This window comes from Acomys russatus, chromosome 15 (genome assembly GCF_903995435.1).
Source record: "Acomys russatus chromosome 15, mAcoRus1.1, whole genome shotgun sequence".
Lineage (NCBI taxonomy): Eukaryota > Metazoa > Chordata > Mammalia > Rodentia > Muridae > Acomys > Acomys russatus.
The window spans coordinates 11,859,844-11,931,932 of record NC_067151.1 but is presented as its reverse complement, the minus strand read 5'-3'; the positions used below and the strand labels follow the sequence as shown (position 1 = coordinate 11,931,932).

Sequence of the window (72,089 nt, the reverse complement as noted above, 5' to 3'; positions counted from 1 at the left end):
AGTGTAGGGAGGGGAAGGGAAGGAGGGAAGAGAGAAAAAGAGGAGAGAAGAGAAAGAATGAGAGAGAGAGAGAGAGAGAGAGAGAGAGGGAGGGAGAGAGGGAGAGAGGGAGAGAGGGAGGGAGGGAGGGAGGGAGGGAGGTGGAGAGAGCCAGTTAACTATGTCAAAGGACAACTTTGGGGAGTCCGCTCCCTCCCTCAACCATGTGTGGGTGCTATTGGACTTAAGTTTCAGGCTTGGTGGCTGGTGCCTTTTCCCTCAGTCGTGTGTGTGTGTGTGTGTGTGTGTGTGTGTGTGTGTGTGTGTGTGTGTGTGTGTGTGTTACTCTGCAGCTGGAGTCACAGGAGGTTTTGAGCTGACTGATCAGTTCTGGGATTCAGACATGGGTCTTCTGCAAGAGCAGTATGTGATCTTAAATGCCGAGCCACCTACCCAGCCAGTTTTTAACGTGCAATGTACCCAGGAGATGGAGGTAGATGCTGTAAGCAAGCTGATGTCAATCTGTGGCTCGTATTTGTTTTACTCTGTAAGTATTTCTGGAAATTCCCTACTGGGAGCTATGAGGTCGTTGCCTGAGCATCCAGTGTTTATTTCTGCCTCAGCCTATCACCCCACCATCTCAGGGAGCAGTCCCTAAAGGGCAGCAGTGAAGATCTTTAGGGTGATTCATGCCTTTCTATCCCTCAGCTTTCAGTCGAAGGGAAAGGGACTTGAAGGAATTCAAGCCAGCAGAATCCCAGCACAAACAGGGAGTCAGATGAGAAGATCCATGCATGCTGAGGAACTATTGGCAACTGATGCCTAAAGCAGGAGGGAGTCCGGCCATCATGGATTCCACCCCTTAGAGCTACTCATGCTCCAGCAGATGGCCCCATACAAACACACACAAGAAGCTGGGAGGGAAAGCGAGGGGGCAATAGGAAAGGAGAAGTGTGTTGGATTTGATCAAACACATGTGCACATGTGGAACTCTCAAACAACAAGAAGCGGGGCACGTGGCAAAGGGACACAGCAACTGAAGCGACCCCATCATTTTCAAGCTCTAACTACTTTATTCTCCCTCAGGGGCTCGGGCTTGGCCTGTGTCCATGGGGCTGTGTCACCCACTACGGAAGCTCTCTGAGGTCCCTGAGAGACAGAGCAGTCAGCACTTGGGAATCAGACCATGATGTGTGCACCCACATACTCACTAATAAACACACTTTTAAATTAAAAACATGAGTCCTGGGGGTTGAGTTTAGGTGATCAGGCTTCGTGTGGCGTTTACAGTCTCACTGGCCCGAGTACTTTTTCACCTGTCATTTTCCCTTTGCCTAACATCTTTCTTAGGCTATGCATAGTGCTGTGTTTCTCTCCAGGTTTGCAGCCATGCTGGCACTTTTCCTGAGCATCTGTATAGTTTTGTGTTATGTCTGGAATGGAGCCCTGTGCACTTGGTGACATAATAGCAGTTCACACCCTGAGTTCAGAAATCTGACCCAGTGCACACATCAAGGCTTCAGCTGGACCAAATCCTCTTCTAGGGACCATAGAGAATGCTTCTAGAGGATGTGAGAGGCTGCCCATACTCCTTGGCTTGTGTGTTCCGAGGTCCTCCACCTTCTAGCTCACCTGCCTCTTGTTACCCATCCTGGCTCTTTGATGTAGCCTCTGCTGCCACATTTACCCATCGCCCTGGGCCTTGAGGTCATGTTTTTCCCTTAAATTTGTCCTAAAGGAAAACGATCATTTATGGTTAGTACTCAGAGTGTGGTAAGAAAGCACTGACTCTATACAGGGTTGTGGTTTTTTTGTTTGGTTTTGTCCTGGACTTGCTTTGCAGACCAGGCTGGCCTCAAACTCAAAGCGATCCACCTGCTTCTGTCTCCCGAGTGCTGGGATTAAGGGCGTGCACCACCACGCCCAGCTATACGCAAGGCTTTTTAAAAAACTGCTCTCAATGTAAATGGGGCAGTAAAGGAACCAAACACCCGATGAGAAGCAGCTCATGGAAGGAGGTGTCTATTTTGGCCCCCGCCTTTTGTTTTGTTTTTTCGAGACAGGGGTTCTCTGTGTAGTTGGCTCCTGCTTTGAGCACACACTCCAATGTGGTGAGAAGGCATAGATAACAGAGTGTGAGGTGTCTCGTCTTTCTCTTTTTGTTTAGTCCAGGATCCTATCCCATGGGATGATGGTTCCACTCAGTGTGGATCTTCCCTCTCAATCCAACCTAGAGACTTCCTTACAGACATGCCTGGAGTCTTTGTCTCTTAGCGGTCCATAATGTATGTTCTAGTTTTGTTTCTGTTGCTGTGATAAACATCATGACCAAAAGTAACTCAGGGAGGAAAGGGTTTATTTGGATTATACTTCCAGGTCAGAGTTTATTATAGAGAAAAGTCAGGAGAGGAAGTCAGGACAGGAAACTGGGGCAAGAAGCATGAAGGAGTGCTGCCTACTAGCTTGCTCTCTGGTCACTTACTTGTTCATGCTCAGCTGGCTTTCCTACAGAGGCCAGGCCTAGGGATGGCCTACAGGTCCCCAGGCCATCTGCCTAGGGACGGTGCTAGCCACAGTAGGCTGGATTCAGTCAAGACAACTTCTCACAGACATGGCTACAGACCAATCTGATCTGTGAAATCTCGCTTCCTTAGGTAAGTCTAGGCTGTGTCAAGGTGACAGCTTAACCTACCCAGGACAGCACATATAGGTCTGCTCTCACCGCCACCACGGGATCTTCATGGCAGGAACCTTGTCTTATTATCCATAGTACCTGTGACAGTTTAAACAGGGACATGTTCCTGGAGGGGCTTTTTTTTTCTTCCCGGAGACAGGGTTTCTCTGTGTAGCCTTGGCCATCTTGAACTCACTTTGTAGACCAGGCTGGCCTTGAACTCACAGTGATCCGCCTGCCTCTGCCTCCCGAGTGTTGGGATTAAAGGCGTGTGCTACCATGCCCCGCCCCATGGAGGGGCTTTGAGAATTTAAGAATCAAAACTTCCCAGTTTGATCTCTGCTCTGTGCTCACAGTTGGGGATGAGCTTCCTGGTCCTGCCACACATAGCACCTTACTGCTGCCATGCCTCCCTTCTATGGCAGCCTTAATCCATAAATTGCCTTTGGTCATGGCGTTTGTAGCTTGGCACCACAAGGAATTCACTGACACAAACTCACACTTTATCTCCAAGTGGATATTGCAATACATTTGCCTCTGACTCTGGAAGCAGGGTGGGGATGTTGAATGGTCTACTTGATAGATCTAAAAAACACTGTGAGGGACAGTAGGTTAGCCAAATGTGACTCTTGGTGGCTCAGCATTTAGGTTAATTTCTCTTAATACTTGCTACCCCCACCCCCTGGCCCCAGACAGGGTTTTTCTGTGGAGCCTTGGCTGTCCTGGAGAAGCTTTGTAGATCAGGCTGGCCTTGAACACAGAGAAATCTGCCTGCCTCTGCTCTCTTGAGTGCTGGGATTACAGGCATTGGCCACCGCACCTGGCTAATACTTGCATCTTATCTAGTATTAGTTTAGAGATTCTCAGGCCTCAGCTCAGCCCTCCTGAGCTACAGTCTCTGGGAGGAAACATACGGAGTCCACAGTAGCCAGTCTTGATGATAAACTCTGTCAGTAGACTCTAACAGTATTGCATCAGGGCTGATTGAGGAATACAGTCCCTAGGATTAGGACTGAGACACTTGCCAGCTGGCTTTCTCCCCCTAACCAGGATGTGATGTTTGTGCCAATGTCTGTAACATACCTCAGTGTCTCGGAATGCAGTTGGTTTTCCAGTAGCTGCCTTCAGAACCTCACATCCCTACCTTTTAATTTCAAAGCTCTCACAGAGAAGAATCAAACTGTACCGCTATTGACACTCACATTGCAGATGATTGGCTGGACTTTGCCTTTACCTGTGAGGGCAGCTGCCAGGACCAGGGTGGGTACCCATGTCTGCAGGTGTTCGTCAACCTCAGCCACTCGGGACAGAAAGCACTTCTCCACTACGATGATGAGGCGGTCAGGACCAACCCCAAGGTAACATGAATGTGACAATTTCTCTGCTGCCCTTCCATACTGCTATCCTGAGCAGGGAACAGACATGCAGGAAGCCAGTTTGCTTTTAGTGAACATTTTCTTTTTTTGGAGGACTTGTGTCTGTGTATCATGTAGCCCAGTATGTTCCCAAACTTACTATGTAGTCAAGGCTGGCCTTGAACTTTGGAATTATTGGTCTCTACCTCCCAAGAGCTGGGATTGCCATGCCGTGCTATGAGGGGCTGAGGACCGAGCCAGGGATGTGTGTGTGCTAGGCTCTACAGACTGAGCAGTCCCAGCCCCTCCTGACTATGTTCCCATCAGGGTAGATGAAGCTGAGAGCACTCTTGGAGAAGACACTGGGCACGCAGAAAGGAGAGGCATATTGCAAGTTCCTGGCTTGGTGTGGAGGTCAGAGGATGACTCAGGCATTAGTCCTCTCACCTTCTACCATGTGTTCCTGGGGACTGAAGTGCCGTGGTCAGGCTTGGCAGGAAGCACCTTTGCCTGCTGAGCCATCTCCCTGGCTCCATGCCTCATCACATTTCTGTAGTCTCAACATGGGAGCCCCAAAACTAATAGACACGGTCACTTCATTCTGTGCCCCCCTGCCAACCCTTCCCTTCCTTCCACTCTACGCAAAGGGACCATGTTCTATAGCAGGATTCCCACCCACCGTAGTGTTAGCCTGGAGACCTTAGTACTGGCCATTGCTGACAGTGCTTTTCCCTCCTCTAAACTCCTAGTGCTTTTACACACCCAAGTGTCACCGAGACAGGAGTGACCTGCTCAACCGTGCCCTGGACATCAAGGAATTCTTCGATCACAAAAATGAAACTTTCCCCTGCTTCTACAGTCCCAGTGGCCAGCTGGGAGTTGTCCTGAGGAGGTCTGGCCACAAGGTTGTCTTTCACTGCTTATTTTGGCCTTTACTGACTTTGCTGGGTGGGGCCCTGATCGTTGGTTTGGTGAAGCTGACACAGCATCTGTCCTTTCAGTGTGAACAGTACAGGACAGTGGTGAGAGCTCAGTCGGGGGGCAGAGCGCATTCTGAGTGCTGGCGCAGGTCTACGCTGTCCAGTGTGGCAAAGAGTCAGGCAAGGAACAGAGCGCTGAAGAGGGCTGCCCCAGCTGGAGACCTGATCACTGCCAGGCACAGGGGAGCAGACTTCTGATCCCAGGACTTGGGAGGCTGAGGCAGGAGGATCAGGGTTCAAAAGCCAGCTTGGGCTATATACAGCTCTTGTCTAAGAAAAACATAGCTGGGGTTGTAGCTTCCAGGTAAGAGTACTTGCTTTGCATGCACAAGGCCTTGGGTCTGATCGCCAGCACTAGAGACAACCATTATCTGCTTACAAACATGCAGTGTGGGTACCACAGCTTTTCACACGACTCGTCTCTATTAAGTCTACAAATATTACAATTTCAACAGTTTCTTGTTTTCCAGTCCCCTTCACACAAGCCAAGGAGGCACTTTCCCCTCATAGGCAAAAGGTATTCAAGGCAGCCCTTCATGTAACTTGAGCTCCCCATGGGATTTGCTGGCATGTAGCAAGCCATTACCGAGCCTATGTGTTGAGCACTGGGCTGTGTGAGCCTGTGTGGCTCATGAAAAACATTTCTCATGGAAAAAGATCTTGGGGGCTGGGGAGATGCTCAGTTGGTAAAACATTTGCCTTGCAAGCATGAGAACCAGTTTGATTTCTCAGACACATCCAAAAAGAAAAGAGAAAGGAGGATTTAAAAACAAAACAAACCAAACGGCAAGCAAACAAAACAAGGGCAAAACCAGGCCTCATAGCCTATACCTGTAATCCCAGCATTGAGGAAGTGGAGATAGGAGACAGCCAGAATAGCCAAATTTGTGAGCTCTAGGTCAGTGAGAGACTCTTGGCAGAAACCAAGGCGGGCAGTGACTGAGGACCACCTCTGAAGATGCTCTGGGCTCTACACACATGCACAAATTCATAGCTAGCAGTTCATTTACAAGTAGATTAGAAAACCATCAAAAATACAGGAAAACCCATGTCTGCCACACTTACTCTCCATTCCAAGAAGAAAGCTGCTGCCTAGAAAACCCGCTGTCTACAGGCCTTCCCACATTGTTTCTATTTGATCTTGTCGTGCACCAGCTTTTTATTCTGTGGCATTTTCTAGTTAATTATCCTTCCCCAGGCTTTCAGTCTCTGCACTCTGCGGGAAGAGGAGGAATGACTACGAATATGAAGTTGGACAGGAGGCCAACATTCACCTCAGAAAACCCACACTGCAGAATGGTCGACCGCTGGCTGGTACGTCCTGTAACAGTCAGTTCGGGGGCTGGAAATGCTCAGTGGTTAAGAATGTTTGCTTCTCTTGCCAAGGATTTGGGTTTGGTTCCCAGCAGCTCACAGCCACCTGTAGCTTCAGTTTTAGGACGTCCCACACCCTCTCTGGCCTTTGCAGCCACTACATGTATGTGGCTCTCATACATACATGCAGTCAGAACGCTCATACACATAAAAGCTTTTTTTTTTTTTTTTAAAGAACTCAGCAAACGCTGACTACATTAAGTGTCACAAGGATTCCAGACTAAGATGAGTGTATGAGCAGAAGAGCTGTTTCCCCAAAGCACTTCAAAATGTATCTTTCTGTTTTTGTTTTTCAAGACAGGGTTTCTCTGTGTAGTCTTGGCTGTCCTGGACTCGCTTTGTAGACCAGGCTGGCCTTGAACTCAGTGATCCACCTGCCTCTGCCTCTCAAGTGCTGGGATTAAAGGCGTGTGCCACCACACTCACTATTATCTTTATAGTTCCGCCACATGAAAGTGAAACCCTTCACTGTTGACAACGAAATGAGACTACTGAAACAGGTTTTGACATGTTGATGTCATCAAGTCACACTGGATGCTAAGCCAGCTTAAAGCCTGTTAGTAATTAATTTCAAGTCACAAATCAGTAAAATGGCTAACTCCACTATAGGCAATGGAGCCTCGGCATCTCGCCTTCTGTTGTGGGCAGGGATACGGCAGTCCTTGGGAACTTCTGATGACCTTCAGGCATCAAGATGGGGGGTGTGGAACAGGAAGTTGGTTTTTCAATAACTTGCAAAAGTGATGGATATCCAGTAACTGTGTGCCCCTTCGCTGAGCCGAAGCAGCCCACCTGGTTGCCTTTGGTGACAGTGGGGAGCACGTAGGCTCTGACAGGTTTCCCTCTGCTAACCCATCCTCTAGACTCTGTGCTATCAGATCTGCTGTGTAAAAGGTTGTGAGCACTGCTTTGTGTAACAGACCTCCCTGTAATAAAATACATTATGCATGTCCAAAAAACAAAACAAAACCCCCTGCAAATGGGGAGTCTGTCATTTTCTCAAATTGAAGATAAATCTCAAACCCATCTCCTAGTAAATTTGAGTTCCAACTTAACAACATGCAGTTTCTGTGCTTTCCCTGACCACCCTCAACCCAGGGGCCTCAGCTATGCGTTCATCAGCCACAGGCTTCCCAAGCAGGTGACTTCATCCCAGGGAAGACAGACATTAAGCTGGAGAATAAAATCAACTTGAAGTTCAAACCACTTGGCAGTCTAATAAAATGTAAGCGGCGACTGGCTTAGTGTGAACACAGGAAGCAGCAATGCTCATGTCTTGTCATCAGTCACACACAGTCCAGACTCACCTCTGCACCATTTATAATGGAGGGCAGAGCAGTCTGCCTGAGGTCATGTGCTCTATAGTTTTCAACAGATGTCAGAAAATAGGCCATGTTCCACCAATTTCTACACACACACTTGCATCTACATGTATGTACAAATGTCTGCTTAAAATACAAGTGTCGGACGAGAGCGGTGGCCGACACCTTTAATCACAGCACTCACGAGGCCAGCCTGGTATACAAAGGGAGTCCAGGACAGCCAAGATTTCACAGAGAAACCCTGTCTCGGAAATAAATAAATAAAAATAAATAAATAAAATACAAGTATCTGCACCATTTTTAGTACTCAGGCCTCTAATTTTCCTTTTGTTTTACTGCTGGGAATTAGACCTAAGGCCTTATGTACTGTGGTAGGCACCCTCTACCACCGAGTGACGCTGTGAATGCTAGCATACTAGCCAAGGTGGAGATTAACAATTCCTTATGCTTTAGAGACATTAGCACTCCTTTTTCAGGGTAGAAAAAATAGTTGGTTCAGTTTTTCCTTTTTTTTTTTTTTCCCTCTTTTTTGAGATAAGGTTTCTCTGTGTAGTTCTGGCTGTCCTTGAGTCCAGAGACCTGCCTGCCTCTGTCTCACGAGTGCTAGGATTACAGGCCACATCTGTATCTCCACCACCACACCTGGCTTGATTCAGTTTCTCAATCAAGTATTTTTAGTAATTATAAAACAAACCAGACTCTGTTCATAGCAACACTTGTTTGCCTTTCAAGACAAACAACAAAAGGGACCCTCACAGCTCTTGGCTTACTCCACACACTAAGGACCATTTGGACACAGGGCACGTTTTTTTTTTGTTTTTTTTTTCCTTTTTTAATGAACAGCATGATGGTACAGACTGTACATTTAGGGACAAGCAGGCACTGACAGTGGTGAATAGCACAGACAGTGAGTGCAGTCACAGGATGAACTCCTTGCTGGGAACAGTATGACAGAAGAGGTCTTCGACTTAGTGAGTTCTAGTTGTCTATATTCTAAGTCAGCGGTTCTCAACCTTCCTAATGCTTCAGCCCTTTAATATAGCTCCTCATGTTGAGGTGACCCCCAACCATAAATCTATTTCATTGCTACTTCAGAACTGTAACTTTCCTACTGTTATGAATCATCACATAAATACCTGTGTTTTCCAATGGTCTTAGACAACCCCTGTGAAAGGGTTGTCTGCCCCCAAGTTGAGAACAGCTGTTTTAAGTGAGCAGCACATGGGGCCCTGCTGTGCTAAGTGTTTCTGGGGCCAGGGTTAAAAGAACACTGTTTCTAATGAGTGCCTCATACACAGAACCTCAGCTCACTGAATGAACAGAGAGAAGCAATCTGACTAAAAAGGGAGGGGCAGGCTCCTTGCACAAATGTGTAGTCATCTTTTCATAGTGCTAGATTAAAGATATTAAAGTGTTGTTATCAAAAGCAATATATATATATATATATGTATATTGTATATAATTTTATTTAACCAAGCTAAGTCCAAAGACTGAATGACAATAAAACCATCAACTGCATTTGAAACATGGGTACTTGGGCCCGGTGTGGGGTCCGGGATCTGTAGTCTCAGCACTATGGAGCTAAGACTAGAGAGTTTTGAGTTTGAGGCCAGCCTGGGCTATAGTGAGACTCTGTGCCAAAGATAACATGACAAAACTCTAAGAAATCCACCCTCGTCACTACCACAACACATTCCTTTGGGTTCCATAATCAAAAACATTTTTAGGAAAAAAGAAAAGCCACATTTCCCAGCCACTCTTAGGAACATGCATTAAAAATCTAATCAAGTGTTTTTTCTTAGGAATCAACAGAAATAACTACATTTGGAAATTCAGACCAGAACTAAAAGGTTTAGTAGGGACTCCCTGGAGATAGAGTATCCTAGGCTGGCTCTGAACTTAGTAACGTAAGCTGAGGATGACCCTGAACTTGTAATCTTCAGGTGGTGACAGTCTTGTGTCACCACCCCCTGCTTATGATGTGCTGGGGCTCAAACCCAAGACTCCAAGCATACTTGTCAGGCCATATTCCCATACTTTCCTAGGAGACACTGAAGGTTTTCTGCCTCCCTGCTAACCTAGAAGATCAACAGAAACAATACCTAAAAGTACATACAGTTCTACCATAAAATTATCGTTGTGACACATGAGATGAGGTTCCAGAAAGTCTGCTGTTCCCTTTTGTAGTCACTACCTTGAAGAATGGAGTGTACTGTGGCTAGTTAAGTGAAAACCCTCCCTAAGTGTACACTATCCCGCCCACCAGCATTCTTTCTGACACCTGAGAAGTGAGATAATCCCCTTCCAGTTCTCATAACCTTTATTCTAACTAGCACACGGCAGAGACCCTACCATACCCAAAAGCCAAGCAAAGGAAAAGGCACTGCATACCGAACAGAGGTGCACAACTGCCACCAAAGAGATTCCTCACATACTCATTCAACATTCCAGTGCAATCTGGGTGACTCTGAATAAACTCAAATACCTTCTGAACCTTAGAACCTCAGTGTCTGTTTACACTTTTCATTAAGGACCCTTCTCCAATGCTAACAATAAAGGAAAGCAAAGGAGCTAGGGATGCCAGACTCAAGAACTGGCACCATGGGGCTGGAGAGATGGCTGAGGGTTAAGAGCACTGCCTGCTCCTCCAGAGGCCAAGAATTCAATTCCCAGCAAACACGTGGTGGCTCACACCCATCTATAATGCCCTCTTCTGACCTGTAGGTATACATATAAATGTAAACTCGGGCATTAAATAAGTACATAAATACATAAATCTTAAAAAAGAGGAGAAGGAAGAGGAAGAGACCTGACAACACAAGTTGCTCTGGCTATATAGCTTTTCCAAGTGGCTGCAGCCATACAATTTTAGCCCCATTCCCTGACCCCCCACCATCTCCTCTACCACAAATAGCAGAACATGCCAAATTTGACCTGTAAACCCAAAACGCAGGTGCTGCTGTACTGTGAGGGCTGAGGAGGGAGTGGCAATTTGGCTATTTCCCTTACAAACCTTTGGAGATGAGTATAATTCCTTTGAGCTTAAGCCCAACATCTTTCCAGAAAGGCAAACCAACCCCCGGGCCCCCTCGGCGACAGGGTTTCTCTGTGTAGCCGTGGCTGTCTTGGACTAACTTTGTAGACCAGGCTGGCCTTGAAACGACAGTGATCAGCCTGCCTCTGCCTCTGGATTATAGGCACTGTGCCTGCCTAAAACCAACATTTTTATAAAGGGGGGGGGGGGTAAGGCTTTCCAGGCCATGACATGGATCTGTTTACAGTTTTAATAACTGAAATGCTTGTTTGTCTGTTTTAAACAGCTCAGCTGTACTGCTCTGTCACCGAGAGGTACTAATTAAAGAGTCTGTCAAGACTGAGTTTCAGCCTTCAAAATTGCAAACTGGAGGTAATTCGCTTCTAGTGTATGCAAGCGTTCCTGTAACTTCCAGCCCTCGCGTGGACACGTCCCTCTGCCCTCCTCCCTCTTATGCTCCTCCTCCACACCCCTCCTTCCCCCAGTCTTCTGAAGCACAAGTACCGCTATCTAAGACGCCACAAAATGCCTCTGAAGTGACATTTCAGCAATGTTGTGGACATCAAATGAATTCCTTAAGGTGGACTCTGGAAGGTGTGGGTCCAGCCTAGGTCTGCATTTTGCAGAGACATAGAAAAGATTAATGTATGAGGCTCAAGGTATTGCTGGAATATAAAATTCCTCAAAGAGCTGGAAAGTATGGACTACAGACCAAACTACAAATCAAACAAGTTTACAAAAATTATGTTAAGAAACAAACCAAGGTTTCTGGGCTGTGAGGTTTCCACTGAAACCTTAAACCAAGCTCCTCATCTTTTGTGATGCCAGCTCAACTCCTGATGGGCAGAGAATAGAGGGATTGTGTTCTATGTGATTACCAATCTGTTCCAGATAAAGTTCAAGAGGGCATGTACATCTAATCAAGTAACCATTCTTGATTAATAAGAACTACACTTTACACAAAATACTTTATCAGCAGCTGTTTTCATCAAAAAGAAAACAAAAAACCAATAGTCAGTTTCACAGTTGAAAAAGTTACACATTAAAATATCTTACAGTTCATCGTATCTTCCCCAGGTGCCCATCCCGCGATGGGCAGTAATGTAAAGCAGAACAGCAGGAGAGCCTTACAGCTGATGACTCTGACAGCACGCTTTACAGAGGACACGAAGAACCACAACAACTCCCAGGTTCTACCATAAAGTAACAACCAGATTCCATTCTTCTTTTTAAAAAGTCTAATTAGAAACATCTTTAAAAACAAACAGAAAGCAAACAAACGAACAAATCAAACTCCACAGTAAGATGAGCAGATTTCAAATTAACAGCAGTCTAAAAAAATCTTTAACTAAAGGTTTTTGTATAGCTGAGAGAGAATATGGTAAAAAGTTAAAGCATGATTTAAGAGTTACTTCTTGCTACAGTGCATATAGTTTCTTTCTCTAGATTTGCTTTCTTTCCTTCCAGAAATAATTACTGATGAAACATCCTCAAGTGACTTAGTGAGATTAATGCAGCCGAAGCCATGTACACAATATTCACTGTCCAGGATGGCCATCCTCAGAGGTGACCGGCCCACAGGGCTTTCTAATCCTGAAGCACCTGGGAGCGACACATGACTGATCTCTGGGAACAGATTTGATTAAATCAGCCTCAATTCAAGTTTGGTCTCTGTCTTTTTTAATACAACCATTCTCCTTTCTTTCTTTACTTATACCCTTTATAGAATATACATTTTCTCTCAAATGAAATTAATGTGGTTGTAAATGACAAAATAAGCTGTGTGGCTGTGTTTTAACTGTGCAGAGACCCTGGGAGGAGATGCGGGGCAATTAATTGAACTAATGCTAAAAACAACAACAACAACAAAAAACACCAAACAAACAAAAAAGAAAAAAAAAAAAACTATCAATTTTGTGCAAGGAGGCTCGCGGCTTTGTTTTTTTTTTTTTTTTTTTTTGGGCACTCGGGACAACACAGTTCTCTGTAAGTCTTCAATTTCCACCATCAAAGCTGTAGATTTGTACCATGTCACTGAGTTTGACTGTAATAATCCCTGATATAGAAAAGAATGGGATGTTAGTACCTAGCAACTGCATATCTAAGTAACACAATGTGTTAAATGCCAAGTTTAAATAAGTTAGGAAGTTTTCTAAATCTGCAAAATAATATATCTGGTTTTCTGCTTAAAACAGAGTTTAAATTCTGCTTAACTATTCCAAGACAGTTTACAGAACTAAGTTCCCCTAATCTTCAGGTTTATTTTTCTTGTTGGCAATAATATATACATGCTTTAGTGAAGTACCTAAATCTTCAATAATTATGCCATTTAAGGGTTCTAAAATAGTCAGATATTAAGAGTATTTTTATTAGAGTCCCCTGTTCACTATTCAGAACTTCTATATGGGTGTCTGACCTCGTGGATGAGCGTTTTAAAGGGATTTTGTTTTCAGAGCGCAGTGTGAGCTCTTCATAAAGACGCTCTCCAGTAACACGTCTAAGCTAGGAACTGCCAGTGAATTATTGCACATTTTTTTCTTTTTTTTTTCTTTTCATTAATTTTTTTTCCCTTTTTGGTGTGGTATCTGAATATCTGCTAAAGCTATTTTCTAGGACATTTATCATTCAACACTGAGTAGAAATCTAGAGTGACCACTAACATTAGCCCTACATCATGGATGGATTGCTTTTCAGAATGCTCAATAATGCATTCTGTGCTTGAGTGGGATTTAATGAAGTTGGAGTGAGACCGGACTTGGAAATGGGACATGATAGTAAAATGGGTTAATGTCCTACTTTTATCATTGAGATATGGATAAATAGCTTATGAAGGTAAAAAACTCCTGGTTTCTAGTCTCTCATACTATAAAAAGTCATTCATGAGCAGACCTCAGTAGAGGGATGTAAGATTCAGGATGAGAGTCTACTTTGGGTTCACTGTAGTAGCTGGTTTCATATGACTGTGCCATTCTCAGCTATAGACGGATGGATGGTGAGAGCATCGTGTAAAGTCAGACAGCAGTGAAAGGAAAGCGTGTGCAGTCAATCTGTTCCTTAAGGAGTCATACAGGGGTATTTGGATAAATGAAATAGTGCCTGAGCCTCATCTATAGACCAAGAGAAAAGCTAACCATGCTGTTACCAACGATAAAAAAATTTGGGGTGCAAAACAATGCATGACTATGGGACAGATCATGTAAATAAAGAATATATATTAATGATAGTTTCTATAATATAAATATCCTTTAATAAAAAAAAATAATCTTTTTAATAACATTAATACTCACTTCTATTTTCTGGAAAACATGCATGAAAAAAAGTATTCAGTTCAATTGCAAAAGGAGAAACGATCAGCTTAAAGTGAATACTGTACAAGTCAGGAACAGGAGCTCCCTGCTGTCCCTCCTCTGTCATCACTGCTGTACTTGATGTGAGCCCAGAATTGTCCTAGGAAGTAAGCCAGATCCTTGTAAATACTGTCCAGAAAAACCAACAAAAACCAAACCCCAACAAAAACGTAGCTGTCTGCAGGTATCATTTGCCACCGCTTTCAAAACCGCAGGTGAGACCCCAAGTCCATCAAAGGTCTGTTTGTTCAAAGCAAAAAGCAAGTCCCTTCACCCCAAGTGTTGTTCCTCATTAAGCTGTGAATCAAAATACCCACTTCAAATGTAAGTCTGAACAGCAATGGGAAAATGAGAATTTTCATTCTTCTCCACTTTCATGTAACTTAATAAAAGCTTCAGCTTATCTGACCTAAAGCGGTGCAGCCTGGGCTGTGTCCACATTCCAAACAGAACACTGCAAGACAAACAGATCCGCATCCTCTTTTTGTCTCCATCATTTGTATGTATTTGGGGGATTTTTGTTTTGTTTTTTTAAAAAAAGATACAAACAATCTTCAAAGTTTACCTTTTTTTTTTGGATTTAAGGCATAACATGAAATTGCTCATTATTCTAAAGCTGGATTTTGAAATGAACTAGTTTAGTGCTATCAAACCCTGTTTGCATGTACAGTGTTTCAATTATAGAGCATGTTGTTCCTGTTCTTGCTCAAGTCCTACTGCTGTTCCTGACTGTGCCATCCCTGTGCTACTGCCTGCCGTGGAGGAGAAGCCAGGTGCTCCCGTCTCAGTTCAATGCATGCTGCTTGATGGTGTGGAAGATCCAGTCCATTTTTGTCGTCCAGCCACCATGATGTGCATCATTCATTTGTTTTGTGAAATATTCCAAAGCCTCTTGCTCAGTTTTGTCCAAGGCTAGCGTCTTCCGAATATAGGCAATGTCATCAAAGGACTGCAGCTCTGGCATCCCAGAGCCAAGCATCATTGAGAAAAGGTTGATGAAGAGATTGGCGTGCTGCCGGATTGCCAGGTAAGCCTTGTAGCACATCTCCTGAAACCTGCAGGAGGAAGAACATCTGGTCAGAATGTGTGGACTGTCTTAGGCAAAGGCCTCTCCTTCGGCTCACACCATTCTACACTGTGTTCCTCTGCAAATGAGTGTCTCACTGCCTACCAAGCACCTGAACTATTGCTTAGAACACTGGGGTTCAGTATTTATTACATGTCTGAACTGGTTTATACTAAAGTAAGGCCTCAAGCTTTTAGGTACCTAGGATCACGAAGCAGAATTTTATAAAAGACCTCTGAAATCTAAGACTAATGATGTACCAAAGTGGCTGGAAAAAGGACAAGTATGTGTAACACTTTGCTGGCTTTACTAGGTTAGGACCAAAAAACACATCCCAAACACTACACATTACTCAACAAAATAAGATGGGGTCTGATTATTTTAACAACAGCCAATAATTTTAGTGTGTTATAAGGTTTAAGGGTTACTTCCTTTGTAGGTCTCACTTAGCCCAATGAATGAAATCAGGCTCCATCATCACTCTCCCAAGCCCCTCACTCCCCCGTCAGACAAATGAGCAAACTGCATGGTGCCTCTTCTCCAGCTCACCCACAGCTCCACAGCCCAGGAAGTAGCTCATGCTGCGCACAGCAGGCGCCCCACCCACACCAGGCAGTCTTTGGGCTCACCTCTCAAACTCTCTGGTCTTTGTGTACTCTTGGGCTCCTTTACTAATCACTATTAAGAAATCTTGTGTCAAAACAAATGGCACACGTTCCCGTTTATAGCCAAATTTTTTCTTCTTGTGATCCAAAAAGTGCCCAAAATCTATATGAAACAGCTTTCAAAAATAAGACATTACATTTTAGTTTAACACGGAGGCATAACAGATCTTGACTTAATATATTTAAAAAATCCGAAAGCACTTTAAAGGCTACTACCTGTCCATCATCTTTCACCATGATGTTGCTATTGTGCCGGTCTCCAATTCCCAAGATGAAGGTTGCCACGCAGTACCCAGCGCATGACCGAGTAAATAGGTCAATGGCTGCATCGTATCTACAGAGAAGAAATATACACCTCATGGGTGGTGTGGAAATGGAGTGGCTGGACCCAGGGTGGGGAAATGTGGCTGAAGTTTCTCTTGGTGGGGGGCGGGAGAGTGAGTGAGTGAGTGAGTGAGTGTGTGTGTGTGTGTGTGTGTGTGTGTGTGTGTGTGTGTTTTAATATCTGAAGTCCTGAGAAGTTTTGAGATTCTTTCAAGGATATTTTTTAGATGTTCCTTGACCTGAGTATACTTCTTACCAGAATGAAAGAAATATCCATCATAATTTTCTCTCTCTCCGTATATATGGTGTGTGAAGGCTAGAGGTTACTGCAATGGCTTCTATTACTCATTACCTTATTAATTTAATGATTTATGTTTGTTTACATGATTTTTAAAAACATTTTATTTATTTTTATGTTACGTGCATTGGTGTTTTGCCTGCATGTAAGTCAGTGTAAGTGTGTCAGATCTTGGAGTTACAGACAGTTGTGAGCTGCCATGTGGGTGCTGGGGATTGAACCCAGGTCCTCTGGAAGAGCAATCAGTGCTCTTAACTGCAGAGCCATCTCTCCAGCCCGTTTATGTGATTTTTGTGTGAATGTATACACACCTGTGGAAGTCAAAAGAGGGTGCAAGATTACATGGAGCTAGAGACAGGCAGTTGAAACTGCCAGACATAGGTGGCAGGTAGCAAACCTGAGTCCTCTGGAAGAGCAGCAAGTACTCTTAACCACTGAACCATCTCTTCAGTATCTCTCTCACCCTATTTTTTGAGACAAGGGCTCTCCCTGAATCTGGGCCTCGCCAGCTGGCTGGACTTAATTGGCCAACCAGTCCCTAAGGTGGAGCTGTTCCTGCTTCTTGCCTGGAGCACTGACCTACCGACCCATACCACAAGGCTTTGTAAGCATGCCAGAGACTGGACTCAGGGCTTCTTGTGCAACAGTACTGTGTCAGCTCAATCATCTCTACAGGCCCCAATTTTTCTTTATTCTAAGACAAGATCTTACACTGTACCCCAGGTTGGTCTTGAACTTACAGCAATCTTCCTGGGTTAGCCTCTTGAGGGCTAGGATAAGCCACAATCCCCAGGAAGGAAAAAAAAAAGGGGGGGGGGGAGAAGAGTCCCACTATATAGCCCTGGCTAGCCTGGAACTCACGAGGCAGGCCTCAAACTCAGAAAAGACCTTCCCGCCTCTGCCTTTCTGTGGTCTAGAACTCAAAGATCCACCTGTTTGTGCCTCCTAATTACTTGGATTAAAGGCACATGTGCCACCATTGATAGCTTTGAAAATTAAGTTCTAAAATACCTTCAAAAAACAAATTAGAAATAAAAATATCAATGTATAATGTTATTTTTGAAAAAGATTTTACTTTCAATTTTTCTATGTATGGACATGTGCACTGAGTACAGGTGGCACGGAGGCCAGAAAAGGGTATCAGATTCCCTGGAGCTGCAGTGACAGCTGGTTGTAAAGCACCCCAAGTGGGTACTGGGAACTGGGTCCTCCAGAAAAGGAATATGCACTCTTAGGCTATACACATCTCCAGAGCCAAATGTTCACTTTGTCCATAAGGGTTAGAAATGCAGCAGTTTTCCTGTGTAGTGGCTTTCCCCTAACCACGAAGCCCACTAAGCCACTAGCATGTAACAGAAACACAAGAGCAAACTCACATCTCGCCCTTGTTCTTGTCCTTGAGCCACTGATGCAGTGTGTGGCTGTTGAACTGCAGCGCCCCCTTCAGGCCTCCTTTGCACTGGATTTGCATGATGGTGTGAGAGTTTCTCACCACCTCGATGAGCCCAACACAGTCCCCAATGGATAGACAGCCATAAGGCAGCATGCTAGAAAAGGGACAAAGGCAGAATTTTAAAACAGCAAACATATATTTTAAAAGATTTATTTATTACATATACAGTGTTCTGCTTGCATGTACACCTGCTCACCAGAAGAGGGCATCAGATCTCATTATAGATGGTTGTGAGCCACCATGTGGTTGCTGGGAATTGAACTGAGAACTTCTGAAAGAACAGACAGTGCTCTTAACCATTGAGCCATCTCTCCAGCCCTAAACAGCAAATATTTTTAATTAAAGTAAAAAACTCTAATTACATCATTTCCTACTTCCTCCCTTTAATCTTTCTCATGTACAATATTTTGTTCTATCTCAAATTCATGGCTTTTTTTCTTGAAACTTATAAACACATAACACACAAACACCTACCTTCCTGAATCTGTTAAGCACAACCTGCTCAGTCCATATAATGTCACTTGTATGTAAGCTCTCAAGGAAGGCCACTTGGGATTGTCTCTTCTATCTGGGGAAGACTATGTCTCCCACTTTCAGTATTCCTTAGTTGCCTGTAGTCTTTGTCTAGGCTGAGGCCTCAAGAGATTTACCTCTTATCCCATTAGCAGGTGTACTGGTGTCATCTTTGTTCAGGTCTTATAAAACCCAATTTTTCCTGCTCTGAGACAGGTTTCTCTGTGTAATATCCCCAGCTGTCCTCAAACTCTCTTGTAGACCAGGCTGGCTATAAAAACTCAAAGAGATCTGTCTATTTCTGCCTCCAAGTGCTGGGACTAAAGACATGTGCCACTAAGCCTAGCTTTGAAAATATTTTAATAGGCTGAAAATATCTACATTTATTTAGTAAATGTATCACAAATGATCTTTATTTTAACTCTTTATTTCGTTTTTGTTTTTGTATGCGTTCACCTAAAACCAAATCGTTGTGTGTTAATGTGCCATTTTGTATGGAACAAAACAACCTGTATTAAAGCAGTGAAGGGGGCTGGAGAGAGAGATGGCTCAGTGGTTAAGAGGACTGGCGCTCTTCCAGAGAAGCCAGGCTTGGTTCCCAGCACCCACATGGCAGCTCACAGCCATTGGTAATGCCAGGTCCTGGGGATGCTTCTGGCCCCACAGGCAGCGGGCATGCATGTGGTACACACTACGCACAGGCAAACACTCACACACACAAAATAATGTAAAAAAAACAAAAAACAAAAAAAGGGGCGGGGGGAGACTTTCACATTTTTTTAATGTGAAAAATATGTTTTTCTATCTGGGTTTGATGGCCAACTGTATTTTTAAAAAAAGATTTATTTCATTGATTGATTTATGTATGTGTTTATATGCACCTCACATATGTAGGAGCCTGCAAGAATGAGAAAAGGGCTTCAGATGCCCTGCAACTGGAGTTACACCCCATTTGCCACCTGGGTGCTGGACACCAGATGTGGGTCCTACGCAAGAGCAGCAGCTGCCATGTAACACTGACCCATCTCTCCCGCCCCAATGCCTGTTCTCTGTACAGACAGCTCAGTAAGAAACACACATGAGCAGATTCTCTTATGTTGATGTTTGTTTTTTTCCTTTCTTTTTGGAACAAGGTTTTGCCTCATGGTTTAGGCTGGCCTCAAACTCAGATCCTACTGTCTCCGCGTCCTGACTGCATGGTTACAAGTATGCACCATTATTCTTAGTTTATATGTCACACTTTAATTAAGTACAAGAAGCAGCATCTATATACAGGTAGCCAGGAAAAAGAAGGTTAGTATGATGGTTTTCCTCGATACTAGTTTACAGTTTAATAACATATTTGAGTTGCAATATGGACTATAAAACCATATCAATAAACCTCATAGTTACTTCTAGACTAACTTGTGTCTGTGTCTTTTAACATTAAGGACCTGATGTGTTCATGTTTTGGTCATTAACAAGATACCTGGCTTGGGAGTTTTATGAATTTTCTAAATGCTGATGCCTTTAAAAAAAATGGTAACATAACAAAAAATAAGATTATTTTTTGGTTTGGTTTTGATATGCAGTCCTGACTAGCCTGGTGTCCACCTTCAACTCCTGCCCATTTTCCTGACTCAGACTCAAGTACAGGATTTACAGGTGTGTACACCATACCCAGCCACAATTGTTTATGCTACTACTAATCTTATTCACAAAGTCTAGGCTGGGAAATACTGATAAACAGGCTTTTCACAATTCTAACACTCCCTCTAAAATTCAAATTTTATCGCTGGTAACAAAGCTGCCTTTAGTTGTTTTCCTTCAAGAGATGCACGAAGAGTGTTCATCTTCAAAGACCACACCTGCCACACAGCCTGTCTGACTTACGGCTTGTCGGCTAGGTTTTAGTTTTGGTATTTCTGGAACAGTAATTTGCTATATAGGCCAGGATGGCCCTGGATTTGTTAGGTAGTGAAGGGTGGCCTGAACTCTGGAATCTCCTGCCTTTGTATTCTGACTGCAGGGTTTATAGGCATAATGTATCTACTTGGTTTTATCAGTTTGTTTTAAAAATAAAAATGGTAGTCCATGAAGAAGTAGCTAGGGTTTTTGTTATTTTAAACGGATCTTGCTTTTTTTTTTTGGTAAAAACAGCATAGGACACTGGTCATCTGTAAATAGTGTGCAGGTAGGTGTGTCACACCAGTCCATTTGTCTTCACATTGGCAGAAGCCTTTTCTATGTGGCCTTCACAGGGCCCTGGGCACCTCTGGGAGCCTGAACTGGGGCAGAAGCCTGGGCCTTGGTTCAAACCTTGGCCTTTGGTTGACAGAGTCTACCATCCTTGGCCATGTAGCTTCTAATCCACTTCCCACGCTTGGGAGGAGCGATGAAAGTAAGCCAGCTGAGCTTGCGGCTGGGGACCTTTGGCACCTTGGGCTGAACGGCCTTAGGTGTAACGCCCAACAAGGTGCACTTGTTGCCTTTGTATTGTTTGCCAGCGTCTTCTTCAGGACTTTCTGGTTGTGTTTCTTGGCAAAGCGCATGTTCCTCAGGAACTTGTGTGGTCAACTCCTTTAAGAGATTCGTATCTTTGTGACCGGGGTTTCTTGATGCCATTTCTGTGCCTTCTGCAGGTTGTGTGTGGTGTGGTTTTTGGACTTGGCCATGTCTGCATGGTGACGTGGGGCTCCTGCAGCCAAAAGCAGCTAGTTTTACAACTTACATCCATAAACACTCTTCGGTGATCTAATCATATTTGGGGATGTGGACCAAGTGGTTTTAGGTATTCTATCCTGTTCTACTAGTATTAAAGAGACGAGCAGTCCCTGCAGTCAAGGAGGAGGCCGCCCTGGCAGGTACACAGCTCTGGAGAGCTTCTGCAGTCAACACAGCTGGGATCTGTTGGCAAGCTCTGACATCAGACATGGAAGTACAGAGTTTGGAGCTGCGCAGCTGGTTTTCAGCCTTGCTTTGGTCCAGTGCCTCCTCACCGTGTTCCCTTTCTGATGTTTACAATGACCATGCACTCTGTGCCATTATATGTTGGAAGTATGTGTTGGCTTTTTGACTTTACAGGGGACTACAGTTAAGAGATTACCTTGGGTCTCAGGAACTTTTGAATTTTAAATAGTTGAGATGGTGGAATGTAAGCTTTGAACTTTGAAAAATCTACTTTATTTGGGGTTGTTTAATACTTATATCTCTCTTTTAACCCACCTACCCTAGATGGGAGAGAAAAAAGGTTAATGGGAGCAGGAGAAGTAGACCTTTTTAGACTTGGTTCCTGGGAGCGATTCCATTGGGATAGTCGGCAGGATTCCAATAGACCTTTTAAACAGTAAAACTAGCAATTTAGCAAAGGTGACTGCAACTGCAGCCACTGGAACCTGGAGTAGCAGCTGGAGCCTAGAACAGCAGCTGGAACCTAGAAACGTTTGCTGGAATAGTTCTGTCTAGGGGCGTCTCGAAGCAATAAACAGCCAAACAATAGGAAAGGATGCCAAGAACAAAAAGCCCAGCCTCTTGTTTTGGGCATATATATATGTATGTGTATATATATCCTCTCAGAGTCTGTACTAGGCTGCTTATCAGTTTGCAAAGACTATGCTCCTGAAAGAAGCGGTTCCTCTTCTGGTGAACAAACATCACCTGTTCTCTCACAAGTCTGTTTCCGGTGGAAAAACACTGTACACCCTCATACAAGTCTGTTTCACATCCCACACTTGGGATCAAAACAAAAACATATTTATATCCACTACAGTGGAAGACTATGGAGACTTTTTTCTCACAGCGTTCTGCTGCCTCTGCCTCCCCAGTGCTGGGATTAAAGGCGTGCGCCACTATACGGTGACTATGAAGACTTTTAGAGTGGACTGAACGTGTTTTGTATTCTGATATAAGTACAAGCCCATGGGGGCCAGTGAGTGGCACGTGGTGTTCTGAAGGAGAATGACACCCCTCCCCCAGGCTCATATATTTGCATGCTTAGTCGCGGTTGATGAACTATTCGAGAAGGATTAGGAAATGTGGCCTTATTGGAGGATGTGTGTTGCTTGGAGGTTTCAAAAGCGCATGGCAGGCCAGGGTCTCTCTCTGCCTGCTGGGAGGTGGCTTAGAATGAAAAGTTCTCAGCGACTGCTCCAGCACTGTGCCTGTCAGCTCTCTACCGTGATGACCACGTACCAACCCTCTAAAGCTGTAAGCAACCTCCCAGTTAAACGCCTCCTTTCCTAAGAGCTGCCTTGGTTGTGGTGTCTTTTCATGGAGAAAGAACAGTAACCGCAACAATGCCCACCAGACCAAAGTGCTGAAGCAGAGCAGGCAGCTTCTGAGCATGTGATTTCTATGGATTTGCAAGCGTCAAGTCTAAGAACACCTATTAGAGGCAACAATGATGAGCACATAAAATACTTGTGCAAAGTTAAGGGAAGAAAACACAGATGATCACAGAACACTGGGTAGAAAAAGAAACTGATAAAAATTTCAGTTGCTTTCCTACACTTTACTACAAAATTGATTAAAAGGTGGCTTTAGGACTACTGAATTTCTATGATGAAACTTACTTCTGAATTTAAATATTTTAAAATTTGCATGCGTATTTATATGCATGTACATACAGGTGTGGGTGCCTGGGGGGTCAGAAGAAGGTGCTGGATCCCCTACAATTGGGAGCCAGAAGGCAATTGCGAGCCGAGCAGCATGTTCTTCCAACCATGGGGCCATCTATGCAGCTTCCCTGTCAGCGCTAACGCACACAGGAGAAGGTTCTTTTTTATTTGGTTTTTCGAGACAGGGTCTCTCTGTGTAGCCTTGGCTGTCCTGCAGTCACTTTGTAGACGAGGCTAGCCTTGAACTCACAGCAATCCACCTGCCTCTGCCTCCTGAGTGCTGGGATTAAAGGCGTGCAGCACCACTGCCCGGTTGCAAACATTTTTAATATAGGCCTCTAGAGGCTTCTATTATTATTATTAAGACTTTAGTTTATTCTCTTAAAGATAATTTCCAACCAATGCTCTGATTACCCACCGAAGGTCAAGCCCTTGGTTCTGCCAGATGTTCTCCATGATGCGAATGATCTGAAGGGTTAGCATATCTTGCCGTAAATCTGAAATTCAAATACATGTCCCACTTAACACCATGACACCACTATTTTCAGGACAGTGGTTTAATTAACTTCTAAAATATTTGCACAATCTTTTGAGCAATAGTAAGATACTTCAAAGGGTTCCAAGTCTATTTAAAACTCTTTGTCTCAGAGTTCTTTCACTTTTGAGTTACCTGTTGAACATTCTTTTCCTAGTTAGACTGTAAGCTACAAGAGGGCAGCCTCTGTCATAGTCCCAAGGTGCAGCATACACAATACTTAAGGAGTAAGTGCTATGTAACCCACCCTTGCACACAGAAAGTAAGGCAAGGTAGACAATGATTCCAAGGCCCGATTCTGAAGGAGATCAAATTTCACCTCAATTGGGGAAGGCTGATAGTCACCTGGAGGTTGAGATCAGGTCCTGACTGTCACCTATTTAAGGACTTCTCTGAGATAAGTCTCATGTAGCCCAGGTTGGCCCTCAATTGGCTATGCAGGTGTAGAAGACCCTGAACATATCATCTTCCTGCCTTCATCTCCCAATTACAGTTGTGTGCTGCCAAGTCCAGCTCTAACAACTTTGATGGGGAGATTGCTTCTGTCATCGTACCATCAAGACCACCTTTGCTCATCTAAGTTTTGCCCCTTCACCCTCCTGCCATGCCAGCCTTCATCCAGCTCAGTCTCCATACAGATCAAGAGGATAGACGACCACTTGGCCTTTCTTTGGAGTTTCATATTCTGGGTGATTTTTCTCCTGCTAATCTAATCTGGCTTCTGCCAATTTGTAGTCTGACCCAGGATGAATACAGGCAGACATGCCAGTTTTGTTCTCACTAGGGGGATGGGGACTAGTACTAGACTTAGAATTATAGGAGTCAACCTTCAGTTATTTCCCCTGGTTGCTAAGATGCGTAACAAATGAGTGCTTTTTGTCAGGAGGGTCCACCTTCAGGGCAGATGAGGGGAGCTGAGAAGTGTCTGCACATACCTACTCTCTCTGGACTCCAGGTTCTGAGTCACTAAAGCACAATATCCCAGTCCCCAAACTCCTTCACATGCACACTTAAATATAAGACACTTTAATATTGTAGATTTTAAAACAGCAGCCCTTAAATGGCTTTCAAAAGTCCCCATAGCTCATAAATATCCTGTGTATAAAGAGAGCAGCATGCATGCAGCATGAGCTCACTGGCGCTCTCCTCACCGTCACCATTTTTAAAGATGATCTCATTGTTCTGAAACAGCAGCTCTGACATGATGTCTGGGTTCTCCCAATTCAGCCATAGCGGCCTTTTTGCAGAGGACATAATCCGACACTCTTCAAGCCTGTAAAACAGTTGAAGACTTTACCAGGCACCCGAGATTTTTATAGTTTTAGTCCTTGGGTGTACTTAAAATGCATACACAATAAATTTTTTTGAAGTGTTGTAAGAATTAAAACTGTTTCAAAATCTTTAAAATATATAAAATTTTCAACCAATCTAAGAACACGTAATTGGCTTTATACAGATCACTTCCAACTTCTTGTTTATATAAGAACTTTGAACTAGAGAAAGATCCAAACTATTATCATCAAAGTAGCAGAAATTGATTCTAAATAAATGTAGCTCTAGTTTAAGACTATTTTACAAGATTTGGAGGATTGGACTTTTAAAACTTATATCTGGAAAAATACTTAAACCTATCAGTAACAGGCATTACCCTTACCTGAGGTTTCCTAGTTGATGAGCAGGATTTAGAGGGGACAGAAAACCCTGTAAAGCATCCATGAAATCTGGCTGTCTCATCTGCTCAACCAAGAACTTCATCTGTACCTGGTAACGAAGAACAGCCAAGTGAGGAGCGGAGTCTGTGAGGGACAGCAGTGGCTGCTGTTTCCAGTCCCTGGGCCAGGCAAACTCTTGCTGATTAGGAAGTCGTGACTGGAGCAGTAGAATCAGTTGGGAGCATGGTTCTGGATGACTGTGGGTTGTAAGTCAAGGTCATTAAAGCACTGCCCTGCCATTTGTGCACTGGCTGCCTTCACAGCTGAGTGCAGCAGGTAAGGCTGGACCATGTGATCTGAGACATCAGGTGTTTACTGCCTGGCCTGTCAGTGAGAAAGTATGCAGATCCTTATTTGAGAAGGAAAACAAAAAGGCTAGGCTACTATATGAGCTTAATATTCTTACTTTTAGGATTCTTAAGACAATGTCATTCACATGATTAGGTAAAAAAGATTTAGTGAGGATGAAAAAAAAAATCTAGAAAACCTCTTGATATATAGAATCTGACACTATATGCAGATCCATCCATCTACTCAGGACTGTCAAGCAATATCTGATGTGGTTTTTTTCCCCCCTTGAAGACAGGGTTTCTCTGTGTAGCCCTGGCTGTCCTGGACTCCCTTTGTAGATCAGGCTGACTTATAACTCATATAGATCCACCTGCCTCTGCCTGGCTACTGATGAGTTTTAAAGGAAACATTCATTTACTGGAAATAAAAAAATGTGATTGAACAAGAGGCTAGGGGGTAGGAATTGAGTAACGAAGTTTCCCCGATTTCTCTATATTAGTGAAGAGCTAGAAAATCTCATCATCTACAACTAGGCAGCTTTTTTGAGTAAAGGTACAAAAGATAGTGATAATGTCTATTCTATTAGCACAGAGCCCTCTATACTCTTGTATAAACATAAAACCATTCAGTGGAACTACTCGTGTTTCCGGAGTTTAACTTTGGCTCCTTGCCATAGTCCCATTTAAGCCAACCCTGAGTCGAGTGGCGAACTCCAACTTCCTGATGAAGCCACTGTATAAGAGTCACCGTGTGATATGAAGACTCTAGTATGGAATAGAAGTTTAGCAAACTATCGGCTACAAAGCTTTTCAAAACTCTTGCAATATAGCCAGGGCAGTGGCACATGCCTGTAATCCCAGCACTCAGGACACAGAGGCAGGTGAGTTCTGTGAGTTTGAGGTGAGCCTGGTCTGCAAAGTGAGTTCCAGAACAGCCAGGGCTGGAAAGAAAAACCCTGCCTCAAAAAACAAAACCAAACAAAAAACCACCTGCAATATATATGTATGTATGTATGTAGCAGGGCACTGCTACCCAGGATCACATCAGAAACAGTACAATTCTTTTAAATTTTTATTTCTTTTCACATATATTTACTTACTCATTTCCATGCACCACATGCTACACCAAACGTCATTTATGTGGTGCTGGGGACTGAGCTTGTGTGAACTCCCCACATACCATCAACAGCTACATCCTAGCTTGTTCCATATATTTTCTAATAATCTATATTTGAATCTATATACTGCACTTTAAAAGAGTCGATTCAATCACATATTTTAAGGCATCTAAACTAATACAGTAACTTTCTTTTATATTAATTGCAGCAACTTTTAAAAAGTTGTGTTTTTCCCCCTAACATTACTACTATAGATGTTGGGGGTAAACACCGACTCTGTACTGCTCATTTGTTTTTGCCTTCTGGGACTCACTGCTAAGTGGATCCTCCTGCTTCACCACATGGGAGGCCCCGCTTGCCTTTCAGGTGGCAGTAGTGAGTGAAGGGGGCTGGGGAAAGGCCCTGAGAGCCTTGAGGATGACAGGTGGTTACTGAGTCCACTTAAACTCGGTCCTTCTACTTATTTTTGGGGTCATTAACAAGATAAGTGAGGTGAGAAAGGATTCATTTTAATTATTTATGGCTATATAAAAAGCGTACATAGTGGGTACCCTTAAATTCCAAGGAAGGTGACAGGTGCTTTGCTGTCATGGGATTAGAGTCCTTCTCACAAGTACTCTATGTGCAAAGTACTATTTCTAATTTGCGGTTGAGGAAAATGAGTCCTAGAAGCCTACATAATGTATCTATCACACAACTGGCAGCCAGTGGAATTCAAATCCAAATCACAAGTACTATATATGTACACTGGGCTCCACTTTTAAGCCAAGTGTTCAAAGCCAATGGAAGAGCTATTCACACACCTTTTGTGTCTCATCCTTCTTCTCCTGCTTGAGGATGTCAGTCAGGTTGATGAGCTTCTCCATGGCCTCTACTTGTCTGTTCAGATGTTTCAGATACATCCCGCAGGCACGGCAGTAGGACTCCAACAGCAGGCCAAACCTCTGACTGACAGTCTTATTGTGCATCTCAGATCTAAAAGAGTAAGCAAAATTTATCTATGTATATATTTAGTCCTTTTATTTTTTTGCATATTTTATGTATATGGGAGTTTGCCTGAATGTATGTCTATGTACCATGTGCATGCAGCACACGTGGAGGTCAGAGAGGGTGCAGGATCTCCTGGAACTGTAGTAGAGATTGCTGTGAGCTGTCATGTGGGTATTGGGAGTTCAACTCAGGTCCTCTGGAAGGGTGCCAGTGCTCTAAACCCTGAGCCATCTCTCCAGCCCTACATGTACTTTTCTAAGTGTCTGGATAGGGGATATCTGTAATCTTGACCAAGAGGGTGTGCAGAATATCAAATATGTGGAGTCAGGAAGTGCGCTTGGTTTTTATTCTAACTCAGGCATTGACCTATATCTATTCTTAAATGAGCATATACACGGTCTCAGAAGATAGGAAAAACCCTTTCTCTAGTCAATAAATATTGTAATCAATGATTTTAAAACCTACCAATTTAGAAGAAAATAAATAGGTGTTTCAGGTAGTTCCTGGCTGTGTAAACTTAATAAACAGCTAGGCATGTTATAGATTCGGGGTTATCTTAGCTACTTTTCATTCATTAATCTCAATGTAAGATACAAAAGAAGAAGTAAGAAAGTAAAATAATCAAGTGACCTGAGGCAGGTTAAGATGCTCACAGAGTCCTACGTTTCCTGCAAGCACAGTCATATTTTTGTTTGTGCTTACTTCAAACACAGTGTCTCTAGATACCAACAACTTCAATTAAAAAACAAATGAAAGGGCTGGAGACATGGCTCAGCAGTTGGGAGCACTGACTGTTCTTCTGGAGCACCTGGGTTCAATTCCCAGCACCCACATGGCAGCTCACAACTGTCTGTAACTTCAAAATCTGACACCCACAGATATATAATGCACATAAAATAAAAACAAATTATTTTTTAAAATTAAAAACAAAAAACAAAGCCACACTACACACAAACCTGTTACTAAATTTCCTGTGATTTACGTGATTTGTGACAACTCTGAGTACTGTAACACAGTTCGTAAAGTAGTTTCCTCTGTCACACACAGCCCTCCCCCCCCACAGGGCAGCATCACCCTATGAAGTAGAGGCTAGCCTGGTAATTGTGATCCTCCTGCCTCAGCCTCCCAAAGTCCTGGGACCACTCACAAAAGCCACATTTTCCCTCTTAGCTTATTTTCTTACAAGGAATGTGGGAATGCGGGGCTTTGCCATTAATATTCTGAATTCCAAGGTATGATTTCTATTTTGGGACGACATCTATGTATACAGTGAAACCTATCACAACATTAATTTGCATCTGGCAAGTTTTACTTGGCTCAACATGGAGGCAAAAACCTTTATAAAAATTATGTGCACTAACAGGACAGCCTTCAGTTCTGACTTATGTTGTTCATTTAATTCCAAAGAAAAGAACTCTGCAGCAGCAGGCTTCCAGAACGGAGCAGCTTTCCAGACGGACACAGCAGCAAGATCTATGCATTTACTAGGGAGGCGAGTTATACACGTCTAAGTAGGAAATAATCTGACTTACTTTAAGTGCCAAAAGAAAAAATGGCCAATTCTTTGATTTGTCAATGCTTTCTTGAGTAAAAATCTCACAAGCAGGTTATCCAAATATTGTTCATATTTTAAGACCTGAGGAATCAGAAGAAAAATACAAAAATTCAGATGAATCAGGCCCATTTCTGCCTTAAACAAAAGAATTCTATAAACAAAGTTGATATTTATTAGTAGTAATATATGGATTTTTAAAAAAGCATAAACTAATGCTGCTGCTTGACAGATGTATGACGTGAATAAAGCACCCTAGTTTTCCGGGCCTTACCTGTACGAGCTGAATGAGGTACTGAGAAAGTTTGTCATCTGTTAAGTATTTTTCCAAGCACCGAACAGCAAAACTCCGAACCATAGGATCTGGATAATTACAGTCCAGGAGCTCCATGGCCTGCTCTGGTTTGATTGGAGGCCAATCTTTTACTAAGCAATACATCTGTGTACGGAGAATTACAGTAAATCACATATAAAATCTAAAACAGTTTTTTGTTTTGTTTTGTTTTAAAAACACTGTTTTAAGATCTGATTTTAAACAGTTTATATGAATCATCAAAGTCTGCTTTACATTTTGAATGTAATTAGTTTTTATATGGAAATGATTATGACTGGTGTTTTCCTAATTGTGTCATCATGATCCTTTCAGTTGGTGCAGATCTTCTGAGAGGTGATGATTTCAGCAACACACAGGTTCTGCGCAAAGCCCCTAAAGTAATCTCACCTGGGCTACTTCATCTCTGGAATTCCACTTGACAGACAGAAGCAGTTTGGGTAGGATTTCAGGAATAGTCACACAGTAGTGTCTGTTGGCAAAGACAATAAAGAATATGCTGTTATGCCAGGTCCAACATCTGATTTCCCTATCATGCACCTCTAAGAACTTCTACGCTTATTATTACTATTAGCCTATCTGAAAAGCCAAACTTGTGTTGTGCATATATTTACATATCTATGCAGATACAGTTAAAATGGTAAACATGAAGGATTCAAATGAAGGGGAAATGTTAGTTGACAGTTAACGATTACTCTCCTCTTTAGGCACTCAAATTGTTCGCCTCTTTGAACTTCATGAGCTTACTGGACAAGATGTACGCATCACAGAGTCTCCACAGGTATGAAGGGCAACTCCTTCAGTTAGCTACAACAGTGTAGGGAGCTGCCAAGACGGCCAGTGGCAAAGGTACTTCCCAACAAGCATCAACATAGCATGGGTTCCAAGAAAGAACTATCTTTATCTATACTTTTGAAAAAGTCAACATTAATAAGGAAAATAACATTTCAATTATGTTTTATTTACTAGGAGTTTGGGGGTCACACAGCTGTAATGCCAGCACTGAGTCAGGAGGCTGACGCGAAGGTGTTTCCAGGAACAAAGGCAGCATGCTATGCACTGGGCTCAAGCCTATCATGGACTATATTGAGACGCTACCTCCAAAACAGCACCCAGATGGTGTGTGGCTCACACACCGGAATTCCCTGACAGGAATAAAGTCCCTCAGTTTTCTGCCTTGAGAGCCTCACCCCCCATACTTGCCTGTGGCTCCATAGGAAGTCTTTCTCCTGTTCAGTGATTTCAGACAGTGGGTCCCGGGTACAAAGTGCTCGGAGCTGTTCTTTGTCATTTTCTCTTAACTCATTGTCTCTGGCTAGTCTGTTACTCTGTGGAATAAAGTATAATTTTATATTGATTTCTCCACCACACATTTCCCTCAAGATTCATGAATGATACAGTTAGAAAAGCAACCGATTTTTAATAAACTTCACAACTATTATAAAACAATCTAATTTTCACAAAAAACTCATTTAAAGCAGTATCTGTGGAGCAGATGTGGTGATGTGGGCATTATCACCACAAGCAGTACCACACTAATGGCCCAGCCTAGACTGGGGCGAAGGGGAAGGAAGCCAGCCTCTCTCTCTCTCTGATGAGGCCCTTCCTAACGCCTACAAACTACAGCCTGATAATGCTTTTGGCAGATAAGAGTAAAAAGTAGTACACGACAAAATAAAAATGCAAACCCTGTCACGTTCCTTGCTAAATTATCCATCCTCACAACTGTTCAAGCTTTCAACATTAAGGTACTAAGTGGAAAGTAACAAACTTATTATATAACCCCATGACATAAATTTATTCTCAGCTGGGCAGTGGTAGCACATGCCTGTAATTCCAGCACTCCGGAGGCAGAGGCAGGCAGATCTCTGAGGTAGAGGCCAGCCTGGTCTACAAAGTGAGTCTAGGACAGCCAAAGCTCCGCAGAGAAACCTTGTCTCGAAAAACAAATCAACATAGACACACACAAAAAAGCCAAAAACCAAACAAAAAGCCAGGCTTGGTGGCACACACTGTAATGCCAGCACTCGGGGAGGTAGAGGCACGCAGATCTCTGAGTTCAAGGCCAGCCTCATCTACAAACCGAGTCCAAGCCAGGCTATCTGCCTTCAAGTCTTTGAATAACAAACACCTCAAATAATCCCAAAGTAACATCATGTAAAATACAAAACAAGACAACACAAGAGGGTCCGTAAGATGGCGCACTGGTTAGATAAAGATGCTTGCTGGCAAGCCCAACAACCTGGACTTGATCCCAGTCCTCTGTGCTAGCTGGTCTTATATACTGATGTACCTTGAACTTACATAACAGGAAGAGGAAGCACCATGTGGACATAACCATTTAATACACATGTGGTGTGTTGTGCGCTGTTTTATTCTTGCTGTTACGGTTAGAAAGTAGATCCCACTCAGAGAACACACATTCTAGTAGCCAAGTTAAAATAAGTTTGGAGCCAGGCAGTGGTGGTATGTGCCTTTAATTCCAGCACTTGGGAGGCAGTGGGAGGCAAGTCTCTGTGAGTTTGAGGACAACTTGGTCTAGAGAGCGGGTTCCAGGACAGCCAGAGCTGTTACACAGAAATCCTGTCTAGAAGCTCCCTGCACTGGCCCATCCACCCCCCCCCCCCCAAATTGGTCTAATGGAGAAACAGCATGAAAACCAGTGAGAGCAATGCCCAGTGGGTAAGAGGAAGCAGACAGTGGAGGAGGGGGCTTAGCATGTGAAACTGGCAGCTTAGACTGAGAAGTGTTTTTAGAGAGCTACCTAGGGGATGAAAGCCATGGCTTGATCTATGTTTCTTAATGATTTTTGCAGCTGTTCCAGAGAAGAAGGGAAATCAGTTAGGAGGTCATCACATTGGCCTGGACTAGAAACCTGTTGTCGTAAATCATTACTGATCATCATCAGCATCCCATGGACTCATTTGCTTTTGTATTTTTTTGTTATGTAAATCTTTATTGGTCTCACTTAGAAAAGGTACGTTTCAGTTGGATAAATGAGGGGTTTCTTATTTGCTTTTGTATTTTTAAATTATTATTATTAATTTATTCATATTACATCTCAGTTGTTAGCCCATTCCTTGTATCCTCCCATTCCTCCCTCCCGCTTCCCACTCTACTCCCCTCCACTATGTCTGTGACTGAGGGGGACCTCCTCCCCCTGTATACGCTCATAGGATATCGAGTCTCTTCTTGGTGACCTATTATCCTTTCTCTGAGTGCCACCAGGCCTCCCCATCCAAGGGACATGGTCAAATATGGGGCACCAGAGTTTGTGTGAAAGTCAGATCTCCTTCTCCACTTAACGGTGGAGAATGTCCTGTCCATCATCAGCTAGTTGGGTAGGGGTTCGAAGTTTACTGCCTATATTTTCCTTGGCTGGTGCCATAGTCTGAGGAGGACCCCAGGGCCCAGACCTGCCTGTAGTTTTCCAGGACCCTCTGGATCCTTCTATTTCCTCATTCTCCCAGGCTTCTCACACCTAAAGTCTCAATAGGATGTCCTCCCCTCTGACCCACTTTCCTGGTAGGTAAAGTTTTTCATGAGGACATACCCCTTGGACTAGTGTCTCGATATAAGTGAGTATTTAACTCTTTTTGCTTCTGGGTGAACTCACTCATTATGATAATTTCTAGCTCAATCCGTTTGTCCATAAATTTCGGAAATTCCTTGTTTTTAATAGCTGAGTAGTATTCCATAGTATAAATGTACCACAGTTTCTTTATCCATTCTTCTACTGAGGGACACTTAGGCTGTTTCCATGGTCTAGCCATTATGAATAAGGCAGCTATGAACATGGTTGAGCATATGTCCCTGTTGTGTGGTAGGGCATCTTCTGGGTATATTCCAAGGAGTGGAATAGCTGGGTCTTAAGGAAACCCTATTCCCATTTTTCTGAGAAAGTGCCAGATAGATTTCCAAAGTGGTTGTACTAGTTTGCATTCCCATCAGCAATGAAGGAGTGTTCCTCTCTCTCCACATCCTCGCCAGCATGTGGTGTCACTTGAGTTATTGATCTTAGCCATTCTGATGGGTGTTAAGATGGAATCTCAGTGTTGTTTTGATTTGCATTTCTCTGATGACTAGAAGTTGAGCATCTCTTTAAGTGTTTCTCAGCTATTTGATATTCCTCTGTTGAGAATTCTCTGTTTAGTTCTGAGCCCCATTTCTCTATTGGATTATTTGGTTCAGTGGTGTTTAATTTCTTGAGTTCTTTCTATATTTTGGATATTAGACCTTTGTCAGATGAAGGGTTGGTGAAGATCTTTTCCCAGTCTGTAGGCTGTCGCTTTGTTCTCTTGACAGTGTCACCTGCCTTACAGAAGCTTCTCAGCCTCATGAGGTCCCATTTATTAATTGTTGACGTTAAGGCCTGGGCTGTTGGTGTTCTGTTCAGGAAGTTGTCTCCTGTGCCTATGTGTTCCAGACTCTTCCCCACTTTTTCCTCTAACTGGATTAATGTCTCTGGTTTTAGGTTGAGGTTTTAAGTGTGTATGTTAATATGAAATAATTTATAGAAAACCAGAAAAAAAACTGTGCCTCATATTTTAAAATATCTTTGTCAAACTGTAAATAACACTCTCAAAGCACAATATTTGTCATGATAGTTCATACTTTTGCTGATGACATCAAGATGGCCACTTTTCTTGCTCAACAATTATAAGACATTTTCATTTTACATTTATATTTATGAATCATGTGATTAACAAGTGAATTTTGAATCACCATTTTTCTTTTCTTTCTTTCTTTCTTTTTTGGTTTTTCAAGACAAGGTTTCTCTGTGTAGCCTTGGCTGTCCTGGACTCGCATTGTAGACCAGGCTGGCCTCAAACTCACAGAGATCCACCTGCCTCTGCCTCCTGAGTGCTGGAATTAAAGGTATACATCACCATGCCCAGCTGAATCACGTCCTTCTTTCCCAGGCCTCTGTATGGTGTATCTATCTCCTGCATTTCTACATTTAGAAATGTACCAAGTAAATGCTGGTGTCCAGCACTGTGACGGTTGGTCTGGGCGGTCAACATGGACTGAACAGAGCCTCACTGTGACTGTGAGAAGCTCTAGAGGGGCAGGGAGCGGGGGCCGGTCCACTCTGAGGTGGACGTGTCAGCCAACAGATTGGGAGACCTGGACAGAATAAATAGGCCGACAGAAGCCTGTGTTCAGACCTCCCTTTCTCTTCCCTGCAGCCACCACCTGGAGCACCTGAAGTTGCTCTGCTCATGTACCCTCCCCACCATAAGGAACAAAGACCCCTAAACATGAGCCAAAAAATGTCTTCCCTTCTTTGATTTTCCATTTTAGATTAAAAAAAAAAAAACAAAAAAAACAAACTACTTTGTGTTTGTGTGTATGAATGCTTTGCCTACATGTGTATCTGTGGAGTGTGTACATGCCTGGTGCCTGCAGTGGTCAGATGAAAGCAATGGATCCCCTAGAACTAGACAGTTTTGAGTCATGATATGGGTATATATAGGAATATAACGTATGTCCTCTGCAAGACCAAGCGTTCTACTCTGCCAAGCCATCTCTTTAGCCTTGTTTTTCCCAGTGTATGCTATAGTAATAAAAGTGTTACACACACTTCATGAGAGAAATACCACATGTGTGGCAGAGTTTTTGACACAAAACACAGAGAAAGAATCGTTCCTGTTGAATTACTGTCTGTCACTGGAAATACTTTCACCTCATTTTATCTCTACTGAGGATATACTGTTTGACACTGCGCTTACAAGATACACCTCTGAAGCTGTGGTGACTTTCCCTGTCTCTCATGGTCTTTTTTGTTTTTTTTGTTTTGTTTTGTTTTGTTTTTTTGAGACAGGGTTTCTGTGTATCCCTGGCTGTCCTGGACTCACTTTGTCCCGGCTGGTCTCAAACTCCCAGAGATCCACCAGCCTCTGCCTCATGAGTGTTGGGATTAAAGGCATGCGCCACTACACCTGGCTTCTGGAGACTTTTTTTTTTTTTTAATTATTTATTATTATGTATACAGTGCTCTGCCTGTATGTACAGCTTCAGGCCAGAAGAGGGTGTCAGATCACATTATAGATGGCTGTGAGCCACCATGTAGTTGCTGGGAATTGAACTCAGGACCTCTGGAAGAGCAGTCAGTGCTCTTAACCTCTGAGCCATCTCTCTAGCCCCTGGAGACATCTTTGATTGTCAGTTTGGTGCTAGTGGTTCAGAGGCCACAGGTATGGCTCAGCATCCTGCCAGACACACCACAATCTACAAATAGGACACACTTGGCCTTCAGTGTGGGCTAAGGCTGAGAGATACAGTGCTACCCACATTCCTATGATATTCCCAAGGGGGAAAAGTGAGAAATTCTGTCTAATTAAGGTCTAAAAACACCACAAGGAAAAAAAAAAAACCATAAGGATGGTATTTGCAGACTAATTAAAACTTTATACTCTTCCCAGAGCTGTTACTACTGACTGTATGTCACTCCTATTCTCTCCAGGTATTATGCCCTCCTCAACATCTCTGTATTTGTTTAGTCTTCCTTGAGCATGACTGGAAGGGATGGAACAGAAAAATGCCTGATCAAGAAAGACTAAGGTTTCATAATTACTTTACACTTAGAAACATTTCCTACATATCTAAATGGCAAGCCAAAGAGTTCTATATATTTTATAAAAATAAATAAAACACACTGCAAGTCATGAAACCTTAGTCCTTATAAAGTGTTAGCACTATTCCAAAAAGAAGTGCTGTTTGCTTACTTTGTTTTACTTTTACATTGTGTACATAGGAAGACAATTAGTTTAAACTCGCAGGATGGCCTAGGAAAGGAGCTCTTATGCACTGCTGTTACTACACCTGGCCAGACATATTCCATAGTCTCAGCCCAGTATTAATCAGCACGTTTTTCTGCAGCCTACAGCAATCTACATGAAAAGCAGTCATTTGGAACGGAGAAGACACCCTGGAGCAGGAACAGCTCTTAGCACGCGCACGTCTATCATTAAGAAACAAGGAAGAGTAAGTGGCCCATGATCTGAGTTACTCCGGTGACAAGATCAGACAATGAGGTGAGCAGCTCCACTGTTTCTGGACTACTGTGGTGTGATGAGTTGCTGCTCCTGCTGCTGCCTCCAAGTTCAACTCACATTTACACACACTTTGCTCTCAACTCCCAGTTACCACCTCAGAGAGGCCATTCCTGGGTGGGGCACTACTACTCAGTAGTAGTGTAGTAGATACACTAGTGTACGCACCTCCGGTCTCTCATCACACTACTGTTCTTCCCGCCCCTGTGACCCATGCTGTATGATCTCGGACATCTCTTTAGACCACAACTTCATGACACCATCTATACCAGCATCTAACAGGGCTTCACATAAAGCAAGACGAGGTGGAAAAGGGGATACAGAAAATACTCTGACTGGAGTCGTGCTACAGAGCTCAACAGTGTCCACACCAGGACTAGCAAGCCATGCAGCGCCTGTCCACACAGAAGCAGCTCAGGGTGTGCCTCACCAGTCCTGTGTGAGAGTAACTGAATCCAGCTTCTCGGGACACAGACCAATTGGCATGTTCTTCAATCACGGACATGTCTGGAAACTTCACCACACTGCTGAACCAATCAAACTCCAACTCCAAGCATGGAGTTTCCTACAAGAGAACAAAGATTACTGTACATGTATTATGCTTAGCTGCATAAACAAACTAATTTGTGATAATAAAAAGCTTACTTTATTTGGGTTTGACCCAGTGACACCAATAGGGTTCAGCAGATCTTCTAACCCATGTGGTACAGGCCAGAGATTCAAAGCCATTTTGCCAGATACTAGGGTGTCTGTGTAATCAAACAAGTTTATGTTTCCCCAGGCCAACGGACAGTGCTCCTTAATGAAACAAAGAAAATATTCATGATTTTTTGAATAAGTCACATATTTCCAAATACATTTCTTCCCTGGGAAGAGAATTCCAGTTATATCTATAGTCTGAGGAACACAAAGTCTACCACAGCCACACTGGCTTTTCAAATTTAAAGGGCCCTCTGTCCCTTGCTCACTTGAAATCTCATGTATTTTCTCAGTTTTAAGAAAGACAAGCCAACAAAACAAAACAAACAAAAAACCCCAAAATACATTGGGAGAGCTTGAGAAATTAATTTCTGTTGAATTAAGTACACCCTGAGTTCGTGTCAGTGTAGCGACTGCAGGAGTGACCACACACCCAACTCCTGCACTGCTTCACATGTCCTCTTCCTTTGTTTTTCTTTTGGTTTTTCGAGACAGGGTTTCTCTATGTAACCTTGGATGTCCTGGACTCGCTTTGTAGACCAGGCTGACCTGGAAACCAGAGACCCACCTGCCTCTGCCTCTGCCTCATGAGTGCTGGGATTAAAGGCGTGCGTCATTATCACCTGGCAACTCCCAATGTATTTTTAAATGATAAACTCACTAATATATTCCGAGGCTTTATTCAACTCATATTTTACTTAAATAAAGAAAAAATAGCCAGCATGGTGGCAAGTGCACTTGAGAGGCTGAGAAAGACAATTCTGTGTTCAAGGGAACCTGGGGTTACATCCATGGCAGGAGTAGTCTATACATGGCAGTAAACCTGCCCATTTTGTAGGAAAGTCTGAGTCAGAGGCACCAGCAGTCATTTAACGTGAGACACTTTACCTCCTTAGCACCCTTGCGGCCTTTAACAGAGCAAATGGAAAGGCAGAGGCGAGCAGCTCGAGGAAGATCAGGAATGTATATATCATAGTTGAGCCATTCGTTCCACCTGCAGGAATGGACAAACAAAGCTTTATGCTGAGAGCGCACATGGCTCCACATGCATCAACGCTAAAGACAAGGCAAATGACTAAAACAAAAACACATTACAGAACTGTATTAAAATGGCCAAAAGGTGGTTGTGGTGGCTCACGTCTTTTTCCCAGCACTCAGGAGTCAAAGGCAGGCTGTGAGTCTGAAGCCAGCTTGGTCCAGATTAGCTAGAGCTACATAGTGAGCCTGTTTCAAAAGCTGGGGTGGGTGTGGGAGCGGTGCTTAAGTCAGTATTACTGGTCATACAGAGTATGACCTCATGGATGAAACTCTAAAAGTCAAAGGACAGTGGCAAGGAATGCACTAGGACTAAGTACATCATGTGTTACAACCAAGTTGAAAGCCCTAGAAAATGAATAGATGCATACTCGAAGAACAAAACACAGTAATGTGGTATCTACAGACTTCTAATTGAACTATTCAAAATATCGTCCAGGCAAACAACCCAAATCCAACACTGAAATAAACCTGAAGAAGCCAGGATCTTGTTCTCTTTAGGAGAGGAGAAGTTAAAAGACTAGGAATGAGCATGAGGGGCATTTTTTAATTTTTATTTTTATGATTACTGCCAGTGTGCTTGTGTTTGTGTGATGGGGGGAGAATGAATCAGTTCTTGCCATCTACTGTACGCCACCGTGCTGTGTCCCACAGGCTACTGTAGCCACCGTGCTGTGTCCCACAGGCTACTGTAGCCACCGTGCTGTGTCCCACAGGCTACTGTAGCCACCTTGCTGTGCCCCACAGGCTACTGTACGCCACCGTGCTGTGTCCCACAGGCTACTGTACACCACCGTGCTGTGTCCCACAGGCTACTGTACACCACCGTGCTGTGTCCCACAGGCTACTGTAGCCACCGTGCTGTGTCCCACAGGCTACTGTACGCCACTGTGCTGTGTCCCACAGGTTACTGGCCCACAATCTTCTGTCTCTACCTCCCTTGTCCTAACAGAAGTGCTGGGACTGTAGATGTGCCATTATATGCAGCTTAATTTTGTTTTGGGGCAGGGTCCTCACATATTCCAGGTTGGCCTGGAACTGGCTGTGTTCAATGGTAACTTTACACACTTGGTCCTCCCACCTTCCATTTCTGAGTGCTGGGATTACAGGCTTATGTCACACCTGAGTTTACCAGCGCTAGGGATCGAACCTTAGGGCTTCATGCATGTGAGGTAAATGAAGATATTCAGACCCCTGAATCCACCTTTTTAAGTGAGTTCCAAGAATCAAAATCAGTCAGGCTGGGAGCTGGAGAGATGGCTTAGTGTTTTAAAAGCCCTGGCTGCTCTTCCAAAGAACATAGGTTCAAATCCCAGCACACAGATGGCAGTTTATTAACTGTCTATAATTCCAGTTTCAGGGGATCTGACATCCTTACACAGATATACATATGTACAGAACACAAATGTGAATAAAATTTAAATTTAAAAAGTTTCTCCTAAATGCTCTTTAAGAACAAAACAAAACAAAATTAGTCAGGTCATCAGGCTTTCCCAGCCCAGGAGAGCTTTTTGTGTGCACGCTCTAGTTTTGTGATCAAATCCATGAGCTATGCTTTGTGTTCAGTGCATGCCCATCATGAGTCACGTGCACGTGGAAGCCAAAGGCCGACGGCGGCTGTCTTCTTCACTCCTGGCATCATTTTTGAGACGGTCTCTCACAGACCCTGGTGCTCCCTGTTTTGGCTTGCCTAGCTGGGCCAATGAGCTCCAAGATCTACTTGTCTCTCTGCCTCCCAGTGCTGGGATTACAGACATGCCCTGTCTCTCCAGGCTTTAACATAGGTACTATGATCTGAATTCAGTCACCACACTTAAAGAGCAAGTATCTCTCTAACCCGTGATCTGTACACTTTTATCCATTTATGTGTACGATTTCACTAAGTAAACATAATTAATTTTCATCTGTTAAAAAATCCAGCTGGGTGCTCTGGTGCATGCCTGTAATCTCAGCACTCGGGAGGCAGAGGCAGAGGGGCCGAAAGAAAGAGGAAGAGGGGCAGAGAGAGAGGCAGAGAGGCAGAGGCAGAAGGATCTCTGTGAGATCGAGGACAGCAGAGTCTACAAAGTGAGTCCAGAACAGCCAAGGCTACCCAGAGAAACCTTGTCTTGAAAAATAAAAATCTATACAAACAGGAAAGAGAAACTAGCTAATGATTATAGTCATATTTACGTTTATATATACTCAGTATCATTCAGAATAACTCCCTAATCTAAATAAGCCAGAGTAAAAGTAAAATGAAGGCGATACACAGGGTTGGGAGACGATCTCATCAGTATACTGCTTGTCCTGCAAGCACAGGGACTTGAGTTCAACTCCTAGAACTTATGTGACAGAAGCTGGTAGTTGTGCGCACTTACAATCTCAGCACCAGGGAGGAAAAGACAGGTGGATCCCTGGGCCTTGCTGCTCTGCCCACCTAACCTACTTGATACATTAAAGGACAGTGAGTGTCTCCAGGAAATCTTTGGCCTCCATGAGCCAGTGTGTATGCACCCCTCTCACCCTCACCTGTCCCAAGATACAGTTTTTAAAATTTTGTCTTTGGGAACACAGTCTCATTCTAGCCCAGGCTGGCCTGCAACTAATGGCAATCTTCCTGTCTCAGCCTCTGAATGTAGGGATTTCAGGACAATCACCACACCTGATTCAGGGTTTCAATTTTAAAGCAATTATTCACAAGAGGAAGTATACTCTTTCAAAATGAAAGTATTAAAAATTACTACAAAAGTTATGAGATAAAAAGCACTCAAAGTTTTAAGATAAAACCCCTCCATTTACTGAATTGTACATGCAGAATTATATTTGGTCAATATATCATGAACAAAGACTATAGAAATCTCAACCATTTAAATAAAGAAGACCTACACTTAAAATAGGCGAAATTGGTAAGGATTATAAAGGCAAAAGAAACATACTAGTGAAGAAATACTTATGATTTTTAATTTTTATAAATACAGAAAGTTTAAGGATTTGGTAACATTTTTTATACTACCACCACAGGGATTTAGCCTCTACTTTGAAAAAAAAAAAAAAAAAATTCAACCAGGCGTGATGGCACACGCCTTTAATCCCAGCACTGGAGAGACAGAGCAGAAGGATCGTTGTGAGTTCCCGGCCAGCCTGGTCTACAGAGCAAGTCCAGGACAGCCAAAGCTACCCAGAGAAACCCTGTCTCAAAAAAAACAAAGAATTCTTAAGATATATTTTTATTATTTTATTAAATAATAAAATTATTTACTAATAAAGTAATTAAATAGTAAAATATTTCAGGATTTTTATTTGTACACATACATAGTATATAGATGCATGTGAGTACAGTTGCCTGCAGAGGCAAGAGGAGGGTAAGGGGTCCCTGAAACTGGAGTCTCAGGTGGCTGTGGGTGTTGGAGACTGAATCTGGCCTCAGGAAGAGCAATACTACTGAGCCATCTCTCCAGTCCTAAGCAGAAAGTTCGCAAGGTAAAGACTAAACATACGAATTTAATGACTTGTCTGGTCAGCGGAGATGTTCGTGCAGGCTGGCTCTGAGCTACGATGTAACTGGAGATGAAGCTGAACTCCTGACCTCCTTCCCCTTGCACAGAAAGTGGGAAAACACTGCATGTGGGCTTAAACACAGCTGGCTTAACGGTTACTATAATTTTCTAAAATGTCAACATTGTAACCAACTACTATGAAATCTCACTTTTTAAAAAAAGGATTTATTTATTATTATGTATACAGTGCTCTGCCTGCATGTACACCTACATGCCAGAAGAGGTCATTAGATCCCATTATAGATGGTTGTGAGCCGCCATGGGTTGCTGGGAACTGAACTTGGGACCTTTGGAAGGTGCTCTTAACCTCTGAACTTTCTCTCCAACCCCTCTTCCCACTTTCAAAAGGTCTTACTGTTGGTTCTTAAAAAACCAAAACATTATTTTGGGTCCCCTGGAATTCGTCAGATTGGTGGGTTTACAGATTTTTACCAATTTATAAAAAGATTGTCTACCATTTCCTCAAAGATACTGTTTTCTGGTTTGTCTGTTTTAAATCCTCTACAATCAGCCCATCCACTACTCTAGCAAACAAGGAGTGTGAGTGGGAAATAAAACTATTGTTTTAACAAGTACTTGCTATCACGTGTACCATCTAACCCCAATGATTCACTGGCCTTAGTGGCTTAGGTAAGGTGACAACTGCCTCCACTCACCCTGACAGACAAGTGACTGCCACTCTGAACTGGTCCTAGGCCCTAGGAGAGTCACTAACCCTAGAAATGTAATAAAGACCAGCATTTTAATTAATTAATTAATTTATTTATTTGTTTTTGACTATCAGAATTCAATCTGCTTTCCTTGCGAGAGCCCTCCTCAGGTCTCACTGCATTCTATAAAGTCTACCTTCAATCAAGCATCTCTCACAAGAAAGACAAAGAAACAGGGGTCTGCAAGCTCTTAACACCTTCCATTCCCTTAGCGTATCTAAGCAAGAAGGAATCTGAGGGTGTCCAGCAGCTGCTTTCCCACAGTAAACTGTCTTCTCAAAGACCCTGTAACTAAATCCCTATGTGTCTGCTCTTGGAAGTCGCTTGACGGGGACTGCCTTAAGGGCTCAGGCAGTAAACCACTCATCAAGACTTTGACCTTGCTCTGTTCACCCCAGTCACAGAAAGTCCTTATGTTCTGTGTGTCAATAATGGAAACGCAGACAACTTGTATAACACTCATGACAGAAAACATGTCCAAACACCATCTTACCTAGGATTGGAGCAAGGTACTCTTTGAGTATTCACATTGTCACATAAGGGTTCTCCTCCATGGTAGATACCTGTTCGAACATAGATCTAAAAGAAAGAAAGAAAGAAAAATGCACACTCTTTATACATGTATATACATATATACTTAAATATAGGCTTATGTGCACTCAATAGACCCAAGCACTACAAAGTAATTTAACTGCTCTAAGTGAGACCATCATGAGATGTTTTGTTCAGGTGGTTTCTATGTATAGATTTACAATTAACTGTTGGGGCCTCTGGCCACTACGGAGGTAACATAGCCACAAGCCTGTGGCATTATGCATGAAACACAGAGGCCTGAGTTTTCTAAGATAAGCTGGTGTCAGGTATTACTTCAAACTCCTGAAGCTGGAAGAATAGTTCACAAAGACATTAAGATGTCAATATTTTCACATAATGGGATTAAATAAAAGTCTTTAAAGAGATCCACTTTAGGTCTGATCATTGTTTTTAACTAAACATACTATATAAAACATTTGACTTTATGGGTATTAGGATTATAGACAGAAGCATGGTTGTGTGAAAGCCGAATCAAGTATAACTCAAACAAAATTCATTACTTGTTTTATTGTCTGAGATTATACTATGCTCAGAAGAGGATAGTAAAAAATGACTTACAGGAGCTGGAGAGATGGCTCAGCAGTTAAGAGCACTTACTGCTCTTCCCGAGGTCCTGAGTTCAATTCTGAGCAACCACATGGTGGCTCACAACCATCTATAATATGATATGAAGCCCTTTTCTGGCCTGCATGATTACATGCAGGCAGAGCACTGTATACATAATAAATAAATCTAAAAATAATTTTTAAAAAATGACTTAAATAGAGTAAACATCAACATTTGACCTTACCTTATCAATGTCTCGAATATTTACATTTACATAGGTTGCACAAAGAATTTTTATTCTGAGCGCGCTGTTTATAACCCAGAGAGATTTCGTGGATGTCTCTCCATTCATATAGGGTGTAGCCGTGGAGATGCGCCTGGAGTATGACGGCATCGTGAAGCTGTCCATTGGCAGCTGAGAGTACAGGCTTTCCTTGGCCATCAGCATCAAGTTGGGCATCCTCCCCAGCATTATACAGCTTCTTATGTACTGTAAGAGACCACAGAGTGACCAAAGAAGCCACTTCCCACAAGATTCTTTCATTCCAAAGATAACATGTAGGAATATTTTTAAAATTATTTTTATTTTATGTATATTGGTGTTTTGACTGAATGCATGTCTGTATGAGGGTGTCAGATCTACTGGAACAAGAGTTAACAGACAGTTGTGAGCTGCCATGTAGGTGCTGGGAATTGAACTAGGATCCTCTGGAAGAGCCCTCTTAATCGCTGAGCCATCTCTCCAGCCCCAAACATGTAGGAATATTATGAGCATTTACATATTGATTATAAAAGTGATTTTAAAAATTAAACATAGACCATACTTGTTAGCAGCCGTTTGTTTATAATGTGGTTAGAACCTCTGAATGTATTTATATAAAATAACAAACTAGGGCCAGATTTTGATGTTACCATTTTACCCTTCACAGCAAAATACTAAATGTGTGTGCACAGAGTTTAAGGTCAGGCCTCTTCCTCAATCACTGCCCACTTTATTGCAATGGATCATTTCCTGAACATGGAGTTCATCAGGCTGGCTGGGCAGAGAACTTCAGGTATCCTCCTGTCTGCGTTCCTAGTGCTGGGAAGAGGCACAGGTTGCCAAACCTGGCTTTTATGTGTAGGTGCTAGAGGTTCAAACACAAGTACATCTCACACTTGTACACCAAAGCATTTTAGCAAACTGGTCCGTCTCCCCAAGCCTGAGAGAGAGAGATTTTTTTAAAAATTTGGTTTATGTATAGTGTATATATGTACTTATGTGTAATTATGTACATGTGTCACAGAGCATGCATAAAGTTCAATCCCAGGGGTTGGACTCTGGTCATTAGGCTTAGTATCAAGTGCCTTTATCCACTAAGCCATCTTGCCGGCCCCCAAAATACAGACTTTTAGTCTGAGCTACTCTATACACACCATAACTCCCTATTTTCCCACTTCTCAGCACCTGAAGGCCAGTGTCTATACTACTAAACAGTAACTGGTATGTGCATGCTACCATTGCTTCTCATAGGAACGTGTTCAGTGAACAGAGAAAGAGGGGAGAGTTAGTAGTACTCTTAAGAAACTAAGAGCACTGTCTGCTTTTCCAAAGGATCCGGGTTCAATTCCCAGCATCCACAGGGCAGCTCACAAGTGTCTGTAACTCCAGTTCCAGGGATTCTGACACCTTCATACCAATGCATATAGAATAAATAAATTATTAAAAGAAGAAGAAGAGGAGGAAGAGGAGGAGGAGGAAGGGGAAGAGGAAGAGGAATGAGAAGAGGAATGAGGAGGATGGGAGCTGGTTCAGAGCAAGGGGATAAGGGGATCAGCAGGAGTAGGAAAATTCATTCATCTCAATGGGAGTGACTATGATCAAAACACATAATATAGATGTGTGTCATAAATGGCCGCTAGAGGATATAGCTCAGTGGCAGGTAAGTGTTTTTTAAAATTCAAATATGCTAATAAAATAGGTTTACAAATGTTGTTTTCTAACATTAACTATTAATCCTGGAAACACTGTACTAAGAGCATATACAGGCCTGGGGTGGTGCACACTACTCACCTTGTACTGACTCAGAGGGTACTTTTCTAGGAAGTACTCATCGCAGCCACACACTTTCAGGATATACTTGCCCTGGTATTCTAAAACACAGAGTTTCAGCTGCTCGGAAGAGAGCAGCATGCTCCGAGTCTTCTTCCTGATGGCTTCAGCAATGACTTGCTCAGGCACACAATCATGGTTGATCTTCAAAGTGTACTTCTGCTTGTCATTGTTTGGAGAGACTATCACCCAAATCACCACTATGATTTGTCCTGGAAAAAGAAAACGGTGTTAGACGCATTATTGTGCCTACTTCACTTCTCTGAAGACAAGTGTCAAGAAGTTCTCACTCTCTGCCTCTCTAACCACACCCAGAAACAATGTCTAGTTAACTGACTAGATAGAAAGGAGGATCTGGTGAGAACAGGCGCTGTGCCCTCTGGCAGGCTTTCACACAACATCCAAGGGCTCCTTTTTCACTGGGCTAGTGGATCAAGAGGCCCCAAGGCGGAGCAAACCTGCACTTTAAACTGCAAGATACACTTCACAAGAGTAACTCGAGAGGGCTTCACAGAGCTAGCAGTTCGGAAGTGGGAAACAACTTAAAGGAATGAAGCAATGATGGCAGGAAGAATAAATGGGTAAGCAGGGAAAGGAAAAACGAAGTTTCCATTTTTCTCCTATAAAAATCTATTAAGCAATGGACAGTGTCTGAGAATTTGCAGGTGTGAACATCGCCTGTTTCCACCAGATCCTCAACTCTATTTAGTCAGTTAACTAGATATCCTTTCTGGTTATGGTTAGAGGAGCAGAGAGTAAAAACTTCTTGAAACTCATTTTTAGAAAAGTAATACACAAACAGATTGATGCACTTAACAGTGTTTTCCTGTCATTTAAAATGTTTGTATTTGTGCTTATATTAATTTTGATTGCTTTTTATTTTATGTGCTTTAATGTTTTGCCTGCATGTATATTTGTGTGAGTGACATATCTTCAAATTACAGATAGTTGTGAACTGCCATGTGGGTGCTGGGAATTGAACTCTGGTCCTCTAGAAGAGCAGTCAGTACTCTTAACCGCTGAGCCATCTCTCCAGCCCCATTTGTGCTTACTTTTATGAGCTCCTTTCTTTTTTGGTAGTGTTGGAGATCAAAGTCAAGCCTTGTACATGTAAAGCAAGTGTTCTAGACCACAGCTCCATTTGTTTTTATTTGTTTAAAAAAAAAAAAAAGGATAATCAGCTCTAATTCTATCAGCATCCTATGCCACAGTGAACTCTAAACTCGGTTCCTCAGTTGTAGAGAGATGAGCGTGCACCAAAGGATGAGTCAGTAAGTGTGTGCTTTCTGTGCACAGACTATCACTCAGCACTCAATTCTCATGATGCAGCAGTCTTTGCCTTCAAGCTCATCATCCGGACAGCAGGAAGCAAGCGTGCAGAAGCCATGAGCACAGTAAAGAGCCGTCAGTGCAGCGGCCAGCTCCTTACCTTTATCCAGCTTGTTGTAGATGTGCTTTGGCAGTTCTGGGGAGGACTCTACGTTGGGAGGGTAGACATACATTGCTCTGCTGTGGGGCGAGTTCAGATCCCGCAGGTCCACAGCTTCTTTGCAAACATTCAGAATGTTCCTTCGGAAGTCTTGGACTTCTGGATCTTTAACCATATCAAATTCACACACGGGCATGCCAATAACAAAACCTAAAAACCAAGGTGTTTATAAGAATGCAGGGCAGTGTGGTTCTTACAGAGAACCGCACACATTTGGAAAAGCACAAGAGTCAAAAGGTTCCTATAAATTAAAAACATTTTTTGATAAATCCACTTTTATGAGTTCAGCTAACGCTACATAGAGAAACTGTCTTGAAAAAAACAAAACAAAACAAAACAAAAAACCCCACCCAAAATGAAACAAAAAACAAACAAAATCCCTGACAGAGCTGATGAGGCCTCAAGCATTTTAAATATAATATATGCATCATCCACAATCCATTATCAACTTTTATTTATTAATTTGTTTGTTTGTTTGAGACAGGGTTTCTCTGAGTAGCCTTGACAGTCCTTGACTCATTTTGTAGACCTGGCTGCCTTGAACTCACAGAGATCTGCCTGCCTCTGCCTCCCAAGTGCTAGGATTAAAGGACAAAACTTGGCTATAAAAGATCTATGTCCTCCTACTAATTGCATTCCTTAAGGAGAATCCTACAGTTTTATCAAAGTGTTAGAAAGTTCTATAGCTCAGTAGTAAAAAACAAAACAAAACAAAAAACAAAAAAGAGGGTTGGAGAGATGGCTCAGAGGTTTGGAGCACTGGCTGCTCTTCCAGAGGTCATGGGTTCAATTCCCAGCAACCACATGGTGGCTCTCAAGCATCTATAATGTGATCTGATGCTCTCTTCTGTTGTGCAGGCATACATGTAGGCAGAACACTGTATTAATAGTAAATACATAATTAAAAAAAAAAACAAACTACTTTAGATTTTTTTCAAAGAAATCTACACCTAAAGATTGCTAAGGTATTAATCAAACAAAGTCTCTTAGTAAATAGAACAGAGCAGATGTCATAGTTATTTGCAGCTTAGCAATGATAATGTCAATTAGCTAAAAATTATATCATACCAATTTCTCGATTGAGGATCTTTTCTTCACGGTTGCCTACGGGCTCAATTACTTTTAAAAAGGGTTGAAAAAGCCGAAGGTCACAAAGCCGTCTTGTTTCATCAAAAAATTCTTCCCTTTCTGCTTCTTGGGTAACACTTACGAAAATGTAAGAAGATTCATCTTGCAGAAGCTGATGGAGAGGGTATTTCCTGGCTTCTTTAAACAGTTCATGTTTGATGGTGATTAGTGTAGCCTCACGGAGGCATTCTAAAGTCACTATCATTCCATTTGGGAGTAAACATTCCACTAGGATTCGTGGGGGCATCAAGTGGATGCCCCACAGTTCACCTGAAGATGGTCGTGGAGGCATTGTTCTTATCCTCTGCAAACTTTACATAGAAAACCGCTTTATGGAATCAGAAATGTGGCTGTCCCCAAACAGTGCCCTGAAGAGAAGAGGAGAGTCACTTGTCAGAGAGAAACAATTCCTGATCACAGACATGTAAAAATGCTCACTTCCTGTTGTTTCAACAATCAGAGCAGTAGTAACTCAAGTGTTTTAATTTAGACTGTTGTCCTAAACTAGGCTATAAAGAATTTATTACAGAAGATACTAGAAAAACAATGTACATTTAATTATAGTTAATGAAAAATTTTAAATATTGAATAGATTTTTCTAAGCCGGGTCTCATAAAAACAGAGGTAATGGGAAGAATGAAAAAACAAGCTGTAACTAAACCAAAAATTCCCATCTCACCAGGCTTGGTGGTACAGGCCTGCAATCTTCGCTCCTTTGGCTAAGGCAGGAGGTTGCAGGTTCAAGGCTTGCCTGGAAATTTTTGCAAGACTGTCTCGAGCAATAGGCATGGTAGGTAGGTCTCTTAGGTAATGGGTCATTGCTTATTTAAGCCCAGAAAAATCCAAATATTTTTCCTTCTTTACTCATCGCCCAGTATATGCAGTAATATGAAATTAAACGGCATAGTCATTCCAATTCTGTCCCCCCCCCCCAATTTTTTCGAGACAGGGTTTCTCTGTGTAGCCTTGGCTGTCCTGGACTCATTTTGTAGACCAGGCTGGTCTGGAACTCACAGTGATCTGAATGCCTCTGTCTCCTGAGTGCTGGGGTTATAGGTGTGCATACCATGCCCAGCTAGTCTTTCCATCTTAACCTCTGTAATTTCCTTAAACATTTTTTATTATTTTAAATTATGTCTGTGTCATGTGTGGGAGTATAGGTACCTGTAGAAGGACAGAGGTGCTAGGAGGGTCTCTGTAGGAGCAAGTATTCTTAACTGAAAAGCCACCTCTCTGGCTCCTCATTTGTTTTTTGTTTGGTTGGTTTGGTTTGATCTTGGTTTTTCTAAACAGGGTCTCTGTATAACACCCCTGGCTGTCCTGGAACTCACTCTGTAGACCAGGCTGGCCTTGCACTCAGGGATCTGCCTGCCTCTGCTTCCTGAGTACTGGGATTAAAGGCCCATGCCATTCCAATTCCCCAATGTTTTTAAAGCATAGTTGTGTTTGTTTAGTTGGTTTGGTTTCGGTTTTTGGAGTCAGGGTTTGTCTGTGTAGCCTTGTCTGTACTGGACTCACTTTGTAGACAGGCTGGCCTCTGCCTCCCCAGTGCTGGGATTGCAGGCGTGTGCCACCGCACCCAGCTTAAAAGCATGATTTAACTATACTGTCCCGTAACAAAATGCCATTGGTGATTTTCCTTGAAGCATAATTAATCTGTACCAAGTCTTAATATTCCTGAGATGAATTACTTTCGATGCGGAGGAACCTATGACTCTCTGTGTCAGTACCATGCTCCCCTTAATTCTAGCTAAGTAATTTGAAAGGATTTCAGTTTGAGATAACAGTCTCAGAGGGTTATCTAGAAGATGACGTAGAAACCTTTAAAACACACAAACTTAGAGCTGTCAAAATAAATAGCTCAGTAGGTAAAAGCACTTGCCATGAACATCTGATGGCCTGAGTTCAATCCCTGGATCCCAAAAGGGGAACCAACTCCTCAGAGCTGTCCTCTGAGTACATTTGTGCCGTGTACCAGAGCTCACCCCAACACTCACTACCCTTCCAAGCCTTCTCTTAAAGAGAAAAGAGCAGTTAACTCCCTGCTGTTCACATGGTGTTCTTTCCTTCAGTAAGTGAAACTGGAAAGTCAAGCACCACAAAAGTGAAGCAAATGATGCAAAGTGAGAAAGAAAGCAGAGGGGCTGGAGATGGCTCAGCTATTAAGAACACATGCTGTTCCTGCAGAGGCCCCTACCCAGATTCCGTTTCTAGCCCACAGAGGCTCATATCCATGGCACCAGCTATGTACATGGTGCACAGACACACACAGGAGGTCCAGGCATCCTGCTGAGGTGGTCACTCTACCATGTGACATATGGTAGCAGCACACAGTGGCTATAGATACTGCTTCTTCATCAAGGATGTGGTCCTGTCGCAGGGCCATGTTTGGTGCTGGGTAGGTGTCTTAAGAGTTTTATTGCTCTGAAAAGACATTATGACCACACCAGGGTTTGGGGTTTTTTTTGGGGGGGGGGAGTGAGAGAGGGTTTGTCTGTGTAGACATAGCTTTCCTGGATTTGTAGACCAGGCTGGCCTCAAACTCACAGCAATCCATCTGCCTCTACCTCCCTGAGTGTAGATCACAGCAGTCCTTATTAAGGAAAACATTTATTAAGGCTGGCTTACACTTCAGCTGTTTAATCCATTATCGTCATGGCAGGAAGCTGGTCAGTAGACAAGGTGCTGGACAGGCTGCTGAGAGTTCTACATCTGAATCAGCAGGCAGCAGAACAGAGTGACACTGGGCCTGGCTTGAGCATTTGAAAGCTCAAAGAACATCCCCAACAAGGCCATGCTTCCTAACAGTGCCACTCTCTATGAGCCACTGGGGGTTATTTTCATTCAAACCACCACAATAGGTGTGGGGGCGATCTTTTTGTGCACTGTATAAAGATTGTCTTTGTATTATTCACATGCTGATTTCTGATCTGATTACAAGACAGTCTTTGATATTTTTATTTATAGGGCAGCACCATATTTGTAAGCACTCCCTCCAACACCTTCTCGTTGGGCTAATAAAGAGCTGAACAGCCTACAGCAAAGCCAAGAGAGGAAGGTGGGACTCATGGGCAAAGACAGTAGCTAGTGAGACACAGAGGGAAAAAAGTCAAGGGCAAGCACTGTGGAGAGGTACTGAGCCAGACCATAGATTAGTTTAAAGGGGCCAATAGCGGAATAAGCCTAAGCAAAAGCCAAGCTTTTATAATAAAAGAAGTCTCCGTATTATTATTTGGGAGCTGGCGATCCAAAGAAGGTCCCCCTTTATAGTAGGTAAGGAAGAATGAGATGGATGTCCTCTTCTGGCCCTTATAAAGTCCAGAGTGTGAAGACCGTGTGGTACGTGTGATGATAATTACACTCAGAGCAGAAGAAAAGCTAAGACACAGTGTACCCAGCTGACTCAGTGAAAGTGGGGAAAGAAGGCAGCCTGCAGACCACAGCACAGAAACAGAGAATTAACAGGGAAGCAAGCAAGGGGCGTGGCACAGCCTAGAAACCTGTCACCATCTGACTCCTCAGTCTCATATCCACCCATATCTAAGCCGTCACAAGCTACATGACTTTGTTTTTCTAACCATCTTCCTCCCCACCCTCAGTACTCTGGGTACAGACTAGTACAAAGACATCATCACAAGTCAGTATGACTTACCAAGAGTCCAACCTAACAGATATCTCTACCATACCACTTCTCAAAAATGAACAAGTGATCATGAGATGCTCCACAGTGACAGCACATCAAGGAGGTAAGGCAGAGGAATCCTACAATCATTTGCTTTCTGTAAACCCTGAGAAACAGACAACTGGAAGATCATGACTAAATGGTTTTTGATAGCTGAAAATATTCTTCAGATTTACAGAAGAGACCCACTGAACAACTAGAAAAATGTAATCACTGTATCTCTCCTGCATATATTTAAATGTGTACAGGTGCACATGCACCTGTATGTGGAGAACAGTGGTTGGTGTTGCTGGTTTCCCTATTCTCTACTTTATTTTATAAGGGTCTCACAATGGCCTAGCACTCACCAAGTGCACAAGGCTGGCTGGCCAGCCAACCCAGGGATCTGCCTGTCATTGCCTCTTCTTCAGAGACACCAGCGCGTGTGGTTTACTGTGCATATATCTATCGCACAGGTCCTCATGCTTGTGGGGCAAGCACCACCCAACTATCTAGTCCATATATTTCCTGTATTTAAAAGAAATTTCACTGCCTAGTAAGAAGACCAGATGAATCAAATTCATGTTTGAATCAAAGCACTAATGTGGCTCAAGTGAAGATTTTAAATATACATTTAACTCTTCTCCCAAAAGAAATGCCAAATAAGTACTGGCTTTAAAAGGTTCAAATACAAAGAAAACCAAACCATAAGCCACAGCAAAACAGCAGCTGTTTACTGTTTTCTTTACTGAATGGTGCTAAGACATCAACAGCACATAACCACTTCAACACCTATTTTACTCAAAACCCAGAATCTCACCTGCTGTCTATGACAAAGAGAAGGCAGTTTCTTGTTGTTGTTAGGTATTTTGGTTTTGTTTGTTTGTTTTTCAAGACAGGGTTTTTCTATGTTATCTTCGCTGTTCTGGACTCGCCTTGTAGACCAGGCTGGTCTTGAACTCAGAAATCTGCCTGCCTCTGCCTCCCGAGTGCTGGGGTTAAAGGTGTGCGCCACCACTGGCTCGGCTAACAGGTTTTGATTTTTATGGCTTACTGTACAATGGCATGGTTGTATGTAACAAACGTCACAATTTAACTCTCTTTGCATGGATAAGAAGCCATAAGCCCCTTCAAGATTCTGGAAAGAAGGAACTGACCAGCATCACAGAACTAACTACACAGCAGCCAGGACATAGATCTCTGCCTTCTTGTGGCAATCCCATTCGGCATAAGCTGCTATCCCTGGGCTCACACATGGAAGTGTAGAAGCAGCAAAGGGACCTAACAATTAGCATTTTACAGCTATGTCAGCAACCATTCTTTAGGGTGTAGCCACTACCACTCTACATATAAGTAAACCAAAGATCAGAGATGTGACCGTTAACAACAAATGGACTTTCATTTAAGGAGGTGGGTAGCGGTTAAAGCCATGCCCCACTCCCCACACAAGTATTCTACCTCTTGCTTTCTGACACAAAGATTCCATTATATGGCCTCAGGCTGGCCATTAACTAACTAGCCATGCAGACTAAGCTGACCTCAAATTCACAGTCCTCTTGTCTCAGTCTCCTAAGTATTTGATTATGGGTGTGTGCTACTAAAGGGACTTAAGTCCCTGAAAATTCCACTGGTTCAGAATGTTGGGACTATATATTCATTCTTAGGCTATAAAGTGGTTGTTGTTGTTGTTGTTGTTTTTTAAAGGCAAAATCTTGTTAGTCTAGGCTGGCCTTGAACTCCTCCTATGTCTCATACTTACATTAGATTCGTGCTATTATGTCCACCTGAAAAACAAAGCCCAGCCCCTCTGTTGATGAGCAACACTCCTCACTACCGCGTTCAATCACTGTGCTGCCCGTTAGCACACAACAGGCGAAGCTCCTGATGCTCTTGAGACCTGGAGGGAGACCCCATGTTTCCTAGCACATGATGGTCGTTTCCTGGCTAAGGCCAACTGCCTGATCACTACAGCATACTCTTCTACCACTCACGTCTGGCTGGATACCATTTTACAACAGACTATGAAGCTAAACCATTACCCAACTGCAAATTGGGATTCTATATAACAGATGAACAAAGCAGAGACTGTCTGTCTTTGGAAACAAATGTTTAAAACATGTTTTTGTTAGTTTGTTTTAAATTTATATTCTATCTGCATCAGAAAGCTATGAGCAATAAGAAAAAGATCTGGAAACATCTATCTGTAAGTGGAGGTGCATCTATGTTGACTGAATCGGCAGCCTAAGCATCCAACAGGTACAGCTACTGAAGCAAGCACCTTGTATTTTCTGGACCTCAGTGTTTGACCCATGCAGAAAGTCATAGTTTTTTGAATAACCAGTATGTATTTCTGATTTTTTTATGAGGGGGAGGGGTTCAAGACAGGGTTTCTCTATGTGGCCTTGAACTCACAGAGACCCTCGTGCCTCTGCCTCCAGAGTTCTGGGATTAAAGGTGTGCACTTGGTCTGACTTAGAAGAATTAAAGACTTTCTTCTAGCCTTGCTATACAAACAGTGCGATTCAAGTATGGCTTTGTAATTCAATGGTCTAATTACCCTATTTGAAAATTATTATTATAAATGCTTTGAGTTAATTAACCCTTTTCTTAATGTTAGCCCCATCTCTTGCAGGTATTTATACTGTAGCTTTACACACTCATTAAAATAATTTATAACCATGCCGAACTTCTTACTAAATTATAAATTCTTCCAGGATTCTGGGAACAGGGACACAGAAAATAGAAAAAAACAAAACAAAACAAAATAGAAAAGTAGAAAACTGCCGGGCACTCGGGAGGCAGAGGCAGGTAGATCACTGTGAGTTCGAGGCCAGCCTAGTGTACAAAATAAGTCCAGGACAGCCAAGGCTACACTGAGAAACTCTGTCTCGGAAAAAAGAAAGAAGGGGGGGGGGGGGGGGGGGGGGAGAAGAAAGAAAAAAAAGTAGAAAACTAAATCGTACAAATTATTCCAGAGAAAACATCAAGGGCCTGAAGAAGACCGAGCAGTTGGGATGGTGAGGAAGAGGGCGGCAGAGCCACCTGAGGGACAGGACGCTCGGAGAGGCCAGCTGCACGGGGATGAGAAGTGTAATTATAAACACTTCTCGCTGAGCGGCAGTTCTTGGGAAGCAAGTGTCCTTCAGCACCATGTTCTGAGCCCCACTGCTGGCCTCTAAGATTTCCTTTCTTTAAGAGCCACTGAGACGGAGCTGGAACAAGTCCAGAGAGACAGCTGTGATACACACGGGCTCTGGAAGGATGCTCTATCCACTTCCTCCAGAAGGCTGTCCTTCACTGACCTTTACAAGCTGACCATGAGAAAACAGGCTTTCAATGAGACAGAAAGATCTGTAGAAATCAAGTTCTCATGACAGTATTAGGAAATCCTAAACCCTTTAGCAAGGGTTACAATTCGTCTTCATATTAAATTCACATTCACAGAACTATAAGAGGCAATATGAAAATGTATTCGGAAATTACTAGAGCAATGAGACAAAAGTTTCCTGACATGAAGTCAATGGGTGGCTTAGGGAGTTGTCTGTGTGTTGATAACATTGTTTTAAAAACAATGACAATTAAGATCTAGGTGAGTAGTGTTCATAAAACAAAGACTTTACAGGGTCTCCTGTTGCCCAGGCTGATGTTCAATTCACTATGTAGCAAAAATGACCTTCAATTGCGAATCCTCCTGCCAATCCTCCTGCCAATCCCAAGGGCTTTGATGACAGGGCACCTACCAACCAATGTATCCAGCTAAATTGTAGACTTTAGGACCATGACCTGAACGGGCAGGTTAAAAGATTCTAGTGTGACAGCAAAGCAATTGTATCTCAGAGCCACTAATGAAATACAAAATTCTAATACCTGTTTTAAGTTGCTAGGTAAATCACAAACTTAAAAACACAAGTATACAAACCACATCTTAAAATGTGGGGTAGAAAACTTAAATTTTACAGGCCAAACATGTGCCTCAATGACAAGAGCGCCTGCCCAGCATACTAAAAGTTCTGGCTTGACTCCCAACAAAACAAAATGCAAGGACTACGGTAACAAGAGTAAAATCAAATTTTAGTGTACATTTAGGTAAGACTAACCCTAGCCCATCTGGGGACACAACTGAGGTGCAGTACTTCCCAGTAGCTATGAGGGCCTAGACTCAGCATCAATATCAAAAGTACTAACGGAAGGGAGAACAGTCCAGGTGAAGGTTTGAGAAATGCAGTGATGAGGAGAATACAGAAACGGCAAGAGGGCTTGATACTATCACGTAACTGAATAGTTGCACAAATGCTCCAGGGTGATGTGACTTCAGAGTTTTCTAGCAAGTATCTTCTTTCGTCTCCCTAGGACAGTGTTGTGGTCTGAGCATGAAACGGCTCCCCATAGGCTCATGCATTTGAACACTTAGCCCCCAGCTTGCTGAAAGAAGTGGGCAGCCTTGAGGTTGCCAGGCCCAACTTCCTGTTTATTCCCTGCTTCCTGAGTGCTGATGCTATGTGGCCCGTGAGCCACTGGCTCACATCACCAGGCCTTCTCTCCATGCTGCTATGTCTCCCCCACCGTGAAGGGACTTTAAGCCAAAAAATTAAACCCTTTTCACCTAAATCTGCTGTTGTAGGGTACTTGACAAAGCAAGAGGAAAAGAAAACACCCTGATTTCACTAGAACAGCCAGTCAGAAATGAATGGGAAGCCAGGTAACTCCACAAGCCTACTCAGTTTCAGACCAAGACAACAGGATTTGGTAAAGTGTGAGCCCAAAAGAATAACTAATACTTCCAGTGGTAAATGACATTACTATTTGATCTTGGTTATTGTTCCCATTCTCTGGCTACTTTTTACTAACAGCTCAGTCTGTGAACAACAGCATGCACTGGCCAGCAGTTGGGAAGGATCAGAGGTGAAGGCAAAAGCTAACCAGTCTACAGAGTTCAGAGTGGCCACAGCTCTGAAGTCCTTAATACCTAGGGTTAATGTCTGAGGAACCTAAAAGTGCTTTGGAAACCTCTAGCTTTTCAAATGGCAGGGTTACTTAGCGGAGAGAACAATGTGTATTGCCTGGCCGTGTCCTCAGCAGCACTGAGGCTAGGTAGAGGCCTGCTGTCCTGAAGACTTCTCTTTCCCTCTGCTTCCCACCATTTTCCTATCTTCATTAGCGATGATACCCTATTTCTTTATGCTATGAGATGAGGACATAATTTAGACATCATTGGAGCTCACATTCAAATGCTGCTCCTCTGGGTAGCAGCTCTTACATCTATATACATTTAAATACTGTTCCATGCACTCTGGCATCTAGCTATATACATTAAAAAGCACATCTGCTATGCCAAGCTTATTATTTACTTATTTAATTAGTTAGTTTTGTTTTTCAAGACAGGGTTTCTCTGTGCAACAGCCCTGGCTGTCCTGAAACTCTCTTTGTAGACCAGGCAAGCCTTGAACTCACAGAGATCTGCCTGTGCGTGTGCCACCAAAGCCTGCAGTATGCCAAGAAAGAAGTGCCGAAGAGAGAAGTTTAGGTAAACTACAGGCTGCTCAGCTGACCCTGTCTTTGGCTGTCCGCTTTGTATGTGTGCTCTGCATCCACTACACCTTCAGCCTAGTGTGGTTCAATAAAGACAATGCTAGCAATTTCAGCCAAAGATTCCAGCAGATGAGCTAGCCGTGGTGGCACGTGCCTTTAATCCCAGCACTGGGGAGTTCGAGGCCAGCCTGGTCTACAAAGAGAGCTCCAGGACAGCCAGAGATACTACACAGAGAAACCCTGTCTCAAACAAAACAAAAAACAAACAAACAAACAAACAAACAAAAAAAAAAGGAAAAAAACCTCTAGCAGACAAGGTATGGATACATTTGTATTTGTATCTACAGATGCTCCATTAAAAGGGCTTCTTGTTACTTTATTAACACTGCAAACAGTAACAGACTTATCCATATTATACTCCAGGTGGCCAAAACAATTTGGGGAGAAAATCAAGGACTGTCAGAAAGCTCCATCATGGCTCACTCCTCCAACAGTTTCCTATTTCCTGAGGTGAGATAAATAGCAGTACAGTGGTTTCAGTACCTACAATGCCAGATTCTCAGACAGACAAAGACCTGCACATACCATTGCCCTAAGTGTTTCTCAAAACTGAGTGGCAATGTCTTCTCTTGTGTACGGTTGTGGTCACAGTGTTATCTGCCAATATTGCCAGGCCAAGGAAAAGGTATAAATGAATTCTCCCAATTTGATTACCTCCTGGTAAGAGAGTCAAATAAGACATTTGCTACGCTGAGATGGTTAAAAATGCACACAGCACTTGCAGAGGAGCTGAGCCTGGTTCCCAGCACTCACGGCAGGCAGCTCACAAATCACTTGAAATACAGTGCCCTCTTCTGGCCTTTGTGAGTACTGCACTCGTGTATACAAACATACAAATATACATGTCATAAAAATAATACTTTATTACATTCAGTTATTTATTATGTACATGTGTGTTTTGTGTATGTATCTGGGTGTGTGTATCTCAGAGCATGTGTGTAGTAGTCTGAGGATGACCTTGTACTCTGTGGGTCCCAGGGATTGAACTCAGATGGCCAGGCAGGCAGCAAGTGCATTTACCTGCTGAGCTACCTTACCTACTATAAAAATAAAATCTTAAAAAAACAAAACAAAACAAAACAGATTTACTTAGACTATGGAATGCTTCTCTAATGTGTCTATCAATTGGACACAGAAAAAGAGGCTAGTTTTCTGCCCAAACAAAAACCATTTAATGTACTTATACACAAAATAAACCCAAACCCAAATCCACACAGGAAGAAATCCTTGTTTTTCATTTCATTCCTCCCAGGTGGGCAGCCCCTAGGTGTTGGCATTTGTAAAAAAGCAACAGTATAACTCTACATGCAGATTAGAAGGGGGACTCAGCCCACCAGCACAGAGTATTCCTGTTTCCACATCAGTGCTCCGCTCCTGGACATTCTGTCTGGTTCTTATCTATCCTTGCTGCTGTCTTTTGTCCCAACCACTATCTCAGCCTTTGTGCTTAACCCATTTCCTCAGAGGCTACTGTAGCTGTAATCTTTTTAAGTACTCTCTGCTCTTATGCCATATCCATTGACATATTATTAACATTCTTACAAGAAGGCATGACAAATATACAATACACTACAATTTTATTTTACTAAAGCTGACCACTTAATGTTTAGTCTTAACCTCGTCCATCTCCTGTGTCATAGTGACCCTAACACTAATTGTATAAAGGTCTATTTACATGACATTCCACTTTTTTTCAGACTACATTCTGAAAAACATAAATTTTTATGTTTAAAATTATTCTCCATACTAACAACACTGAACAAAAGACATAAAATGTAACAAAAACTAGAGTTTTAAAGATGCTTCCCTCCCCCCCGACCCACAGAAGCTAGAGCAATGTTAAGACCACCTGGCTGTTCTTCCAGAAGCAAGCTCAGTCCCCAGCACCCAGGTGATTCACGGCCATCTGTAACTTCGATCCTGTCTCCTGCCCCAACAGGTACACATACATACACACAGGCAAAACCCTCATACATATAAAATAAGTCTTTAAATTTTTAAAAAACTGATTTTCAGCCATTGGGAACCTACTATATTATAAACTTGCACTGTATACTTATACATATTTATTCATATACACACATATTTTTTAAAAAGTTCAACTGGAGTTACCTTATGTAGAGGACAATGCTCTCTACCAGAAGCCATAGGTTTCCAAATGCAAAGTATGGATACCTCCCTTTGAGCTGTTTGTTAGAGGTGTCCTGGAGACCCACTAAAATAATACTAGTATTCTTGGTGGCTCACCAGATCATGATGGTAAGCCTCTGTTGCTGAAGACACCACATACTTTGATACAGTATGGAGAAATCAAGGTAGTACTGACAAGAAAGCTTCCTCCTTAAAGCATGGGAAGGTGCTATACAGGCTTCTGAGAGAAAGGTCTTCAAAATCTTACTTAGCTGCGAATCTTGTGAACTGCAATAATGAGCTGACCAATGTGTAGAGAATAAGTGTGTACAGTGTGCTCAGTCACAAACGAGACATCTGGATGATGAGGGGTCAGAAAGACTTTAAGAACCAGAGGTCAAGCAAGACCAAAGGGAAACAGTGTCATCTGACCATGATAGGCCAAATGAACTCATGAACTCACCACCGCTGCAGCTGCCTCCACAAGACCAGGCCGTAAACATTCTAGCAGAGGGGTGAGGGACTCATCCCCTTTCCCCCAGCTGAGAAGCTATTGATGTGGATGGTTTCTGGGGATGACGGTGTAACCCTCTGATAAGCAGATCATGTTCGGTGGTTGGCCCATACTCATGAGTGCATAGGCAGCACCAAGTGGACTTGGTAAGTCATCTAAAAAAAAGAGGGCTTGAAGCTGCAAGAGGTATTGGGTGTGGGGGCTGAAAGGAGAAGGGGATGAATATGATCATAACAACATTGTAATCACGCATGAAAATTTCCAAGAATAGCAATATTGTGTATTTCTTAAAATTGTTCTCTCTTTCGGTCAAGGTGTGCTGGTAAATGTCTACAATCCCAACAGTGTGGAGCCTAGAGAGGAGGATCATCAGTTTAAGGTGAAATTGGGCTAGAACAAAACAAAACTGCAAAAGTTCTCTGAAACATACTCTGATTTTACTGCCTGCCATCTGCCTCATTTCCTGGCAGTGACAGAAGATTATCACAATAGTAATGACTAAAAACTCAACTACAAACAACTATTGACTAATTAGTGACTGATCCTCTATGCTCAGGGGTTTTATTTCAACAAATGGGAGGTGAAGGACGGGGAACTGGTTGGCAAAGGAACAGAAGCTCCTAAAAGTGCAGAGGATGGGGGCTCACTTTTAGTCTACGCATCACACAGCCAAGTTGTGGGCAGTTCTGTGAATAATAACAGCATCAATGTGGAGGCTCAATCTTTTTTATTTCCCTTTCAAATGCTTACTGTTTATTTGGACTTGTTAATATATAATGCAGCTAATATTTCGAAATGAGTTCCTGTGTACCTAAAAAAAAGCAATGGAAAGGATGCACTGGTGGAGCCACTGTCAAGCATCACTATTGTGGTGATGGTCAGAGATCTTTTCATTTTTATTGGCCGATACTTCATGTGTGCAGCTGGCCAGCTGAAGCAGATCGTTCATGAAGGCAGAAGTTAAAGTGCTTGCTCATAAAACCTGTCGTACGAGCAGATCCTTTCGCAGGCTATGTGACATATCACTATGCTATTTTCCCGAAAGCTTCACCTACTGCCACTCATCGGCAAACTTGCTGAAACCAGGCAAGAAAGAATTAGAACTTCAAGCTGTAAGGCCACACCTTCTCTAAGAAGCAGCTAAGGAGTTACTTTTAAAAAGTGATGCAAAGATTAAAGTGAAGAAATCAAAGTCCCCAGCTTAAACAGACAAGCTGAAGGGACAGTGGCAGAGCCTTACCTACACTCACCCAATTCAGTGGTCACAGGGGTAAGTGTTTTGCAAAGGAGTATCTTGATGGGGTTAAAATCCAGAGAGTATAACCATGGAGCCTGCAGCAAGAGCACACTCAAATCCCCATTCTTTAATTTCAGGATAAAAGCTGACATGAAGCAACGTCACCTAGCTAACATTAATCATCTCTATGATCTGATAGATCATATGGTGTCGCTGTCATTTGATAATCACATGCCAAATTTAAAGCATATAAAAGAGGACACACACACACACATACTTAAAAGTATTTCAATGTTAGTTTCCAGAATATGTCTCAACGATAGGGCACTTATACAGTAGGCTCAGAGCCCTGGATTCACTCTCTCATATCACAAACAAAATTTAAAAAGAAATACCTTTTGATACAGATCTCTAAAATGATGAAAAAATTTAATGAAATTAAAGTTCCTATTTTCATCGTATAATTCTCCAAATTATAATAATTACTTTACTTGTTTTTGCTTATGTCTCTTAGAGTGAGACTACACAAACAGTCTTGGTTCCTTTATTACAACTGGATCAACACCACCCCATGACTAGTGTAGCCACAATAATGCTATCACAAAAGTCCAAACGACAGGGCTGTATTTACGACTATGCTTTAGTTTCCACAAAAGCACAATTCTGAGAAGAGCATGAGTCATTAGCCTCAAGAGTAGGAAAAAAAGAAACTTTCTTTTTCTTTGGTTAGAATATAAATCTTACTATTGAATTTAGCCCAGAAATTCCTCTCCTGAGTAAAAGGAACAGAATGTTTCTGTTCTCCGTCACACACTCCAAAACCATCAGAGGCGTCCTCTGCCTGTTGTTGCGGTCGCTGCCCTCTGTACGGGTGTGCGGTGGCAGGAAGATGACCTTAGCCTCACTATTTTCAGCGCTGCTCTTTTGTCCTGCCATCTTTCCAGGTCAAAAGCCTGGCTCTTCTCCCATCTGAGCACATATTACAAAGTCCCCCCACCGACGTGCAAAACACTCTGAAGTTAAACACTTATCTCCATGACGTTAGATGGTCCCCTATGTAGGGACCAGCTCAGCAAGGTAGCTGCTGGCCAAGTTTCTGGCACAGCGCATTCGGCATGGGGGCAAGTCCTGGGTTCAGTCCCCAGCAGCAGGGTAAGTAAACAAAAACAGCAAAAAACAAAAAACAAAAATCTACACTTCCTTTTCAAGACACCTTCATAAAGTAAAACGGTTTTAAAGGTACTGTGGTATAAACAAAAAGTAAAGCCGCTCAAGTGCCACCTCCTTAATCAAAGTACTGCTGTTTTTCTGCTGTCCTTTGTCTCCCTGATTCTCAGAGCACCTGATGACAGCACGTGCTCAGTCTCCAGAGCTCTCAGCATTTCCATCACCTTTTTTTGTTTGTTTCTGTGGTGCTAAGGGTTGAGAGCAAGGCTTCACAGAGGCTGAGTGAATGAGTGCTCTGCTGCCGAGCTATAGTCAATGTTCTTTATCACTACTAGTCCAGAAAGATTCTTATTGGAGAAGTGACATGTCCCTAATTCAACAAGCATTCCTTAAACAATTCTAAAAGACACTGCCAGATTCTTGGTATGGTGGCGCACACCTGTAATCCCAGCTTTTGGGAGGTAGAGGCAGGTGGATCTTTTCTAGTTCAGTCAGCATGGTCTACAGAGGGAGTTCCAGGCCAGCCCAGGCTACATACCTCAAAGAACAAAAATACTGCCAGGAAAGTGTGAGTGACCGAGAGAGAGAGACAGAGAGAGAGAGAGAGAGAGAGAGAGAGAGAGAGAGAGAGAGAGAGAGAGAGAGAGAGAGAGAGAGAGAGAGAGAGAGAGAGGGAGAGAGAGAGAGAGAAGTGCCTGCTTTTATTATCTCAAAATCCACAAAGTAAAATATGGTAACTACAGAATGAAGTGTACTTGACTGTTAACACTGACTGTCAAGTTGGTGGGCTTCAGAATCAGTACGGAAACCCAGCTCCGGTGAGGAATTCTCTAACGTGACTAACTGGCAGGGAAAACCATGCTAAAAATGCGTTCAGTGGTCCGGGGTCCCCAGCCTGAGTAAGAAAGGGGAAAGTGAGCTGAGCTGAGCCTAACACCACATGGCTGTGTCCTGACTGCAGACACAATGTGACTGCTGACTCAAGCTCTGGCCGCTGTGCTCTTCCCCCAACGGTGGGCATACACCCTCAAACTGAGAGCCCAAATAACCCTTCCTTAAGCTCCTCTCAACAGGCATTTATGCATGTCAACACTCAAACATGTTTTTAAAGAAGGAAACGGATTTCTAACATGTAGAGAATGGGTAGGGCTCCTCATATTAGGCAAACAGGATGAACTAAGGCAAAAATCTCCGGCAGCAGTACGCAGTCTCTCCCCTCCCCAGTTAATGTTCTGTGGTGTCCTTACAACTGGCTGGCTAGAGCCAGGCATGGTGGCGCATGCCTTTAATCCCAGCACTTGGGAGGCAGAGGCAGGTGGATTGCTGTGAGTTCAAGGCCATCCTGGTCTACAAAGCAATTCCAGGACAGCCAAGGCGACACAGAGAGACCCTGTCTCGAAAAAACAAAACAAAACAAAACAAAACAAAAGCAAAAACTGGCTGGCTAACTCTGGAGATGCTGGCTGGAAGAGCTTAAGAGTCCTGCTAAGCGGAGTCTCACGGATGGTTCTGATTGAAGCTTAGATGACCAGACATGAGCAGAAAAGGCTGTACACCAACCGGCTAGTTTTATGTCTACTTGACACAAGTTAGTCATCTGGGAAACTGTCCCTACTGGACTGGCTTGGGGGCAAGCCTGAGGTGTATTTTCTCGATTGACCACTGATATGAGAAGGCCCAGCTTACTTGAGTGGTGTCAACCTTGAGCTGGTGGTCCTGGGTGCTGTAAGAAAGCAGCAGGCTGAGCAAGGCACAAAGAGCGAACCAGTAAGCAGCATTCCTGCACAGCATCTGCTTGAGTTCCTGCCTACAATTTCTGCCCTGACTTCCTTCAGTGATATACTGTAATGGGGAAATGTAACCCAAAATCAACGCTTTCCTCCCAGCAAGGTGCTTTAGGTCACGTATTTTATCACAGCAATAGAAACCCTAAGACAGATGGGAACAAGAACTCCATTGAAAACTTGGATTACTGGCCACTGACTACTGGCATGCTAGCAAATAATTTGTACTCTTTGTCTATGCCCCAAGACTTTGATGTTTTAAAAGTAATGTTCCTGAAGTTGAAAGCTGGCTGAGCAGCTAAGATCACTGGCTGCTCCTCTAGGGGACCAGATTTCCAGCAACAGACTGACAGCTCACAACTGTCTGTAACTGCAGTTCCAGGAGACTGGATACCCTCTTTTGGCTTCTGTGGGCACCAGGCACATCTGTGGTGTACTGTGGAGGACATAAAAGAACAGTCAACAGAGGCAGACAGATCTCTGTGAGTTCGAGGCCAGCCTGGTCTACAAAGTAAGTCCAGGACAGCCAAGGCTAACACAGAGAAACCTTGTCTCGAAAAACAAAACAAAAAATAAAAGAACAGTCAAAAGAGACAGAGACGCACATGAGAAGGGGCATCTGTAAGTAACAGCACTGTGCACCAACACAAACACTGCTGCTGGTTGTTCTTTAACTGCACACTTGACAGGGATAAATACAGTGCTATAAAATAACACAGAAGACAATATAAAAACACATTTCTGGCTGGGCATGGTGGCACACACTTTTAATCCCAGCACTCAGGAGGCAGAGCCAGGCAGATCTCTGTGAGTGAGAGGCCAGCCTGGTCTACAAATCAAGTCCAGGACAGTGACAGCTACACGAGAAACCCTGTCTCAAAAAAACAAAAACAAACAACAACAAGTCACACATTTCTGAATTGGAAGATAAAATTTACAAAACCATCAACTCTCCCTGAGAGGACTTATACATTGATATAATATACAATAGCCAATAATATGTGTAGAATTAAGTGCTATCTCCAGTGTTTAAAAAAGAATTGCAAGCAAGAAAACTTACAAAGAAGCACAGAAAAGAATCTAGCCAGAGGTTGAAGAATGTAACAAAGCCAGGCACTATGGCGCATGCTTGTAGTCCCAGCACTCAGAGAGGCAGAGGCAGGCGGGTATCTGTGAGTTCAGGCAAAAACAAAACAAACAAACAGAAATGTAATAAAAGCACGGCCCAGACATCGGCAAGATACAGCTTTAACTAAGCTGGGCTTGAGATCATCTGTATTTCCAGACAGGAAGACAGCTCAGGCTGGAAGATGACTTATGCCAGCCTGGACAACACAGCAGGATCCTGTCTCAACAACAACAAAATCAAAATACACTGAATGATGGAGGCTGAAGAGCTGACTCAGTGGTTAAGTCAGTACTGCTCATGCAGAGGACCAGAGTCCAGTTCTCAGCACCTACACCAGGTGGCTCATAGCGCCAGAAGGATTAAATACCCCTGGCTTCATGATCATCTGCACTGGTATATACACAGACACATATAATTGAAGATAAAATAAATATTAAAACGCTTCAAAAGAAATAAAAAGATACAATGTATCATTTCAGATCAAAAGAAAAAGACCACCTAGAACTAGCAAGATACTGGAGGGGGGTGACAAACATGCACAGGGGGGGCCCTGCATGGTGGTTTGTGCTTATAATCCCAACAGCTTGGTGGGCCACCCAGGACTATATAGTGTGAGACTGTTTCAAAATATGAAAAAAAAAAGTGCATGTTTTTAAATTTTACATTAAACTAAAGTCTACTCTGAATAAACTGTGTAAAAATAAAATGATGTACACTGCAAGAAAAACGAGATGGTGCTTTTCAGTATGCATGAAAAAGATCTTCCTAAATAAAACTAAAATAAAAAGCAGCAATGTAACAACATATAGAAATAAAAACTCTATATGAGGAGGGACATGCCAAAGGAAAAACAAAATACAAACAAGTAAAAAGCTACTTATTACTCATAACTGACAAAAGCAGAAACTGTAAATAAAAATGAGAGACACATAAGAGTATGGATTGAGAATTCATAGGAAAGGAATGCCAATGGCTAATTAAAAAAAAATCTCTGGCATACACCTTTAATCCTAGCACTCGGGAGGACAGCCTAGTCTACAAATGAGTCCAGGACAGTGAAAGCTACACAGAGAAACTCTGTCTTGAAACCACCCCCACCAAAAAACAAACAAAAACAAAAAAAACTCTTTGCAAATTAAATGACACAACATTTCACCTATCAGATTTGCCAAATTTAAAAACCTTTGAGGACATACACACCACCAGCGTCATGGAAACGAACGAAAAAAAAAGCTCTGGACAAACAACTGTTATTCCCTGGATCATCAAAAGGTAAGACTGGTGGAAGGCACTAAAGAGTAAAGACACTGTACAACAAAAGGAAACTAACCTAGCAACAAATGACACAGCTGCTAGGGGGAAACAATGAGCAAAGAACCACTTGCCTGGGGACAACAGAGCAGATTGCTGTGATTAAAACCTGCTGGAAAATAGCTAGACCAGGAATGTTATGCTAGCAAACTATCAGAATGAATGGAAAAACCAATAGGGTATTTCTGGACAGTCAGGTCCTCAAAGCTTTATTTCCTCTGAACCAATCCCCCCGTTTAATCAGAAAATAATTAATTATAAAAGATAGTAAGTCGAAGCTGAAAGATAGGGAAGACAGAATCTGTATGACCAAAGTAGAAAACATTCAGGAAAGAACAGAGGTCCTGGTTAAGGCAGCAGTAAGGTCAGGCTGAAGAATCTACACAACTGCCGTAACAGTAAAGAGGGGTGAGAGCGCAGGCCTTTAATCCCAGCACTCAGGAAGCAGAAACAGGTAGATCTCTGGGAGTTTGATCCCATCTTGAAAAACAAAAGGTGGGGGGCACAAACATAACATTTTAGGAGGAAAGAGCCCAAAAATTCAATGAGAGCATTGCTTCAAATGAAGAAAACAACTGTTCTGAGCTCTATGTGGTGTGTATGAAAAGATAAACCCTGAGAGCTGACTGCTAAGACAACTGCTATGATGTTAACGTGGTTCAGAGAAGTATTCCATTTGGCTGTAAAGGGAACCATTTACACACACAATGTAAGTACTATTTGTTCCAGCTATTAAAACCTATCTATAATCAAAACAAAGAGTTCAGAATGGGTATAAAACAAAATGTTACCATTTCTCGTCAGTATAAAACGTAACTGTAAAAAGCTGGATGCGGTGGTACACACCTGTAATCCCAGCACTCAGGAAGGCAGAGGCAGCCTGGTTGGTCTACAAAGCGAGTCCAGGACAGTCAAAGCTACACAGAGAAACTGTCTCAAAACCAAAACAATACAAAAAGTAACCGCAAGAGGACTGGGAAGAAGTGGCTATAACACAGGAAGCAATCAGGAATATTAGTGAGTTGGTATTCTGGGAAAGGGAGAGTTCAGTTTCGTAAACATAGAAAGAGGGGCTGGGAAATGGCTCAGTGTTAAACTGTTTGCCCTGTTAATGAGCATGAAGACCAGATTTTAGGTTCCCAGAACCCATGTAAATGCCAGGTGGGTGAGGTGCCCCAGGAAAGCAGAGGTGGAATCTCCAGAACAAGCTGGCTAGCCATACTGTCAAGGCCGGGATCTGACAAAGACCCTACATCAATGAAGGAAGCAGGAGCAGACTGGGGATGGTTCCTCGCAGCAGCCAACACATGCATGCATACATGAGTAAAGAACAGAGACACCAGAGGGAGAGAGGGGTGGGGTGGGAAATAGTGAGATGTTGATTAAGCAGGTTAACAAAATTAAGAGAACAGGGCTGTTGAGACTTCAATCCAGGATTCCAGAACCCCGGGTAAAGTTGTAAGGAGGACTGACTCCACAATGTTGTCTTCTGACTGTTCTACACATGCACCATGGTGTGTGTACACACACACACACACACACACACACACACACACACACACACACCCCCCAATTCCAAAGATTAAGAAAGAGTAGGGGCTGGGTGCAATGGTGCACATCTTAACCTCAACACTCAGAAGGCAGAGGCATATCTACCAATGCTACAAGCTCAAGGCCAGACTAGACTTGTCTACATAAGTTCTAGGCCAGTCAAGATTACATAGTGACACCTGTCTTGGGGGGTGGGGTGTGTGTGTGAGACCAACTCAAAAGAAATATAGAAAATTTCAAAACCGGAGTTACAATGTTCATATTTACTTTAATATCCCTTAAGTCCAGAGGCTATCCTGTTTCTCAAACGTTTTCATTGCTTTATTTTTGTGTGCATGTCAGTGTGATTTACATGTGTTCACAGGGGTGTGTGTATGCTTGCAGATATGTGTGAGCACGCACATGTGGAGGCCAGAGTTGACAAGTGTGTCTTCCTCAACTCTCTTCACCTCATTTTTTGAGACAGCTCTCTGTCTTAATCTGGAATATACCAAGTGGCTATCCTGGCAGGCCACATGAGTCTCCAGAATGCTCCTATACTTACCGCCCCAGCTCTAGGATTGCTGGCTCACACGTACGTGGCTCCTTACATGGGTTCTGGGGACCCCACTCCTGTCCTCATGCTTACACTGAAAGTGCTTTGTGGACTGTATCTGCTCCCCAGCCCATGCCCACTATTTTCTAAAGTATGTGTTTCAGCTTAAAATTAGGGAGAGGTAACGGATACCTACTTTTTAACCTACAATCTTTCTAGGTACTGAGGAACTCATTTAGAAATCCTTTAAAGATAGAATGATTTCCCAGTGTTTGGTTTATTTCAAAATATGGGACCATAAGCCTGGAGTGGCAGCACAAGCCTGTAGTCCCAGCACTCAAGAGGCAGAGGCAGGAGGATCTCTGTGAGTTTGAGGCCAGCCTGGTCTACATAGTGAGTCCAGGACAGCCAGGTGTACATAGAAGCCCTGTCTCGAAAAACCAAAAAAATAAGGGGGGGGGGGCCCAAACTTCCATTTTCTTGGTTTTGGTTCCAGAAATACTGCCAGAAAAAGTTGGCAGTTGGGTGTAAGGATTTTATAAGATGATTCCAATTATCCAAAATGTTTCTTTTAAAAGAACAGATGCTACTAAATGTTGCACTGCTAGCATTTGGTTTAAACCACAGCTACATGTCCTCTAGGCTCCTAGGATTTCTAGCAACACAATAGGAATGACGTTTTTAGCCAGGCTACACATCTAAGCTTCAGAAACTAAGTTTTGATGCCCACTTGGAAACTTATGAACATACAAGCCTTTGCCTTAAGTGCTATAGAATAAGAAATTTCCTACATAAATATTTTAGCTCATAGTAGTAAGGATTTTTCTTTTGCTTTGTTTTGTTTTTTGGTTTTTTTTTTTGGGGGGGGGCGGGTTGGGGACATCTCACTACTGAGCATATAGCCTGCTCTTCCAAAGAAACAAATACACTATAGGCAGAGTAGAGATGACCACGTGTGAAAGTAGCAGATAAACAGCTTAATATCCAAGAATACTTAGCTCCTTCCCTAGAGCTGTAGGCATTATTTTATAAAGCATGACTGTAATAAAAAAATGTTTAGCTGGGTGTGGTGGAACACGCCTTTAATCCCAGCACTCAGGAGGCAGAGGCAGGCAGATCTCTGTCAGGCCAGCCTGGTCTACAAAGTGAGTCCAGAACAGCCAAGCTACACAGAGAGAACCATGTCTTGAAAAACAGAACAAACAAAAAGTTAATTATTAAATCGCTCCCATTCAAACAAAATAGAAGATACACTGTCAGGCACAATAAAAAAAAGTATTCAAAAAGAGAGAAAGAATAATTTTTCTATAATAAAGTCCTGTGGAGACTGAAATCAGAAATGCCCTGTACTTACAAATCTGGGGAACAACAAGCAGATAGATTCTCCATGCTTCACTTTCCTCCCTAAAATACTGTGGGAGAGTTTGCCTGCTTGTGAGTGCATCCAGGAATATCTTACGCAGATCACCATAAACAAGACCAGTGTGCCAGGTCCACAAGCTATTAGGAAGGTGCAGTTGACACAGAAGGGAACCAAAGTCCAGAAAGGCCTGGTGTGTCTGAAGTAGCTCAGAGTGGCTGGAGGCTCATCTATGAGGGAAAACGGTAGTAAGAGACACTGCACCTTATCCCAAGGCTGGCTTCCTTCACACGCTAGCCTGGAGTCCTATGTAAGGGACACTCACTAAAACCCATGTTCCCAGAACTACAGATCTGTTGGATCAGAATTTTGAGGATCTGGGAATTTACATTTTAACAAAAAAAAAGCAAGTAACAAGACTGTAAAAGTAAAATGTTCTAAGTTGACTGAGTTATTCTTGTGAAGTCCACCTGAGGAGCCGTGCCGATCCCCTGGGCTTAGCAAGCTTCAGGCAGGCACATCTGAGAGTTGAGGGTGCTCACTACAACCATAGGAGTAATGTCTCTCCCCTGACTTTCTTCTGTAAAACCCATTTCTGATAGAATGTTCATGAAATGCTGCCAGTTACCATACTGACAACTCTAGTGGCAGTATGGAAATGTAAACAGAACAGGAAGCAGAGGCTGGGTGAGGTATTCCAGTGACACAGTTATTGTAAACTAAGGGGGACATTGACTATTAGAAGAAACGGGATAGACCAGGAGGGGTTTCTAAGAAGCAATCAGTTCCATTGATTGGGTACTGCATCTTAGAAACAGAATAATTTAAGCAAGTTACCACACTAGAAGAAAAAAGAGACCACATAAAAGGAGACACGATGAGAACAAACTAAGTGTTAATGTAGATCTTTTCACTGAGTATTCCCCCCACACCCTAACATGCACATGTATTTCTTTTGGTATAAAGCCCACCACACACATTACAGAAATTCATTCACTCCAAGTGCTGACCGAGTGCATGGGGATAAAGTCCTGCATGCAACAGAAACTCAGCAAAAAGGTCCAAATTGCTAAAGACACCATTACTGAATCGTCATACTCTCAAAATCTTTTTCTTTAATAAGTTTGTACTCACGTAGTACATACAACTGTGTGTTTTATTTTACTCACTTAAAATTTCTTCCTGAAATTACTGGAAATTCTAAATAAATATATGTGTGTGTGTTTGTGCACGTGTGCAGCACTAACAATCAAACCCAGACATTGCACAGTCTACCAGATAAAACAGTTTATATGACTACCTATTTCTACAGGATATGGAACGTAGTTTACTAGTTAAGTACTTGTTTCAAATGATAATATACAAATGCTGCAAATGAAATCACTGGGTCAAAAATGTGTTAATTAAAATAAACAAGCAAACAGCAACAACAACAAACCCCTGTTGATTTTCAAAGCCTAAAAATCATTGACTTGTTTTCTAACAGTAGCCAGTAGAGTTAGAGGTGAAAGCCTCTCTCCAGCAAAAGCAGAAAAGACCACCGCTGATGTCAAGAGCAGAAACCCTGGACCGCTGCACCTTAAGGCCCTTCCCCTTCCCCATGGAGTTTAAACAAGTCTCTGTGTGACGCCTCAGTAATGAGCCCATCTGGGTCTGTTATTCATCTACTTGCAGGACAGGAACTTTGTACCTTTGAAAATGTTTATATTTTAAAACATTTGTCTCTT

General features: G+C 42.8%; 2 protein-coding genes across 3 annotated transcripts in view; one reads left to right on the top strand and one right to left on the bottom strand.

Annotated features, from left to right (window-relative positions):
• Kcnmb3 (potassium calcium-activated channel subfamily M regulatory beta subunit 3) overlaps positions 1–5,216 on the top strand; it is a 6,010-nt gene extending 794 nt beyond the window's left edge. The window contains exons 2-3 of the mRNA XM_051157750.1: positions 3,813–4,011; positions 4,758–5,216. Of these exons, the coding sequence (XP_051013707.1) occupies positions 3,813–4,011; positions 4,758–5,186 (628 nt within the window). The 3' untranslated portion in view covers positions 5,187–5,216. The remainder of the gene's footprint in view (positions 1–3,812; positions 4,012–4,757) is intronic.
• A 6,879-nt stretch (positions 5,217–12,095) lies between these two features.
• Positions 12,096–48,792, bottom strand: Pik3ca (phosphatidylinositol-4,5-bisphosphate 3-kinase catalytic subunit alpha). 2 transcript variants are annotated; one of them, XR_007831913.1, is made up of 21 exons: positions 48,335–48,792; positions 47,207–47,416; positions 45,739–45,989; positions 43,930–44,175; positions 43,039–43,124; positions 38,150–38,255; positions 37,208–37,360; positions 36,993–37,127; positions 30,711–30,835; positions 29,898–29,979; positions 29,451–29,615; positions 29,157–29,260; positions 27,438–27,609; positions 25,169–25,275; positions 24,666–24,787; positions 23,398–23,476; positions 17,795–17,965; positions 16,013–16,130; positions 15,761–15,912; positions 14,006–15,120; positions 12,096–12,774 (listed from the first exon to the last, which is right to left on the bottom strand). XR_007831913.1 is itself a non-coding variant. In XM_051157032.1 (20 exons), the coding sequence occupies exons 1-20, from the start codon at positions 48,684–48,686 to the stop codon at positions 14,850–14,852; spliced, it is 3,207 nt and encodes a 1,068-aa protein (XP_051012989.1). In that variant the 5' UTR covers positions 48,687–48,792; the 3' UTR covers positions 13,278–14,849. The 2 variants fall into 2 exon arrangements, 1 of the variants encoding a protein (XP_051012989.1); XM_051157032.1 differs by lacking the exon at positions 12,096–12,774 and having other exon boundaries at positions 13,278–15,120.
• Between the last annotated feature and the right edge of the window lie 23,297 nt (positions 48,793–72,089).

Coding starts and splice junctions, on each gene's coding strand:
- Pik3ca (XM_051157032.1), bottom strand. CDS start 48,686: ATGCCTCCACGACCATCTTCAGGTGAACTGTGGGGCATCCACTTGATG. Junction 16,131..17,794: donor GACAAGAACAAGGGCGAGAT/GTGAGTTTGCTC, acceptor TCTTCTCTGTAG/ATACGATGCAGCCATTGACC. Junction 15,913..16,012: donor TGGTGAAAGATGATGGACAG/GTAGTAGCCTTT, acceptor TATTTTTGAAAG/CTGTTTCATATAGATTTTGG.